Genomic DNA, 72,089 nt, shown 5'->3' with positions numbered 1-72,089 from the left:
GTGTAGAGTCACCATATTTGTTGTTGAAAAAAAGCTATTTGCAATGAAGAAGTTGTAGGTCTTGGAAAATTCAATCATCTAATCCCCAGCATCGTTTCTATCACCAAGGCCATATTTTCCAACTACTGATCCTTCTTCTTTCTTTCCAACTTTCACATTCCAACCACCAGTAATTACTAATGCATCCTGATTGCATATTTGATCAATTTCAGACTGCAGAAGTTGGTAAAAAATCTTCAAATTCTTCATGTTTAACCTTAGTGGTTGGTGTGTAAATTTGAATAATAGTCATATTAAGTGGTCTTTCTTGTAGGGATGTGAATATTGTTGTCATTGACAGTGTTGTACTTCAGGATAGATCTCGAAATGTTCCTTTTGAGGATGAATGCAATGTCATTCCTTTTCAAGTTGTCATTCCTGTCATAGTAGATCACGTGATTGTCCAATTTAAGATGACCAGTCCATTTCAGCTCACTAATGTGTAGGCTATTGATCTTATGCATTCTATTTCATTTTTAATATTTTCCAATTTTCCTGGATTCGTACTTTGTACATTTCACATTCCAATTATTAATGAATATCTGGAGCAGTTTCTTCTCTTTCTGCCACATCAGCAGATTAAGGCCTGAAAGCTTAACTCCATCCAAGTCATTAAGGTTGACTCTACTTTGAGGAGGCAATCCTTCCCCAGTCGTATTTTGAGTGCCTCCCAACCCAAGGGGCCCATCTTCAGGCACAATATCAGACAATGTTCCCCTGGTGTTCATGAGATTTTCACTGGCTATTTCTTTTCAGAAGTAGACTTCCAGGTCCTTCTTCCTAGTCTTAGTCTGGAAGCTCAGCTGAAACCTGTCTGCCATGGATGACCCTGCTGGCAACACTTGAACACCAGTGGCGTAGCTTCCATCATCACAGCAAAATGCAAGCCCTCAGAGTGTGACAAACTGATAGACTTGTGGAGGATGGAGCACATTACTCTTTTTTTTTTCTTTATGATAAGCTAATTTATTATTTATCTGAAATGCGACCTTCATTAGTGGCTTCAGTTCCAATTTAAAAGGATATCTTAGGGGCGGTAGTCTCACTGGTTACTCTAGTCTTTACTGGTCCACTAATTCTGATATTTTTCAAGAATTTGAATTTTATTCTACGTTTTTCTCCCATTCTGTCCATGACCATCTGTTGTGTCCCTCATCAGAACAGCCAGTAGTTGTAGCCAGACACCATCTAGTTCTTCTTCTCTCAGGCAAGAAGAGACCAAGTTTCCTGTGGGTTATTAGTCCTGTGGACTACTTTCTTCTTTGAGTCTTCGATTTCCTTCATTCTGTTGTACTTCAGATGAGTAGAGAGCAATAGCTGTATCTTAGATGGCCACTAGCAAGCTTTTAAGGCTCCAGGGATCCATGCCTTTTTAAGGACATATATCAACCTTTCTAGAAAAGCTACATAAGTAGGGAAGGGGAATTAAAAAGTAGATGGGCATGAGGTCTGCTTATGGTCATGGGATATAGTATTAGAGTAGAAGTAAAGCAGAAAAGCACTATGGAAAGCCGTTCAGGACAAGCACACAGTTATGGCATACTGTGAGTTTGATCCTGTGATACCACAGGTGATTTGGTTCAGAACTCTGTCACTTCACCACAGCTAACTACAAGGAAGGGTGAGAATTAGTCTAGCCAAGTTCCCAGGGAAAAAAAAAAAAAAAAAGATTGGGTAATCACCCAGCCAGTCTGCTATAGGGGATGTTTCAGGGTTTTTTTTTGTTTTTTTTTTCCCCCATTGCAATGTCTACTTTATAAACATTACCCTAAAATAATCACTATTAAAGACACTGAAATATTAAAACTATATTAAAATTACATGTTTAGGGAGGAAATTGGAAGGCATTATGCTGAGTGAAATTAGTCAGTTGTAAAGGACAAATATTGTATAAGACCACTATTATAAGAGCTTGAGAAATAGTTTAAACTGAGAAGAAAACATTCTTTTGTGGTTACAAGAGGAGGCAGGGAAAGAGAGTGGGAGAGGGGTATTCACTTATTAGATGGTAGGTAAGAACTACTTTAGGTAAAGGGAAAGACAACACACAATACGTGGGAGGTCAGCACAACTGGACTAAACCAAAAGCAAAGAAGTTTCCTGAATAAACTGAATGCTTTGAAGGCCAGTGTAGCAGGGGCAGCAGTTTGGGGACCATGATTTCAGGGGACAACTATGTCAATTGGCATAATAAAATCTGTTAAGAAAACATTCTGCAACCCACTTTGAAGAGTGGCATCTGGGGTCTTAAATGCTAACAAGCAGCCATCTAAGATGCATCAATTGGTCTCAACCCCCCGGATCAAAGGAGAATGAAGAACACCAAGGACACAAGGTAATTACGAGCCTGAGAGACAGAAAGGGCCACATGAACCAGAGACTACACCATCCTGAGACCAGAAGAACTAGATGTTGCCTGGTTACAACTGATGACTGCCTTGACAGGGAACACAACAGAGAACACCTGAGGGAGCAGGAGAACAGTGAGATGTAGACCCCAAGTTCTGATAAAAATACCAGACTGGTCTGACTGAGAGGGAAGGACCTTGGTGGTCATGGCCCCCAGACCTTCTGCTGGCCCAGGACAGGAACCATTCCTGAAGCCAACTCTTCAGACATGGATTGGACTGGACAATGGGTTGGAGAGGGATGCTGGTGAGGAGTGAGCTTCTTGGATCAGGTGGCCACTTGAGACTTTGTTGGCATCTACTTCCTGGAGGGTAGATGAGAGGGTAGAGGGGGTCAGAAGCTGACAAAATGGTCACGAAAAGAGAGAGTGGAGAGATAGAGTGGGGTGTCTCATTAGGGAGAGAGTAATTGGGAGTATGTAGAAAAGTATATATAAGTTTTTATGTGAGAGGCTGACTTGATTTGTAAATTTTCACTTAAAGCACAATAAAATTTTTTTAACTACATGTTTATGTCTCTATTACAATCTCTTTTTTATTATTTACTTGATTTTTCTTAAGACATTTTTGTAGTTAAAATCCAGACCAGTATTTAGAATATTTTTTAAATATTTATCCTATCATATCTAAAGTTATATATAACTATAATTAATTTACTTGTTTTGATATGTACATATACATATCAAAGTAAATAAAAATAATTGTAATTCCATGCTGTTAAATATAATTTAATTTTTTATTTCAGTTCCTTATCATATAAATTAGTATGTGGTTGTTGTTAGGTGCTGTCGAGTCAGTTTCGACTCATAGCTACCCTATGCACAACAGAACAAAACACTGCCCGGTCCTGTGCCATCCTTACAATCGTTGTTATGCTTGAGCTCATTGTCGCAGCCACTGTGTAAATCCACCTCATTGAAGGTCTTCCTCTTTTCCACTGACCCTGTACTCTGCAAAGCATGATGTCTTTCTCCAGGGACTGATCCCTCCTGACAACATGTCCAAAGTATGTAAGAAGTAGCCTTGCCATCCTTGCCTCTGAGGAGCATTCTGGCCACACTTCTTCCAATAGAGATTTGTTCATTCTTTTGGCAGTCCATAGTATATTCAATATTCTTCGTCAACACCACAATTCGTAGGCATCAACTCTTCTGCGGTCTTCCTTATTCATTGTCCAGCTTTCACACGCATATGATGTGATCGAAAATACCATGGCTTGGGTCAGGCGCACCTTAGTCTTCAGGGTAACATCATTGCTCTTCAACACTTTGAAGAGGTCCTTTGCAGATTTGCCCAGTGCAATGTGTCTTTTGATTTCTTGACTGCTGCTTCCATGGCTGTTGATTGTGGATCCAAGTAAAATGAAATCCTTGACAACTTCAATCTTTTCTCCATTTATCATGATGTTGCTCATTGATCCAGTTGTGAGGGTTTTTGTTTTCTTTATGTTGAGGTGTAATCCACACCGAAGGCTGTGGTCTTTGATCTTCATTAGTAAGTGCTTCAGGTCCTCTTCACTTTCAGCAAGCAAGGTTGTGTCATCTGCATCATGTAGGTTGTTATGAGTCTTCCTGCAATCCTGATGCCCCGTTCTTCTTCATATAGTCCAGCTTCTTGGATTATTTGCTCAGCATACAGATTAAATAGGTATGGTGAAAGAATACAACCCTGATGCAAACCTTTATTGACTTTAAACCAATCAGTATCCCCTTGTTCTGTCCGAACAACTGCCTCTTGATCTATGTAAAGGTTCCTCATGAGCACAATTAAGTGTTCTGGAATTCCCATTCTTTGCAGTGTTATCCATAGTTTGTTATGATCCACACAGTTGAATGCTTTTGCAGAGTCAATAAAACACAGGTAAACATCCTTCTGGTATTCTTTGCTTTCAGCCAGGATCCATCTGACATCAGCAATGATATCTCTGGTTTCACGTCCTCTTCTGAAACCAGCCTGAATTTCTGGCAGTTCCCTGTCAATATACTGCTGCAGCTGTTTTTGAATGATCTTCAGCAAAATTTTGCTTGTGTGTGATATTAAAGATACCCACATTCAGTTGGATCACCTTTCTTGGGAATAGGCATAAATATGGATCTTTTCCAGTCAGTTGACCAGGAAGCTGTCTTCCATATTTCTTAGCATAGACGAGTGAGCACCTCCAGCACTGCATCTGTTTGTTGAAACATCTCAATTGATATTCCTTCAATTCCTGGAGCCTTGTTTTTCCCAATGCCCTCAGAGTGGCTTGGACTTCTTCCTTCAGTACCATTGGTTCCTGATCATATGCCACCTCTTGAAATGGTTGAATATTGGCTAATTCTTTTTGGTATAATGACTCTGTGTATTACTTCCATCTTCTTTTGATGCTTTCTGCGTCTTTTAATATTTTCCCCATGGAATCTTCACTATTGCAACTCGAGGCTTGAATTTTTTCTTCAGTTCTTACAGCTTGAGAAACACTGAGCATGTTCTTCCCTTTTGGTTTTCCATCTCCAGATCTTTGCATGTGTCATTATAATACTTTACTTTGTCTTCTTGAGAGGCCCTTTGAAATCTTCTGTTCAGTTCTTTTACTTCATCAATTCTTCCTTTTGCTTTAGCTGCTCGACGCTCAAGAGCAAGTTTCAGAGTCTCCTCTGACATCCATCTTGGTCTTTTCTTTCTTTCCTGCTTTCTTCATGGATGATGTCCTTGATGTCATTCCACAACTCATCTGGTCTTCAGTTACTAGTGTTCAATGCATCAAATCTTTTCTTGAGATGGTCTCTAAATTCAGGTGGGATATACCCAAGGTCTTATTTTGGCTCTCATGGACTTGCTCTGATTTTCTTCAGTTCAGCTTGAACTTGCATCTGAGCTATTGATGGTCTGTTCCACAGTCGGCCCCTGGCCTTGTCCTGACTGATGATATTGAGCTTTTCTGTTGTCTCTTTCCACAGATGTAGTCAATTTGATTTCTGTGTGTTCCATCTGGCGAGGTCCATGTGTATAGTTGCCTTTTATGTTGGTAGAAGAAGGTATTTGCAATGAAGAAGTCATTGGTCTTGCAAAATTCTGTCATTCGATCTCCGGCATTGTTTCTATCACCAAGGACATATTTTCCAACTACTGATCCTTCTTCTTTGTTTCCAACTTTTGCATTCTAATTGCCAGTAATTATCAATGCACCTTGATTGCATGTTTGATCAATTTCAGACTGCAGCAGCTGATAAAAATCTTCTGTTTCTTCATCTTTGGCTCTAGTGGTTGGTGAGTAAGTTTGATTAGTAGTCGTATTAACTGGTCTTCCTTGTAGGCGTATGGATATTATCCTATCACTGACAGCGTTGTACTTCAGGATAGATCTTGAATCGTTCTTTTTTACAACGAATGCAACACCATTCCTCTTCGAGTTGTCATTCCCAGCATAGTAGACTATATGATTGTCTGATTCAAAATGGCCATTACCCATCCATTTCAGCTCACTAATGCCTAGGATATCTATGTTTATGCATTCCGTTTCATTTTTGATGATTTCCATTTTCCTAGATTCATATTTTGTACATTGCAGGTTCTGATTATTAATGTCTGTTTTGCAGCTGTTTCTTCTCCTTTTGAGTCATGCCACATCAGCAAATGAAGGTCCCAAAAGCTTTACTCCATCCACATCATTAAGGTCAACTCTACTTTGAGGAGGCAGATTTTCTCCAGTCATCTTATGAGTGCCTTCCAACCTGGGGGGCTCATCTTCCAGCACTATATCAGACAATGTTCCACTGCTATTCATAAGGTTTTCACTGGCTAATGCTTTTCAGAAGTAGACTGCCGGGTCTTTCTTCCTAGTCTGTCTTAGTTTGGAAGCTCAGCTGAAACCTGTCCTCCATGGGTGACCCTGCTGGTATCTGAATACCAGTGGCATAGCTTCCAGAATCACAGGAACACAGAAGCCACCACAGTATGACAAACTGACAAACACATGGGGGTAGTATATGGTAAGCAGTATAAATTAATAAGTTGATGTCAGGAGCCTTAATTTTTATGTTCCAATGCTGGAATACGTACTAATTAACCCCAGCCCACTGCCATGGAATTGATTCTGACTCACAGTGACCCATAGGTTTTCCAGGTTTATAAATATTTACAGAAGCAGACTGCCACATCTTTCTCCTGTGGAGTGGCTGATTGGTTCAAACCACCAACCTTTTCGTTGGCAGCCAAGCATATTGATAAAAGTAATCTGGAAATAGATCCATCATTCTATAAATAAGTAATTAAAATTGCTTATTTGTCCTGAATCTGGACCTACCCCAGGGCATATTTCAGACAACTGCACTCAGTGATCTGTAGAAAGATACATGCAATATTGTTATTTGTGGTGATGCCTGTAGAAGTCAGGGGTTACAAACTAGCTAAATGTCTATTATAGAAATATTTTAAAAAACAGATTATCTTAATATCATTCAAGAGAAGGCAGTAAAGAATTAGAGCATATGTACTGACAATGCTCAAATTTGTCTGAATTTTGTGATTCTGAAAACCAGCAAAGGTTAAGAAATCCTTCAACCCTTTCCTGTTCAGAGAGACCGCTTACTGCCAAGAAACATCCATCACCACATGGCTTATATAAGAACCAGGGATGCTTCCCTTGTTTACCTGTGACAAGGCCAGACACAGACTCCCCAGATTGCCATTCTTTGCCTCATAAGTGATTCACAGAGCTTCTTGTCCCCCACTGATAAATCAGAACAAGATGCTTGTCAACGAAACTTTGGTTAAGGTTCTCTCCTCCTTCTAGGTCCCTGAACTTTGGGTCCCGCCCCCACCTCAGCTTGAGTCAGCATACAAAACTAAACCCAAACTCCTTTTGTGAAGCTGACTCTTGGCTATAATCTAAATGGAAGCACATTTCAAGACTTTTCTTCCAAGGTCTCTCTGGGTATGTTTGAACAGTCAACCTTTAGGTTAGTAGTCCAGGGCAAACCATTTGCACCACCTATGTGACCTTCATGCAGCCCCTTCTTAAGGGCTCTTCCAGGAGAGTGATTGGCCTCAAGGTAAAAGGTGCTCTCATTCTATCTCACCACCCTTTGATCCCACTTACCCACATCTCATTATTTCTAGTCTAGTTTAATCTTTACAAAATAAACTTATTGCTTGAACACTTGAGAACTTTGCAGACCATTTGACAGAGTATTCTCTCTAAGGTAATAGTCCCTTCCTTCTTCCCCCATTCCTTACAATATTTTTCCAAATAAGTCTGTAGTTACAAAATCTTGATTTGATTTGTTTTATTTGGCACTAGTAAAGTGGATACATTTCAAAAACATAGTTGAGTGAGAGTCATGGTAATCACAATGGCATATATAACAAAATCTACATGCAAAATAAAACATATGCCGTATTTACTTTATAAGGACGTATGCTTCTTTAAGGACATATATCAACTTTTTTAAAAGACCAAGGTATGTAGGGAAGGGGAATTGAAGTGCATATGGGGCATGTGGACAGGTGATGGAAACCCTGGTGGCATAGTGGTTAAGTGCTACAGCTGCTAACCAAGAAGTCAGCAGTTTGAATCTGCCAGGCTCTCCTTGGAAACTCTATGGTGCAGTTCTACTCTGTCCTATAGGGTCTCCATGAGTCAGAATCAACCCTAGGGCAGTGGGTTTGATTTTTGGTTTGAATAGGTGATGGTAATGGGGACATACTATTAGAGTGGGATGATCTCAATTTAGTCCCTGAGATTGAAAAATATATATAAACAAAAATGAGTTACGTACATATTCGTAGTTTGTATTCCCTCTGCACCTTTAACAAAAAAACTCTGTAGAACGTGTTTGAAGAATTCTGCCCTGGTCATCAGATATAAAACTTGGTGAAGCTACTGTGGAAGATTCTGAATATTAATTTAGGGAAAACTGAACTATGTTTTCAAAAAACAGTATACCCAAATCCAAGCCTTTATATGGTGGCAGTTAAAAAAAAAAAAAAAAATTACAAGGAAAGGAGGAGGATTGCATATTAAAGAATGTTCCCTCAATAGGGAAATCAAAGGTATCATGGATGATTAACAAAGACCCAATGGCATCGCTTCCTGTTCTCAAACACTTTGGTATTAATGAGGAATTGTGTGTTCAAATTCCCAGGGGAGTATCGGAAAGGGGCCAGACACTCATAAATTCTTCTTCTGATTGCAGTCAGATTAGAAATCACATGGGGGAACAAGAACTAATTAGTCACCTTAGGTGAGTAAATGGCACTGATCTTCATAATTATCAATGAACTCCAGTGACTAATCTTGACCTCTGGCTTCAATCTACATTATAGTTATGAGTATACTCACCAAAGCAAGACTCAAGACACTATATCATGCATTCTAGTAATCTCTTTATTTAACTAGGTTTTCTGGAGTAATCATGTATTTTTATCATCATTATTATACTCTTTAAGGAAAGTAAGAAACTTCACTTTTATTTGATATGATTTTGATATTGATTCTGGGATTCTAAATAATGAATATGCTAAAGAGAAGTGAGCATTATTTGAAAGCTTTGCCTAGAATGTTGTCTAAACCAAGATACTGATGATCAGGCAAGGGCTAATGATGCTACGTGAGTGTTTATGTCCCAAATACTAATAGTTGTCTGATATGACTTCCTGTTATTCAGTAATGTGATAATATCATCACATCCTATTTTCATTCATTTATAGAATTTTATTTGTTCCCGGGGTATTTTATTTGTGATTCCATGCAAAAATTTCATACAAGCAACTGGGATTTCAGAGTTTAAAGTCCCCCATGAGCAGAACCTGGGTCAAAGACTTGGCTATTTATTTGGTAGTTGATTCCCATAAGCATAAATTAGAAAATGGGGAAACTCTAATGGTGTAAAGAGCAGGTTACTGTTGTAAGCAACTGTGGCTGAATTACTTGAGATGTTTTGAGGGATCCTGCAAAACTCTTTTTGGAATTGTCCTAAGAAAGGATATCCAGGGACCTGAGGTATTTATTCACTGATTCTGGTCACTCATTGGTTAAGAATCACTCATTGACATAATAAATGCTTAGAACTTCGAAAACTACCTTGCGTATATGATTTGAGCAACTCTCAAGGAACTGGCAAAAGCCCTTCAAGCAAAGAAGTAAAAACACTTGGGATGGTACCAGCCAGCATGCCAGAAAAAGTCTACCAGGTCTACAATCAGAGGTAGTCCAAGAAGATTGCAGGTGGGAAAACATGTTTTCTTTGTAGTGACATTTGCAGTACAAAGTTGATGATAAAGATAAAATAAAATATTAGGCATCTTGATTTAAGATAATATACTCATCTAACTGCAAGAATAGCTTGCTTGGCCCCTACTATCTTTTTATTACATTTCCAGGAGTTTCCATAGGGCAGTGAGCCTCAATGCTTAGAAGCATCTCCAAATATATTTTTAATGAAGGCAAGACTGAGTTTTAAATCAGCACAATTAAAAGTTCAGGGATTGTCAACCCTCAGAAGAACTATAAATCAAGTATATGCATTCTACTTTCAGCATTGCGGAACTTCCAACACCCCATAGCTCCAGACTTGGGTATTTCTTTTCTCCTTTCATTCACTGATGAAGTTTTCACCCTAATCTATTCTCCATGTCATAAATTTCTCATATCAAAGGTGAATTAGGAAAATGATTTTGAAGGATGGGAACAGGGAGTAAGAGACCTTCTCATACCTCCCATAAGTGCCAGTTATAATGGCCCAGGTATAATGCAAAGCATGAATCTCCTCAGTCCATAATTTTTTTTTCCACGTATTTGAGTCTCTAACACAATGGGATATAATTATAATCAAGAAGCTCGGTTAAAAAAAAAAAAATCTTCAAGGATCATAACAAGCCACATGATAGAGGTTTGAGGATGGGCAATGAATACCAAAGCTGGTGAGTATGATACCACTATCTTTTCTTAAATAAAAAAAAAAAAATTAAGTTACCAAAAATTGGTATTTGCTGAGTAGGATTCGTCAAGGGCTCATTTTGTCCAATTTCAAGTTGTAACGGGAAAAAGTGTATGTTGATTTTATATCATTCACTGATTACCCTGTATTGTGGACTTAGTATTTCTCTTTTGAGTTGGTGCATTATGTTTTACGCAGTAAAGTGTGGAAATGTAAAAGGTTCATGTCTCTGTTCACTGTGTTGGATGAGAGGAATATGAGTATTTGTCTCTTTTGCTTTATTGCTTGGATGGGAGCATAATAATCTCAATTTCACAGACACATTTACCTTAGTTGAGACTATTTCCTACATTTTATAGAAAACTTAGTTGAAATTGGAGGTTCCATTTGCTTAAAATGATGTCCTTGGGCTTCAGGTCCATCCCCCAATTCCCAGTACTGCCCTGGAATTTTTGCTGCCATGAGATCAGGGTCAGGCTGGCTGCCCGGTTTCTCCATTTCTTCCAATCATAACCAAGGAGGAAAGATAAGGCCATCAACTCAGAAAGACATCCATGGACCTGTGTGTATGACAGAGCTCCATGTTACAACAGGACAGTGAAGGGAGCTGAAATTATGGTTATCCCTATAAAAGAAGGTGAAAAGCGATAGTTAATTCATACCATATAAAACTAACCCTAGATAGTTTCTTTTACCACATGGAAGGTTTCAGAGCTCCAGAAACTTGTAAAACTTCAATAGAATGGATCTTGAGGTAAAGAGGCCTGCCTAACTGTACAAATTTTGGGGATTATTTCTAGTTTTAGGTATAACTTTTTGTAGCTTAAAGCATTAGGCTTTGCCATTTTCCTTGCTGGGTTGCTGCTAGGTAAATGTTTCTTTTTACTTTTTTGGGTATTTTTCAAAATCATTCTACCCAGTTGTGGAATTTTCTTTCTATTCCAAATTTGTGAAGTTTTTGTCCATTCTAAATGAGTGCTGGCTATTATCCAGTGTTATTTCTTTGTCTATTCAAATGCTCATAATATTGTGTTTTTATTTTAATTTGTTAATATGGTTAATTATATTTATGAATTTTCCAGAATTAAACCATCCAGATCAACCTGGGATCATTCAGTTTGATCATAAGCCAAAACCCAAACTCTTTGCCATTGAGTCAATTCCAACTCATAGTGACCCTATAGGACAGAGTCAAACTGCTCCATAGGGTTTCCCAGGCTGTAAATCTATGCGGAAGCAGACTACCATGTCTTTCTCACACAGGGCAGCTGGTGAGTTCCAACAATCTTTCCATTAGTGTTCAAGCCCTTTAACCATTGTACCACCAGGGCTCTTCAATTTGGTCAGAGGGAGTTACATTCGTCTACATTGTAAGATATATAATATCATTTAAGATTTTTGCATCTACATAAGTGAAATTGTGGGTCTTTAAATATTTTTTAATTATATATTTAATTTTATTCAGTGTTATAATGACCTTCTAAGTTGAGTTTCAGGGTTAGTATTCATTTTTTGTAATCTGTAAGAGTTTGTATCAAATTTGGATGTATCTCTTCCTTAAAAGTGTGGAAGCACCAACCTTTAAGACAATCTGGAACAGAGAGAAGTTGGGTAAAATAAAGGTAGAGAAAACACAATCCTCAAACTAACATTTATTAATTCAAAATATTTGATGTATACTTCATAGAAGAGGATATAAAGATATAAAAATACTATTCAAAATTAAACTATAGCAAACTACTCCACTCCTTTCAGTGTTGTCTGGTAAAAATAAATGATTCATCTGGCCCATGTACATTTAAATAAATAAACTTTGGGTATTTTAGATGAGGCATGCAATACTCAGTTCCCCTGCTTCCTTGCTGCTTTCTTTACTTCGCACCAGGAAACCACATACAGTGCTATGTCCCAATCCCTGAAGCATTTCAGATAGCAGTGCCAGCTTTAGAACCTTGTTTTCACTTTGTGGAATATATATAGCAGTTTACTAGATAATTTTAGCTGTTGCATTAACAAATACATTTTATGAAGGTATATTCGTGTTAGAAAATTCTAACTAGAGATGTTAATATTTAGATCAAAGCAAATGTGAGAATGTCTGCTAATCTTTCTTTTTCAGACTGAATACATTACTCATGCAGCACTGAGATGATATTCAACATAATGAAAACCAGAAAGGTGGTACTCATTTCCTGAAGTGTGGGATCCGCTGCTCTAGAGGAAAAGAAAAACGAAAAAAAGTGGTTTAAGTGCATTAGAGTAGGCATGCTGGAGGCTCCTGCAAGCTAGCAAACTTCTTATCTATCATTATAGATATAAGGAAAAAAAAAAGTTTAAAACTTATAGAAGCTTAGAGGAGCAGTAATATTTTTTTATTTTATTTTATTTTATTTTTAAAGAACAAGTTAGCTTCTCACTAAAGGGTGAGCACACATATCGTTTTGTGATATTGGTTACCAAACCCAAGATAAGTCAACACTCTCTCTTCTAGGCCTTGTGTTCCCTATCACCAGCTTTCCTGTCTCCTTCTGCCTTGTAGTCCTTGCCTCTGGGCTAGCGTGCCCCTTTAGTCTCCTTTTGTGTTATGAGTCTGTCTAATCATTTGCTAAAGTGTGAACTTCAGGAGTGACTTCATCACTGAGCTAAAATGGTGTCCAGAGGCCATACCCTAAATTGTTTCTCCAATCTCTGCCAGGCTAGTAAGTCTGTTCTTTTTTTGTGAGTTAGAATTTTGTTCTACGTTTTTCTCCAGCTCTGTCTGGGACTCTTTATTGTGATCCCTGTCAGAGCAGTCAGTGGTGGTAGCTGGGCACCACCTAGTTGGACTGGACTCAGTCTGGTGGAGGTTGTGGTAGTTGTGGTTCATTAGTCCTTTGGACTAATCTTCCTCTTGTGTCTTTAGTTTTCTTCCTCTCCCTTGCTCCCGATGTGGTGGACCAGCATAGTACCTTAGACGGCCTCTCACAAGCTTTTCAGATCCCCGGACACTACTCACCAAAGCAGAATGTAGAACATTTTCTTTATAAAGTATGTCATGACAATTGAGCTAGATGTTCCCCAGACCACGGTCCCCACAGCCCTCAGCCCAGTAATTTGATCCCTCAGGGAGTTTGAATGTGCCTGTGGAACTTCCATGACCTTGCCTTGTACAAGTTGTGCTGGCTTCCCCAGTATTGTGTACTGTCTTACTCTTCACCAAATTTACCACTTAGCTATTTTCCATTTAGTGTTTTTCCATCCCCACCGCTTGTAACCATCAAGGATTGTTTCTTTTTGTGTGTAAAGCTTTTCATGAGTTTTTATACTAGTGGTCTCATACAATATTTGTCCTTTTGTAATTGACTTATTTCACTCAGCATAAAGTCCTCCAGATTCATGCATGTTGTGAGATCCTTTGCAGATTCATCATTGTTTCTTATCATTGCATAGTACTTCATTGTGTGTATTTACTGTACTTTATTTATTCATCTGTCGATGGGCATGTAGGTTGTTTCCATCTTTTTGCTATTGTGAACAATGTTGCAATGAACATGGCTGTGCATGTGTCTATTCATATGACTGCTCTTATTTCTCTAGATATATTCCTAGGAGTGGGATTGCTGGGCCACGTGGTATTTCTATCTTTGTAAGGAAGCATTATATCATTTTCCAAAATGGTTGTACCATTTTGCATTCCCACTAGCAGTGCATAAGAGTTGCAATCTCTCCTCAGCTTGTTATTTTCTGGTTTTTTGATTCTTGCCAGTAATGTCAGGGTGAGATGGTATTTCACTGTGGTTTCAATTTACATTTCTCTAATGTCTAGTGATCTCAAGCATTTCCTCATATGTCTGTTAGCTGCTTGAATGTCTTCTTGAGTGAAACCTCTATTCAATTCCTTTGCCCATTTTTTAATTAGACGATTTGTCTTTTTGTTGTAGAGCTGTTGGATTTTCCTGTAGCTTTTAGAGATTAGATCTTTGTTGTATTCATAATAATCAAAAATATTTTCCCAGACTGTGGGAAATTCCACTTGGTCATGGTGTATTTTTTTTTTTTTTTGATATGATGCTGAATTCTATTGGCTAGAATTTTGTTGAGAATTTTTGCATGTGTATGTGAGATGTTGGTTTGCAATTTGCTTTTTCTGTGATGTCTTTGCTTGGTTTTGGTGTCAGGGTTATCCTGGTTTCATAAAATGAATTTGGAAGTATCCCTTCCTTTTCTATGTTCTGAAATAGTAATACTGGTGTAAGCTCATCTCTGAATGTTTGGTAGAATTCTCCATTGCAGCCATATGGGCCAGGGCTTTTCTGGTTGAGAGTTTTTTTTTTTTACCTTTTCAATCTCTTCTCTTGTTATGGGTCTGTTGAGATTTTCATCATCATTTTGCATTAGTTTGGATAGGTATTGTGTTTCTAGAAATTTGTCCATTTACTCTAGGTTTTCAAATTTGTTAAGAGTATAGTTTTTCATAGTACACTGTGTAAAAAAAAAAAAAAAAACACTGCTATAATCCTTTTTATTTCAGTCGGATCTGTTGTATTGTCCCCCTTTCATTTCTTATTTGGGTTATTTGAGTCCTCTCCGGTTTTTCTTTTTCCGGTTTGGTCAGTGGTTTGTCAATCTTTTCGACCCTTTCAAAGAACCACCCTTTGGTTTTGCTGATTCTTTCTATCCTTTATTTCATTTATTCCTGCTGTGATCTTTATTATGTCCGTTCTTCTGGTGGCTGTGGGCTCTTTTTTTTTTTTTTTTGCTGTTCTCTTTCTATTTTTTTCAGTTGTATAGCTGATATTTTGATTTTGTCCCTTTCTTCTTTTTTTGATGTTTGCATCTGTTGCTGAGCACTGCCTTCGCTGTGTCCCCAAAGTTTTGGTGTGATGTGTTTTCATTCTCATTTGAGTCTATAAATTTTAGTTCCCATCTTTGCTTTCTTCTATAACTCAGTGGTTTTTAAGCAGGTTGTTGTTCAGGATGTTATTCCGTTTCCATGTAATTGATTTTTTTTCCTTCCTCTTACTGTTTTTAATTTCTACTTTGATGGCATTGTGATCAGAGAAGATACTTTGTATTATCTCAGTTTTTTGCAATTTGTTGAGTGTTGCTTTGTGCCCTAAGATGTGGCCTATTCTGATGAACGTTCCATGTGTGTTTGAAAAGAAGGTGTATTTTATACCTGTTGGGTGGAGTGTTCTATATATGTCTACATGGTCAAGTTGGCTGATTGTGTCCTTTAGATCTGTCTTTGTTGAGTTTTTTCCTAGATGCTCTGTCCTTTACTGAGAGTGGTGTGTTGAAATGTATTACTATTGTTGTGGAACTGTCAATTTCTCATTTCAGCTCTGTTAGAGTTTGTTTTATGTATTTTGGAGCCCTGTCATTGGGTGCATAGATATTTGTTATGGTTATGTTTTCATGACGGATTGTTCCTTTAATCATTACATAGTGCCATTCTTTCTTTTATGGTGGATTTGTTTTAAAGCCTGTTTTATCAGAGAATAGTATTGCCACTCCAGTTTTTTTTTTTTTTTTTAATTTTTTCCAGGGGTTGGGGTTAACTGTTTGCTTAATGTATTTTTTTCAGTTCTTTGATTTTTAATAAATTTATGTCTTTGTTTCTAAGTTAGGTCTCTTTTACACAGCATATTGTTCTTTTTTTTTTTTTAATCCAGGCTTTCTGTCTCTTTATGGGTGCATTTAAGCCATCTACGTTCATTATAAGTTTGATAGATGTGAGTTTATTGCTGTCATTTTGTAGCTTTTTTTGGTGATGCTGATGTTTTCTTTGTTCCTCTTTCTTTTCTGTGCTGAATTCCTTTTTTTGTGTGCATTTTTTTTTCTTTTGTTTTTGTAGATTTTGTGTTTATTGAAACTTTATGTTTTTCTTCTTTTTTTGATGAATAGGCTTGTTAATTTTCTTTGTGATTACCTTGAAATTTACCCTTATCTTCCTAAGATTGAACCAGTCTTTAATAACTTGGTATTGCTTTGCCTTCTTCTCCATTAAAAAGTTCTATACCTACACCGTTTATTCCCACTTTCATTGCTCTGAAGTTTTTGTCATTGTCTCTTCTTCTCTGTTATTAATCTTTTAGACTTGATTAATCTTCAAGTGTTCATTTCCTAGGTTGGTATCTGGCAGTGAGGTCTTGAGTCCTAGATTCATGCTGTCTTCTGATGTTGTTTGTCCTCAAACTGAAGGATTCCCTTTAATAATTCTTGTACTTTAATTTGTTTTTTACATATTCCCTTAATTCCTGTTTATCTGGAAATGTCCTAATTTCAACATCATATCTGAATGAGAGTTTGGCAGAATGTATTATTCTTGTTGGCATTTATTTTTTCTTTCAAGAATTTATGTATATCATCAAGTTTCCTTCTTCCTTGCATAGTTTCTGCCAAGTAATCAGAGCTTAATCTTATTGTTTCCACAGTGTGACTTTTCAGTTATCTTGAACTGCTCTCAGGATTCTTTATTTGTCTTTCATTTTAGTGAGTGTGATTATGATATGCCTTGGTGATTTTCTTTTTGGCTCTGTCCTATATGGGGTTTGTTGAGCTTCCTGAATGGTCAGCTTTTCATCTTTCATGATATTAGGGAAGTTTCTGTCAGCAATTCTTCAATGATCCTCTCTGGGTTTTCTGTTTTCTTCACCTGTTATTTTTTTTCTTTCTTTAATGATTGTAGATTTGTTTGTTTTGTTCTGCTTTCTCATTTTATTTAGTTATACCTAAGCACGTAGGCTGTCCTTCTTTGTTGTTTGCCTATCTGAGGGGCACAATATTTCTTACCATGTTGTCCAGTGGGCAGGGCTAGTCACTCAGCTGTTGTGCAGCTGTGGTACTATGTCTTCTGCTGGGAGCTCCATAAAGCTGTTCTCCTGTACTCCCTGTCCACTGATCTCAAAAAGATGTCCAAGATAGAGAATCTGTGCTGTGTTAGCTGAAAGCAGATCTCCATTTTATATCTCTCCTTGCTATTATCTGGAGTTTCTTATTACACCTGGTGCTTTGTTGAGTTCTTTGTCTCTTCATTTGATGCGTAAGGCTCCAGATTGATGTTTGTCTCTGTTTTACTTAATTTTTTTGGGTTTTTGCTGTTAAGGGATGATGTGGTGCTTCTGTCTAGTGCATCATGTTGTCTCCAAGGATACACTTTTTAAAAACCAAACATTTACCGGATAAGAATATCATTAAGAAATATTGTTGATCACAAGGAAAAGAAAATCAAAGTCTACTAAATGAATCAATAATGGTTTTCTCTTGGTAATGGGGCTGAAGATGCAGGAGCAAGAAGCAGAGGCCTATACCTTTTTATTATAATTCCTTCTAAAATTTGATGTTTTTACTAATTATGTGTATTTTAAAATTAAAAGAAAAAATAGATTATTAGCTTTTCCAATCTAGGTCAAACATATCTTATGTCCTATTGCCAAAAGAACTGTGTACCTTGCAATGATAACCAGTATATTACTCAAAAAATAAAATTTTTCTACATGTCGACACTCCTCGTAAACCCTACGGGATAGTTCTACTCTATCTGGTAGGGTAGATACAGCACTATTTATTTATTTATATCTGGTAGGGTCACTATGAGTTGGAATCGATTCTACAGCAATGGTATTCTTTATGCTGTAACGGTTTTCTAAATTTGGTTCTAGGTTCGATGACAAAGATGGGTTTTGTTTGAATTACTTCATCTGAAAAAATCAATTTATCTCACACATAATTGCTTCGTATACTAAAGTTTTACCTGGTGATAACTTCAGAAACTTAATAACTATTCTGATGGTTCTTGCCACAGTACGTTTCCTTAATGGCATGGATGGATAAGCAAAACCTAACAATGTTAAAGGAATTCATACTAATGGGGATCACAGACCGCCCTGAGCTCCAGGCTCCATTCTTCGGGTTGTTCCTCATCATCTACGTGATCTCAGTGGTGAGCAACTTGGGCATGATCATCGTCACCAAGATGGACTCCAGGCTAAAAACACCCATGTACTTTTTTCTCAGACATCTGGCTTTTATTGATCTTGGATATTCAACTGCTGTGGGGCCCAAAATGTTGGTAAATTTTGTAGTGAATCAAAATGTAATCCCCTATCATTGGTGTGCTATACAGCTAGCTTTCTTCATAATGTTCATCATTAGTGAACTTTTTGTTCTGTCTGCAATGGCCTATGACCGCTATGTGGCCATCTGTAACCCTCTGCTCTACAAAATTGTCATGTCTCAAAGAGTATGCTGGGGCCTGGTGGTAGTTCCCTATCTCTACAGTGCCTTTCTCTCTCTTCTGACCACAATAAAGATTTTTATTTCTTCTTTCTGTGGTTATAATGTTGTCAGTCATTTCTACTGTGACAGTCTTCCATTATTAACATTGCTGTGTTCAAGCACACATGATGTTGAACTGATGATACTGATCAGTTCAGCATTTAATTTAGTTTCATCCCTTCTGATAGTTCTTGTGTCCTACATGTTGAGCCTTGCAGCCATCCTTAGGATGAACTCTGCAGAGGGGAGGTACAAGGTCTTCTCCACGTGTGTATCTCACCTGACAGTAGTATTTGTGTTATATGGGACTCTGTTCTTTACGTATGTGCAACCCAAATCCAGCCATTCCTTTGATACCGATAAGATGGCCTCTGTATTTTACACTGTGATAATACCTATGCTGAATCCCTTAATATATAGTTTGAGAAACAAAGAAGTAAAAGGTGCCTTGTATAGGATATGGAAAAATTTGTGCAAAAGTTCTATTTAAAGTTCAGTATAGAGTGCGTATTCAACAAATTAGTTCTTGACAGTTGTTTATTTAAGGTTCTAGGTTTTTAGAAATAAAATGTAGAAAAGGCATGGTAAAGTAGAGTAATTTTCCTTGTTTTCAATCAAAACATCTAACATAGATGTTCAAGTACTGATTATTCTTCTGGTATCAAGGTTGGTTTGGACTCAAATTCAGAACAAGTGCCTGAATTCCACATCGCTGTTCTTGCATTGCCGCAAATATATGTTACCATTAAAGAGAATCCTTTTGTATGCATCTCTTAGTAAACAATCTTTCTTAAAATTTAAATATTAAACTAAAAAAATGCATTTTCTTTGTGTCTTACATGTCATTTAAACCACAGTGTTTGCACCATGCTTATATATAGCGACGAGAAATATTTGAAAAATGTCTTTCTTCACACTTCAAATCTGTCTCCCTTTATAGTGGGTAATACCTGAGATTTCTGTTGAAGTAAAAGGTATATGTTCGATAAATCAGAAATAGAGTTGTAAATGTTTTCAAGTGACATGACTCTACATAAAAAAATCCAGAATAATGTATCAACTGAAGAGAAAGAAATAACTTTTAAAGGTTGATGGATAAGAGATTAATGTATTAGAAAAAATCAATTGTTTTGCTATGTACTAGTAACATGTGGAAACGAATTTAAAAGTAGTATTTGCAATAGCACAAAAATAAAAAAGAGCATAAGAAATTATCTAATGTAAGATTTAGAAGACATGAAGGCTACAAACTACAAAATGTTACTTTGTTCTTAAAGATGACATAAAGTTAGAGAAATACTATGTCCATGGGTGGAAAGCAATAAATGCCATGAAGATGTCAAGTCTTCTTAAATTACCCCATAAAATTAATGCAATTACGATACAAATTCCAGTATATGTGTATGTTTTTGTGTGTGTATATATATATATACATATATATCTACATGTACAAAGACCTGGAGTTCGAAAACCAAAAAGGAAGAACATGCCTGGCCTTTCTCAAGCTGAAAGAAATGAAGAAAAAATTCAAGCCTCGAGTTACAATATTGAAGAATTCTATGGGAAAAATATTAAACAACAGGAAACATACAAAGAAGATGGAAGGAATACACAGAGTCACTGTATCAAAAATAACTGGTGGATGTTCAATCATTTCAGGAGGTAGCATTTGATCAGGGACTGATGGTAATGAAGGAAGAAGTCCAAGCTGCACTGAAGGGACTGGTGAAAAACAAGGTTCCAGGACTGACAAGACACCAACTGAGATGTCTCAACAAACAGATGTAGCGCTAGAATTGCTCATTCATGTATGTCAAGAAATTTGGAAGACAACTACCTGGCCAATTGACTGGAAGAGATACATATTTATGCCTATTCCCAAGAAAGATGGTCCAACCAAATAGAGAAATTATCAAGCAATATCGTAAATATCACACACAAGTAAAATTTTGCTGAAGATCATTCAAAAATGACTGCAGCAATTATCAACAGGGAACTGTCTGAAATTGAAGCTGGATACAGGCGAGGACATGGAACCAGGTATATCACTGCTGATGTGAGACATAGTCTGGCTGAAAGTAGAGAATACCAAAAAGATGTTCACCTGTGTTTCATTGACTCTGCAAAATCATTCTATTGTGTGGATCATAACAAATTATGGATACTATTGTGAAGAACAGGGATTCTAGAACACTTAATTGTGCTCATGAAGAAACTGTGAATACACCAAGAGGCAGTCATTTGTACAGAAAAAGGGGATGATATTGCATGGTTTAAAGCCAAGAAAGATGTGTATCAGGGTTGTGTCTTTTCGCCATAGTTATTCAATCTGCACTTTGAGCAAATATTCTGAGAAGATGGACTATATGAAGAAGAATGGGGCATCGAGATTTGAGGAAGATTCATTAACAACATACGCTACGCAGATGACACAGCCTTCGTTGTTGTAACTGAAGAGGACTTGAAGCACTTCGTGATGAAGATAAAAGACTACAGCTTTCAGTATGGAAACATAAAGAAAAGAAAAATCCTCACAGCTAGACCAATAAGCAACACCATGATAAGCAGAGAAAAGATTGACGTTTTCAGGAATTTAATTTTACTTGGATTTGCAACCAATGCCCATGGAAGTGGAAGTAGCAGTCAGTAAATAAAAAGATGCATTGAATTGGGCAAATTTGTTTTGAAAGATCTCTTTACAATGTCAGAAAGCAAAGATGTCACCTTGAAGACTAAGGTGAACCTTACCCAAGCCACGATTTTTCAATTGCCTCATACGCATGTGAAGTTTGGATGATGGATAAGGAATACCAAAGAAGAATTGATGGCTTTGAATTGTGGTGGTGGTGAAGAATATTGGGTGTGCCATGGGCTGGCAAAAGAATGAACACATCTGCCTTAGAAGAAGTACAACTGGAATTTTCCTCAAAGCAAGGAAGGAAAGAGTGCTTCTCACATACTTTGAACATGCTGTCAGGAGGGATCAGCCCCTGGAGAAGGACATCATGCTTGGTAAAGTAGAGAGTCAGGAAAAAAGAGGAAGACCCTCAAGGAGATGGAATGACACAGTGGCTGCAACAATGAGCTCACACATAACGATTGTGAGGATGAAGCAGGACCAGGCAGTGTTTCCTTCTGTTGTACATAAGGTCACTATGAGTCAGAACTGACTTGATGGTACATTACCACGACAGCACTAAAAAGTGGCAAAACTTATCAATGCTGTTCCACCACATGTCTGTCAGTTTGTTGTATTGTGGCAGCTTGCATGTTGCTGTGACACGGGAAGGTTTGCCACTGGTATATCAAACACCAGCAATGTCATCCATGGCGAACTAGTTTCAGTGGAGCTTCCAGACTAAGACAGACTAGAAAGAAGGATCTTGCAGTATACTTCTGAGAAAATTAGCCACATAGGGTTTTATCTTATGAATAGCAGTGGAACATTGACTGGTACGGTGCTAGAAGATGAGCCCGTCAGCTTGGAAGGCACACAAAACATGACTGGGGAAGAGCTCAAAGTTTAGTCGACCTTAATGATGTGGATGGAGTCAAGTTTTTGGGGCCCTTTATTTGCTGATGTGGCATGACTCAAAATAAGTAGAAATAATTGCAAATATTCATTAATCATCAGAGTGTGGAATGTATAAAGTATAAATCTAGGAAAATTGGAAGTCATCAAAATGAAATGGAACACATGAACATTGATATCTGAGGCATTAGAGAGCTAAAATGGACTGGTACTGGCCATTTTGAATCAAACAATCATACAGTCTTTTATACCAGGAATGAAACATTGAAGAGGCATGTTGTCCCATTCATTGTCAAAAAGAACATTTCAAGATGAATCCTTAAGTACAATGCTGTCAGTGATAGGATAATATCCGTTGCCTACAAGGACAACAAATTAAAACGACTATTACTCAAATTTACCTTCTGTCGATGGCACCTAACAACAACAACACGTCAGCTCGGTGGTTATGTTTCTGGGATCTTGCTAATGTTTTTTTTGCTGTTGTTAATTGTGGATTCTGGTTAAAAAGATGTATTAAGTTTTTTTAAATATATTTATATTGAGTGCATCTTTACATGTATGTTATATTTCAATAATAAATTAATACCACCATACTAAAAATAAAAACAAACCAATTCTCATCAAGTCAGTTCCGACTCAGGGAGATCTCATGTGTTTCGAAGAAGACACTCATTTCACAGGGTTTTCAATGGCTGTCGCCTTTCAGGAACAGATCACCAGGCCTTACTTCTGAAGTGTCTCTGGATAGGTTTGAACCGCTAGCCTATCTGTTAATAGCCCAGTGCTTAATGGTTTGCCCCACCCAGGGACTCCCTCAAAACACCACGAAAATGGAGAAAACAGCTACACATACAGATCTATAATTTTTCCTTGTGAAATTTTTACAATTATGCAGTGGGTAGAATTTATACATGTCTCCATTGTGTCCTCACAGGTACAATATTTTGATTTTCAATTGCTAGATGGCAGCAGAGTAGGCTTAACCCAGAGAAGTTGTGAAAAGTTATTTAAAATAAAGGTATTTTGTATAATTAGCAGATATCCCATTGGCTTTGTTTGAAACTTTCAAATGCTTTGGGCATAATTAACAAATTGCATTCCTTCTCCTCAGGGATAGTCTTCAAGGAAGAAAGAAGCCCATAAATTCTCCTTTTGGGTTATGTTAGGGAGGCAGGGGAAGCACACACAGATTCTTCATTAGTGGTGAGTAGGTGACACATTTTCCTGTGACTACCCGTCAGAGTTCCAGTGTTTTTTTATGACCCCAACTGCCATTTAACCTAATACCCACACTAGAGGACTTAACCACAGGGATTAACGATCTTCTTTGATAATCACAATTTCTGAGGTAGTTCGATATTGCAGCCACCTTTACAGTCTTTGAGGAAAATTAAACATAATTCCATTACCTTTATGGTTAGTTGATATTCTTTAGATAGTAAAACAAATGCAGTTAATGCTGTTAGGAAACGTCCCATTGAAATCCTTAAGGTTTTTATGATCTTTTTGGCATAGTGGTTAAAGGTATCGACTGCTAACCGAAAGGTTGGAGGGTCGAAACCACTAGAGGATCCATGAGAGAAAGATGTGGCAGTCTGCTTCTGTAGAGCTTTACAGCCTTGGGAACCCTGTGGGATCACTATTAGAGTCAACTCGATGGCAGTGGGTTTTTCTAACATTTTAGCCCTCAACTAAATGTCAAATATGATATTGTCATTGGTAGGTAAACAGATCTATTTCAGAATTTGTCACCTCAATTCATAATAGATTCCCATAGTATTTTCGGGTTTCATGTAACTTAAAAAAAATAATAATATTTTCTATAATCCTAACATTTGCTTATTTCATATATTTCCTGAATTTACCAATATCACTAAGGGATCAAAGTCATGTGCAATATACAAATTTTTAGTTCGAGGCATGGCCAAAGCAAAATATTAAAGTATCTGTTTTACTACATCATGCCTCCCTCACATCATGTTTAATCAGTAGGAGGGCTGCCCTACCCCCTATCCTCCAAAAGCTGGATGGAGTCTTTGAAATGTCATTAAATGACTCTTTGAATGAGTAAATACGCACCTAATGCAGATCAGAAATAAGATTAAACTCTGCACAACTATAGGTTTAAGAAAATAAGATACCTTGCAAAATTAAAGATCAGCAAAATATGTTATGCTTTAAATCAAGGTGTCTTTTTATTTCATTTATTAGTAGCTCTTGGTCTTAGTTCTCTTATTTCCCCCTCAGAAATCACTTGCATATTTAAGTGGGTATAATTAAATGCATATTTTTCTTGATATCTCATTGCAGAAATACATTTGTTGTCACCTAACTTAGTGTTGGGAGTCTTCGGGTGGTGCAGAGAAATTAGTCATTGAAAATCCTATGTGTTGTTGTTGTTGTTAGCAACCTTATGTACAACAGAATGAAACACTGCCTGGGCCTGCACAGTCCTGACAATCGTTGTTATACTTGACCACATCATTGCAGCCACTGTGTCAATCCATCTCCTTGAGGGTCTTCCTCTTTTCCTCTGACCCTGGGACTTTACCAAGAATGATGTCCTTCTCCAGGGACTGATCCCTGCTGACAACATGGCCAAAGTATGTAAGACGCAGCCTCACCATGCTTGCATCTAAGGAGCATTCTGGTTGTACTGCTTCCAAGACGGATTTTTTCCTTCTTTTTCCAGTCCATGGTATATTCAATATTCTTCCCCGATACCACAATTCAAAGGCGTCAATTCTTCCTCAGTCTTCCTTTTTCATTGTCCTGCTTTTGCATACATATGATGCAATTGAAAATACCATGGCTTGGGTCAGACACACTTTAGTCTTCAGGTGACATCCTTGCTTTTCAACACTTTAAAGAGGCCCTTAGCAGCAGATTTGCCCAATGTATTGCATCTTTGATTTCTTGACTGCTGCTTCTATGGGTGTTGATTGTGGATCCAAGTAAAATGAAATCATTGATTACTTCAATTTTTTCTCCTATGTAGCACAGCTGTATTATGACACACTTGGGGTCTCCATGAATGCTAGTCTACTTGACAGCAACTGCTTGGTCATCGAAACACTCTGTAAATGGAGAAGTGGTTGTTCACTGGTGGAATGTTGGACTTTCATGTGACTGATCTGGTTTCAGTTCCTACCCGATGCACCTCATGCACAGCTACCAACCTATTGTCCCTCTGTAGAGGCCGTGACTGGACCTGGCGACAACAACAGTAATGACTGATGATGTTGAAAAATTTTTCACTTGCTGTTGGTCATTTATAGAGCTTCTTGGAGAAATACTTGTTCAAATTCTTTTTTCTTTTTTTTAATTGGGCTGCTTGTCTGTTGTTGAGCTGTAATAGTCCTTTGTACATTCTGTACATTAGACTCTTGTCATATATATGATTTGCAAATACTTTTTTCCAATCTGTGGTGATTTATTAATTTTTTTTACTGTCTTGATAGTGTCCCATCATGCAAAAAAGCTTTTAATTTGGATGGAGTTCAATTTACTGTTTTGTTTTTCTTTTATTGCTTGGTCTTCTGGCTTTAAATCTAAGAAACTATTGACAAATCCAAGGTCATAAACATTTACCTACACGTTTTCTTTTAGGATTTTTACGGTTTGGGCTTTTATATTTAGGCCTTTGGTACGTTTTGAGTTAAATGTGGCATATGATGTGAGGTAAAGGCACAATTTTATTCTTTTGTACTCAGGTGTCCACTTGTCTCAGCATCATTTCTTGAAGAGACTAATTTTTACCCATTAAACAGTTTTGGTGTCCTTGTCAAAGATCCATTGACTGTAGAAGTATGGATTTATTTCTAGAATCTAATTCTAATCCATTAATCTATATGTCTATCCTATGGCAGGACCATAATATTTTGAGGACTGTATATGCATGGTGAGTTTTGAAGGATAGTTTTGCCTGATACATTATTCTTGGTTACATTTTTTTTTGGTCAGCATTTTCAGTATGTCAACTCACTCTTTCCTGGCATTTATGCTTTCTGATGAGAACTTATCAGTTAATCTTATTGAGGATCTCTGTTTGTGACAAGTCACTTCTCTCAATTCTTTCTTTCTTCTTTCAGGAGTCTTTCTTTGTCTTACAGCAGAATGATTACAATATGCCTTGGAGTGTATATCTTTTAGTTTACTCGGAGTTTCTAGAACATGTATATTCATGTCTTTCATCAAAATTGTGACTTTTTGATCCATTACAATCATGAGTTGCATAATATCTCTTCAGACAACATCTGATCATCCATATGACCATGGTCCAACAAGGTTATAATAGAGTTCAGAACTCCTGACTGGAGAACAGGACGTAGAGGATATAACCAGATGTAGTTTTTTTTTTTAGTGAATACAATAGCTTCCCGCATGCTACTCATGTGTTTCATGACTCTTCTTTACAAAGTGATTGCACTGTCAGGTGTATAATTGTACAGTAGGTATATAACCTATAATAAAAAAAAGAAAAAAAAATTTTTTTCCTATAATACAGATGTCTTAATAATCACAATAAACACCCATGTTACTGGCTTATGTGCTGTACTATACAGTACTTTCTGTTGTCCCAGGTTCAAATGTCTGACTTACATATAACCTGTAGTTACAAATCAATCCCCTTAAAGCCTATTATATTAAAAACGCTAGAAAAATACAATGGTTCATAATAAAAAAGGGTACTTCTTTGTGAGGCACATCAAAACAGTATTATTATTATTACTGTATTATTATGCTAAAGTAGTATCTATGGAAGTGTTTCTTTAATGTTTTTCTATATAGAAAGGTACACTATATACTATACACTATATACTCTATACTAAGATGGAAATTTGACTGACATTAGATATGAACCACATCTAACTGTTCCGACTTACAAATTCGATTTAAAGAGAGACTTAGCAAATGAACTTGTTCAAAATTCAGTGACTGAATGTATATAATATGGTGTGACTGCTTGTATATGATATGGCGTGGTGCAAAGTCCAAGTCACATGACATCCTATCGCACAGAATGTGTCCTGGACTTTAGTAATGCATGACTGTATTTCTTCTAATAATCTGTCTGCCGCTTTCTCTCTCTCTTTCCTTCTAAAACTTCTGTTTGCTTACGTTAGTACCTTTAGGCTTTGTTCATTTTATTTAATTATTATCTGCCTGTTAGACTAGATGATCTCAATTGACCTGTTTTCTTGTTCACTGATTCCTTCTCCTTCCTGCTCAAATCTGCTGTTGAAAACTTTGAGTTTTTATTCCAATTATTGTACATTTATGCCTTTGAATTTCTTTTCATTGTTTCTTTATAATTTATATCTCTATACTGATATTTACTATTAGTGTGACATAATTTTCCAGTTTACTCTGTGTGTTGATGTTTTCAATTTACAAAAAGATGGTTTCATTTTCTCTACCTTCAAGATTAGAGGGGAAATTTATATCAAACTCTGGAGCTAGAAATATAGATTGACCTTATATAAATATGTATATTCAGTAATATCTCCTGAAAGTTAGTGGTTATTTATATACTTTTTCATCTGTAGGTTTCCTGAGTGATCTGATGGACAAACACAATCTAACGGTGCTGAATGAGTTTATTCTAATGGGAATCACAGATCGCCCTGAGCTGCAGGCTCCGTTATTTGGATTCTTCCTCATTGTTTACATGGTCTCAGTGATGGGTAACCTGGGCTTGATCATCCTCACCATGATAGACTCTAGACTACATACACCTATGTACTTTTTCCTCAGACATTTGGCTTTCACTGATCTTGGTTATTCAACAGCTGTTGGACCCAAAATGCTAACAAATTTTATTGTAGGTCATCATACAATTTCCTATAATTGGTGTGCTACACAGCTGGCTTTCTTTTGTATATTTATAGTTAGTGACATTTTCATTCTTTTAACAATGGTCCATGACTGCTATGTGGCCATCTGTAACCCTCTGCTTTACACAGTCATCATGTCACCAAACGTATGCCAGGTACTGGTGGTCATACCTTATGTCTACAGTGTCCTTTTGTCTCTTCTGATGACCATAAAAATTTTTATTTCACCATTTTGTGGCTATAATGTCATGAGGCATTTCTACTGTGATAGTCTGCCCTTGATATCTTTGATCTGTTCAAACACATACGTTATTAAATTGATAATACTGGCTTTTTCAGGCTTCAATTTAGTTTTATCTCTTCTGATAATCCTTGTGTCTTACATGATGATCCTTGTGGCCATCCTCAAGATGAACTCTGCAGAGGGTAGGCTCAAGGCTTTCTCTACCTGTGGATCTCACTTGACAGTGGTAGTTGTATTCTGTGGAACTCTATTTTTTATGTATGTGCATCCCAAATCCAGCCATTCCTTTGATACGGATAAAATGGCCTCAGTATTTTACACCATGGTGATACCTATGCTAAACCCCACAATTTACAGTTTGAGGAACAAAGAGGTAAAAAATACTGTCGGTAGAACCTGGAAAGTGTGTTCAAATATTCTACTTAAAATTAACTGCAGGGTATAGTAACAATAAATTATATAATAGGCAATATATACTACATCAGACCTTCTTTTTGCCTTGTACTGTTTGTCTCCATGGCAAGTCAAAAATCAATTAGTGATAAGTATAGAAATGATTTTTTTCCTTACTTTACAGCTAGATTTTATTACTTAGAGATATCTAACTCCTGCTTGTACTTCAGATATCAACTTATATTTGGTGTTAAGTTTAGATTCCCTACATCCCCACACGCTTGTTCACATGATTCTTTCACTGAACATGTATCTTTGGGACGCCAGGGACTCTATATATTCTATTCACTATTTTAATCTGTTGTACTTAGCACAGTAAAAGGCCCCATCAGAAAAAGATGACTGGTGAATATTATGTTAATGGGCTCGTTATACTTAATAACGAAATATTTAAATTGAACATTTAATATCTCTGACTTCATAAGGCCAACATTCCTGTAGAAGAGTGAAGAAAGTAGACATAATGAAGTAGTAAGTTTTATCATGTGATAGAAGGTATTAAGTAGTATGAAAATGAATTAGGACAATTAGGCAGCATGGGGATTAAAATTTAATGAAGGTTTTCAAGAAAACTCTATGAGGAGATGACATTTAATGAAACACTTGAGAAGTTGAGTGATTTGAGCTATGTGGTTATCTATGGGAAGACTGTCCCAAGGCTTTTACGTTGAAAACTAGAAAACATCATTAAATAAATTAAAGACCTAAATAAATGAATGATAAGCCATGTTTATGAGTCCGAAGATTCAATATTGTTAAACCCATAACCTATTGCTGTCAAGTCAATTTCAACTCATAAGATGTCAAATTTCTCCAAGTGTATTTATAGATTCAATGCAATCACATGAAAATTCATCCGGCGTTTTTTTTTTTTCATAAATTAACAAACTAAAATCCTTAACTGAGTGCAAAGAACCTAGAATAGCTGAATTAACTTTGAAAAAGGATACCTAAGTTAGAAGACAAACAATAACTGATTTCAAGACATTATAATCTATCGTAGTGAAGACAGAGTGTTACTGGCATAAAAATTACCAAATAGGCCAATGAAACAGTATCGAAAGTCCAAATATAGACCCAAGGATAAGAGAACAGCTATCTTTTTACAAAGGTGCAAAGATTATTAAGTGGTGAAAGGAGAGCCTTTCAACAAATGGTGGTAGAACAATTATATATTATATGCAAATTAATAAACGTTGATCTATAACTCATGGGAGGGTCAGGAAAGAGGGATCTAATGGGGGCATTAGAAAACTTTTAGGGTAATAGGTTCATTATCTTTAATGCTGTAATAGTTTCTCAAGTGCATACATATGTTAAAACTTATCAAATGGTACACTTTAAATATGTGGAGTTTACAATTGTCCATTATAACTCAATAGTGTTGATAGGAAGATTCCCATTTGTGCCAAGATATCAAACCCAACGATCAAAAGCAAGAGTAAAATGCAGAGGTAGAAATCAACTCACAGAAAACACATATATAAATTATGAGCCATTCATTGTACAACACAAACAGGAAATGGCAAAGGCAATAGTATAATAGTTGAAAGCTATATTTCATACAATTAATGCCCAATAACAATGTCTGCTAACTGGCTGCTAACCAAAAGGTCGACAGTACGAATCTACCAGCTGCTTCTTGAAAGCCGTATGGGGCAGTTCTACTGTGTCCTACAGGGTCACTATGGGTTGAAAGCAACTCCAAGGCAACTTTTTTTTTTTTTTTTGTACCAAGGATACAAGGATCCAGGAAACAGCATGCATTTAATGAAGAAAGTACATGCTTCCACAACAAAATTGAGCTGCTTAGCAAAATTAATTGGACTATTATATTTCATCTTAAAAGAATTTTCACCACTTTGTATGTGTCTGTGTGTATATATATATACACACACATAAACTCAACACGTATTGTATAGACATTTTTTAACAGCAGTTGAAAGAGGCAATCGCAAGACTGTTCATTGCAGTGCCGTTGAGAATAGCTGGGAGTTGGAGAAAAACATAATATACGCCATTAGGGGAATAGACATGTGAAATGCATTAGATGTAACATATCTTGCTATGTAGCAAGAAGCAGAGAAATGTGTGTGTGTGTGTACGATATGAACAGCAAAAGGAAGAGGCAAGAGAATAATACTTGTGTCTGTCCTAAAGGTAAGATATCTTAACCCTGGGTGGGACAAACAGAAATGTAATTTAAAATAAAGGAAAAAAATGTGTCTAAAAGGAACTCACACACTGGTGAATACAAAATGTACGGATATACTAGACATTTTGTTAGAGGTTCATATGCTTCAGAGAATAGGAAGTCAACAAACTCCCCAGATTCAGAAGAATAGTAAGTGTCATTATACAAATTTATACACCGAATTCATCTTATTGAAAGTCTGTGGATTCTCTAATGATTCACTGAGAAACTCATTTTATTTTGAAGGACTGCAATCATGAATCTCAAGATTTTACATACATCCCAATTCTCTGGTTTTAAGGACTCTTCCGCTGCATCAAAAACTAAAGAGAGGGAGATACCAATTACCATGACTCAGGCTCAGCATTATTTTACTTTGAAAGCAAGATTAAGGAATTTTAAGGTCTCATAATTTCTACCCAGAACAAAATGGAGATTTTCTTGTCCCTAAAAGAAAAAAAAAAAAAAAAAATTTTTTTTTCTAAGGTCTAGAAGTATTACATTAGGCAAATCTGCAAAAGATCTCTTTAAAATGTTGAAAAGCAAAGATTTCACTTTGAGTAAGGTGCACCTGACCCAAGCCATGCATGTGAAAGCTGGACACTTAGTAAAAAAGGCAAAAGAAGAATAGATGTCTTTGAATTATGGTGCTGTGAAGAATATTGAATATATCACAGACTACTAGAAGAACAAACAAATCTGTCCTGGAAGAAGTACAGCCAGAGTGCTTCTTAGAAGCGAGGACTGTGAGACTTGTCTGACATGCTTTGGACATGTTATCAGGAGGACCAGTCGCTGGCGAAAGACAACATGCTTTGTAACGTACAGGGTCAACGAAAAAGAGGAAGACCCTCAATGAGGTGGATTGACACAGTGGCTGCAACAATGGGCTCAAACATAGCAATGATTGTGAGAATGGGGCAAGGCAGGGCGGTGTTTCGTTCTGTTGTACACAGGGTCACTATGAGTCAGAACCATCTAGACGGCACCTGAAAACAAAAAGAAGGTCTAGGTAAGCTTGGCTTAAGCAGTATATCCTTGTCTCTGAAAGGTCACAGACCTTTTTGCAGACATCTGGTTTGTCATAGGCCTTTCTGTTATGTCTGCTTCCCAAAGTGTTTTGTTCCACAAGCCACCTTCACAAAAAAAAAAAAAAAAAAAAATTTCAAATAAATCCAGGAAGGAAATAAAGTTCACCAAAAATTGTCCACGTGTCTGGAAGAAAGCAAAGCAGAGTTTTACGTCATAACATCAACCCTCCTTATTCTTCAACTGTCTTTCTGTCTCTACGGATTTGTCTGTTTTGGATATCTCATATAAATGGAATCATACAAGCATGTGGCCTTTTGTGGCTGACTTCTGTGATTTAGTATTATGTTTTCAAGATTCATCTTTGCCTTAGCATGTATCAGTGCTTCATTTTTTTATGGCCAAAAAATATTCCATTATATGTAGCACAATTTGTTTATCTGTTCATTGACGGATGTTTGTGTTGTTTACATCTTTTGGCTGTTGTGAATACTGCTGCTATGAACATATGTGTACAAATTTCTTTTTATTTTATTTTATTGTGCTTTAAGTGAAAGTATAAAGTGAAAATTAGTTTTTTACTAAAAAATTTATACACGAATTGTCTTGTGACACTCATTGCTGCCCTAACAATGGGTCAACATCCTCCCGTTTTCCCCTTCCACTCTGGGCTCTCCATGTCCATTCGTCCATTTTCCTGTCCCTTCCAGCCTTCTCATCTTTGATTTTGGGCAGGTGTTGCCCATTTGGTCTCCTATACTTGGTTGAAATAAGACACATGTTCCTTATGTGTGTTATTGTTTGTTTTATAGGCCTATGTAATCTTTGGTTGACAGGTGGACTTCCGGAGTGGCTTCAGTTAAGAGTTAAATGGGTGTCCGAGGGTCAGTTTCAGGGCATCCTCCAGTCTCTGGAACACCAGTAATTCTGGTCTTTTTTTGTGAATTTGAATTTTGTCCTACATTTTTCTCCCATTTTGTCTGGGATCCTCTGTTGTGATCCCTGTCAGAGCAGTTGGTGGTGGTAGCTGGACACCATCTGGTTCTTATGGAATCTGGCTGGTAGAGGCTGTGGTTCATATGGTCTATTAGTCTTTTGGACTAATCTTTTCCTTGTGCCTTTGGTTTTCTTCATTCTCCTTTGCTCCGAACATGATGGGACAAATAGAAATGTCTTAGGCTGCTGCTCACTGCTTTTAAGACTCCATATGCCCCTCAACAAAGTAGAAATGTATGATATTTTCTTTATGAACTATGTTATGCCAGTTTACCTAGATGTCCCCCAAGACCATGCTTTCCAGCCCTCATCCCCAGTAACTCGGTCCCTCAAGGTGTTTGGATGTGTCTAGGAAGCTTCTATGACATTGCCTTGGTCAAGTTGTGCTGCCATCTCATATATTGTGTGTTGTCTTTCCCTTCACCAAACTTGTCTATTATCCAGTTAGTGATTTCCCCTCCCCTCACTACCTTTCCCCTCTTTCATTAACATCAAAGATTGTTACTTTCTGTGTGTAAACCTTTTCTTTGTTTTTTATAGCAGTGGTCTCATACAATATTTGTCCTTTTGTGATTGACTGACTTCACTCAGCATAATGGCCTCTGGATTCATCCATGTTGTGAGATGTTACTCAGATTCATCTCATTGTTCTTTATCATCATGTAGTATTCCATTGTGTGTATGTACCATAATTTGTTTATCCATTCCTCTGTTGGTGGGCACTTAGGTTGTTTCCATCTTTTTGCTATTGTTTTTTTGCTTAACGCTTCAATGAACATGGATGTGCAGATGTCAATTTGTGTGCTGGCTTTTATGCCTCTAGGATATATTCCTTGGAGTGGGATTACAGGATCATAGGGTATTCAATTTCTAAATTGTTAGGAAACATTATATCATTTTCCATAGTGGTTGCACCATTTTACGTTTCCACCAGCAGTGCCTAAGAGTTTCAATCTCCCTGCAACCTCTCCAACTTTTGTTATTTTCTGTTTTTTTTTTTTTTTCTTTTTTTAACTAGTGGCAGTAATGGAGTGAGCTGTTACCTCATGGTATTTTTGATTTGCATTCTCTAATGGCTAATGATTGGGAGCATTTCCTCCTGTGTCTGCTCATATTCTTTGCTCATTTTTTAATTGGATTATTTTTATTTTTTGCTGTTGAGGTGTTGAAGTATTCTATAGATTTTAGAGATTAAACCCCTGTCGTTGTAGCCATTTTTTTTTTTTTTCCTCCCAGTCTGCAGGTTCTCTTTTTAATCTTTTTGTGAAGCCTTTTTATGAGCATAAGTGCTTAATTTTTAGGAGCTCCCAGTTATCTAGTTTATCTTCTGGTGTTTGTGTCTGGTTCATTATGATTTATATTCTCTTTATGCCATGTATTGGGCCCCTAGTGCTGTCTCTATTTTTTTCTTCCATGATCTTTATCATTTTAGGCTTTTGTGTATATGTATTTGATTGACATCTGTTTTCAAATGTATTGGGTATATATCTAGGAGCTGAATTGTTGGATCATGTTGTAATTCTATGTTTAACATATTGAAGAACTTTCAAAATGTTTTCCACAGAGGTGGTACCATTTTATATTCCCAACAGCATTCACAAAGTTTCCAATTTCTCCACATCCTGGGCAGCACTTGTTATTTTTCTTGTTGTTGCTTGTTTATTTTTGTTTGTTATACCATCGTGCTGGCTGTGAATTGACATCGCGTTGTGGTTTTAATTTGCATGTCGCTAATGAATAGATTATTTAATGACTAATGATGTTGAACATCTTTTCATTTGCTTTTTGGACACTTATGGAGCTTCTTGGAGAAATATTTATTCAAATCCTTTTTTCATTTTTAATTGGATTGCTTGTCTTTTTGTTGTTAAGCTGTAAGAGCTCTTCGTATATTCTGGACATATGATTTGCAAATCTTTCCTTCCATTCCGTGGTTATCTGTTCATTGTCAGATAGTGTCCTGTCATGCACAAAAGCTTTTAATTTAGGTGAAGTTCAATTTACTGTTTTTTTTTTCTTTCGCTGCTTGGTATTTTGGTTTTGTAGCTAAGAAACCATTGCTAAATCCAAGGTCACAAACTTTTATCCATACATTTTCTTTTAAGAATTTTATGATTTTGGCTCTTATATTTAGGTCTTTGATTCATTTCAAGTTAAATTTGGTATATGATATAAGGTAAGGACACGAATCCGTTATTTTGTGACCGGGTGTTCATTTGTCTCAGCACCATTTCTTGAAGAGAGTGTTTTTTACCCATTAAATAGCCTTGGCACCTTGTCAAAAATCCATTGACTGTAGAAGTGTGGGTTTATTTCTAGAATGTAATTCTGATCTATTGATTTATATATCTATCCTATGAAAGGACCATAATGTTTTGAGGACTGTAGAAGTGTGGTAAGTTTTGAAATTGGGAAGTGTTAGTCGTTTTACTTTGTTTTTGCCATCGAATATATTACTTACTATTTTTCCCCTTTAACATATTGAGGCATTTCCCATCTATTTCTAGCTTATTGAGTTACAGACATGTTCATTATTTGTATTTGAAGTCGTAGGATGTTTTTTAAACATTCAGGAGGAATGCAAATTATGAATATGTATGTAGTTGTTAAGGAGTCCTGTTAACTCATAAAAAGGCCAACAAGTTTTCTTTGGAGTTACGTACATATTCATAATTTGTATGTCTTCTGAATCTTAAAAAAACAATCTAGGAGTTCTGCCTTTGCCATTGCACATAAAACTTGGAGGAAACCACGGTAGAAAATGCTGAATATTGAAGTAATTTTGGGGAGATTAAAGCAGGTACTCAGCAAGTTGTATACCTAAATCCAGATCTTAGACTGGGAACAATAAAAATAACAAAGAAAGCAGGGGAATTGTATATAAATGAATATTGGGTCAATAGGGAAATCAAAGGTGTCTTGAATAATTATCAAAAACCCAATGGCATTATTTCCTGTTCTCAGACACTTTCGGAATAATGAAGAAATTTGCCTTCCAGCTCCCTGGGGAATGTCTCAAAGGGGAGAGACACTCATAAATTCTCCTTCTGATTGCAGCCAGATTAGTAATCACTTGGGGAGCGAAAACTCATTCCTCATCTTAGGTGAGTGGATGGTACCTATCTTCATGATTATCAGGTTAATGCCAGTGAATTTTTTTTTTCCAGAAAATGTATCTTTCTGTTCCTAAACAGAAATAAATAAAACCCAACCCGTTGCTGTTGAGTCAATTCCAACTCATAGCGGCCCTATAGAAATTAAATTCTCTAATTTTATACCAATTGCACATCCTTTAATATATAAATTAAAAAAGAAATGTTGGTAAGACAAAATGCTGAATATTAAATCATCCATAATACAGCTTCAATCTTCTTAATAGAGTTGAAACATTTTGCTGTAAAACAAAATAGCAGCTCCAAATATTTTGTACGACTCTTTGCCAAACTCTCCTTAAAGTGTTTATAAGCCAGCAAGGCTCCAGTTGTGGTCCTCGGGAGTTTATAGAAGTCAATGGATCTGTAAGACAGTTCTGTAAAAACCTACTGTCTAAAGTAAAACTTCAAAAGCTCAGAATTATACTCTTTCAGGTCCAGTATAAATTTTGGTATGTTAATTGTGATAAAGGTAATCTTTTCAACTAAAATATTTCCTGAAATAATATATTTGTGTTTATATATATTGCTACTGTTGTTGTTAGTTAAAGTTGAGTCCATTCCAACTCATGGAAGCCCCATTTCTTGCAGAGTAGGACTGCTCCACAGAATTTTCAAGGCTGTGACCTTTCAGAAGCAGATCAGCAGACCTGTCTTCCGAGGAGCCTCTGGGTGTGATCGCGCTGCCGAAGTTGGTTAGTGGTTGAGCAGTTAACCACTTGTGCCACCCAGGGACTCCTATTTTATATGCTATGTATCATATAAAACCCCCAAAATCCATCTCAACCTAGTCAAATCCTACTCAGAGTGACCCTATAAGGCAGAGTAGAATTGCCCCATATTTATATATATATATATGTATGTATACATACAGTGACAATTGTGAGAGCCACAAGTTTTCTGCCTTTGTCAGGGTATAGCTTACTACTTCTCTATTGCTCTCTATTTCTTTATTAGTGGAAAAATATTTGAGTTTTCCTTCTCTGACAGATTTCCACCTTATTTAGTTTGAGCTTTTGCAAGTTTCACTGTATATGTAGTCTACCTTTAGAAGTAGAAAAGTAGTTGTCAAAATTGTATCATAAATTTTTATGTTATGGGCAAATATCACACTGACATTAGATGAAAAGGTATTTGATAAACAGAATAAAGACGATATATATAACATACATACAAGTATAAGATATATATATTAAATATTATATATATGTATGTATATATATGTGTATACAAACCCTGGTGGCGTACTGGTTAAGTGCTACTGTTGCTAACCAAAGGGTCGGCAGTTTGAATCTGCCAGGTGCTCCTTGGAAACTCTATGGGGCAGTTCTACTCTGTCCTACAGGGTCAGTATGAGTCGGAATTGACTCGAAGGCATTGGGTTTGGTTTTTGGTTTTGGTTATATATATATATATATATATATATATATATATATATATATATATATATATATATATATATATATATACACACACACACCCCCAAAAAAAATCAGTTAATATTATAAAGTTAGACACAAAACAGATGGTTTGGACTGAGTTTATTCTAATGAAGTGTAACATTTTAGACATGTGGGTAAGTTCCCTGCCTAAAATATAAGTTTTTCAAGAGCAAGAAATTATATACTGAAAATCTGCAATGAATTTCTCAAAGTGTTGAAAATATTGTGTCAACTCAGAAAGTGCATGTGTGCTAGAGAATCCTTCATGCCTCTTCAGAAGTGCATTTCACTTAGGCAATGAATTCAATCTCGCTTCAGGATGCAACTTCATGTCATTGGCCAGGTGTCTCCTAGTCTGCCAGGCCCCACTGGCTAATACACCAACACCCTAAGTACAGCTGCCTTTGTAAGAGGCTAGATGTGAACTTTTCAGATACCTGTAGTGGTATGTTTAGAAACCCAATGAGAAAAAAAGGAAGAGATGTTTAAGCAACAGGGCCTGATGTCCAATGAGAAAAATTCTGCACTTCTCTGGTTATTTCCACTGTGGCTAGTGTGAAAGCAGTCCAAGGATAAGAATATTGAAGATGTGCCTTTGAGATTATAAAAAGTTTTGCCTACTCTAGTGACTTTGGAAACCCTGGTGGTGTAGTGGTTAAGTGCTACGGCTGCTAACCAAAAGGTGAGCAGTTCGAATCCACCAGGCGCTCCTTAGAAACTCTATGAGGCAGTTCTACTCTGTCCTATAGGGTCACTATGAGTCAGAATCGACTCGATTGCAATGGGTTTTTATTGACTATTTTGTTGTTTTCTACAAGAAAAAAAATGATTGTGTTCTTTTCCATAGTTGAACCCTAAAAGAATCAGTTCCATTACACGTGAAGAGTAACTGACTTCAGTTAACTTCATCTATTGAACATGAGAGAAAAACAGACGCACTCTACACAAGAAAAAGCCAGGATCTTGGTAGGTCAGGTAGGATTTATTTTGTTTTTTTTGAAAATCTGCACAGCAAAAGATACATAATTTCAACACATAAAATTTAGTGACATTGACTATATTCTTCAAGCTGTACAAACCATTCTCATTATCCTTTTCCAGATAATTCAATCACTGTTAACATAAATTCACTGCCCCTAAGCTTCTCATCTAAACTTTAGAATTCCTGTTGTCCATGCGATTTTGCCTAGGTAATTCTTTGAAGGAGCACAATCCTCAAGGCAGACGTACTTTACTAATTAAGCTAAATTATTGTTAGGTTCAAAGAAGACTTCAGGGGATAGTTTTGGTTTAAGATTTAAAGTTGAAAGATTATCTCAGGGCAATAGTTTCAGAGATTCATCCAGCCTCATTCACCCCAGGAAGTCTGGATTCCATTAAAAATTTTAAATTCTCTTCCACATTTACCCATTTTGATCAAGTTAACAAAGTAACAAACCTTGCAAAATTAAAAAGCAGCATTATCTATCATGCTTTAAATTGAGATGTGTTTTCCTCTCATTTATAGTGGCCCCAGATCTTCTTTCTGTTAGCTTTCACACAAAAATTACTGGCATATTTAAGTAACTGTATTGAAATATCTATTTTTTCTTTTTTAAACAGTTTTTTTTTGGGGGGGGGAAGTACACACCAAACATATATCCATTAACCATTTTTATATGAACAGTTCAATGACATTGGTTACATACTTCACAGTATGTCATCATTCTATCTCTACCCATATCACCATTAATTTAAGCTTTCTGCCACTTAAAGTTCTCATTTGTGATTTAGATTAACTGTTGTAAGTTTACACAAATGCAGATAATTTTTTTATAAGAGCATTATATAAACAGTTTTTATTATTGTATTAAATTGATATTTAGTTTAACTATGGCTTCATGGGATAGTTTCAGTTCAAGTTTTTGAGACTATTTCCAGGCATTAGATTCAAGGGTTCCCTCAGTCTCAACGGATTCTTTAAGTCTGGTTTCTGTAAAAGTTTGAAGTTCTGTTCCATGTTTTTCCTCTGTTTGATCAATATTCATTTATTGGGTCCTTGATCTAAACTTTCAGTAATGGTAGACAGGCATCACCCAAGAAAATCTATATTTTTCTTGATACCTCATGGTGCAAATACATTTATGATTACCTATCTTAGTATTATATGGAGTCTGGGTGATGCACTGGTTAAGAGCTTACCTGATAACAAAAAGGTAAGGCAGTTCAAATCCACCAGCTGCTCCTTGGAGACCCTATTGGGTTGTTTTACTCTGTCCTATAAGGTCACTGTGAGTCAAAATTGACTGATGGCAAAGGGTTTGGTTTTTTGGTATCTATTTTTTTTTTTTAAGTGTTGGAAGTTCCTGTGTGGTGAAAATGGTTAATGTGCTAGGCTGATAACTGAAAGTTAGAGGTTCCAGTCCACTCAGAGGGACCTCAGAATAAAGTCCTGGAGATCCACTTCTGAAAATTCAGCCATTGAAAACAGTATGGAGCACTGTTCTACTGTGACACATGGGGTCACCATTAGCTGCAGTTAACTGGATGACGACTGGTTTCCTGGATCTTAATGTTGAAAGCTGCATTTGAAGGAGGTAGGGAATACTGCAGAATGATTCAGCTTTTCCAGTCTCTTAAAGAGGTCTGGTCTAATAGTGAAAGTGCAATTCTAAGCTCTCTGTATGGGATGTATTTTCAATTCTTTGAGAGAAATGTCATATATCTTTTCTCGTTTATAGAGAAATTTGTATTTATTAACACGGATTTTCCCCCAGGCATCCCTCAGTTTGTAGTACTGTGGAGGCTTGTGTGTTGCTGTGATGCTGGAAGCTATGCCACTGGTATTCAAATACCAGCAGGGTCACCCACAGAGGACAGGTTTCAGCTGAGCATCCAGGCTAAGACAGACTGGAAGGAGGAGCCAGCAGTCTACTTCTGAAAAGAATTGGCCCGTGAAAACCTTATGAATAGCAGTGGAATATTCTCTGATATACTGCCTGAAGATGAGCCCCTCAGGTTGAAAGGCATTCAAAATACGACAGAGGAAGAGCTGCGTCCTCAAAGTCAACCTTAACGACGTAGATAGAGTCAAGATTTCCAGACCTTGATTTGCTGATGTGGCATGACTCAAAATGAGAAGAAACAGCTGCAAACATCCATTAATAATCCGAACCTGGAATGTATGAAGTATGAATCTAGGAAAATGGGAAATCATGAAAAATGAAATGGAACACATAAACATCTATATTAGTGAGCTGAAATGGACTGGTATTGGCCATTTTGAATCAGCAAATCATACAGTCTACTATGCTGGGAATGACAACTTGAAGAGGAATGGTGTTGCATTACTCGTCAAAAAGAACATTTCAGGATCTATCCTGAAGTACAATGCTGTCAGTGATAGCATAATATCCATCAGCCTACAAGGAAAAACAGTTAATACAATTATTATTCAAATTTACACACCAACCACTAAGCCAAAGATGAAGAAATTAAAGACTTTTACCAAGTTCTGCAGTCTGAAATTGATTGAATATGCAATCAGGATGCATTGATAATTACTGGTGATTGGAATACAAAAATTGGAAACAAAGAAGAAGGATCAGTAGCTGGAAAATATGGCCTTGGTGATAGAAACAATGCTGGAGATCACATGACTGAATTTTGCAAGACCAATGACTTCTTCATTGAAAATACCTTTTTTCAACAACATAAACAGTAACTATAAACATGGACCTGCCAGATGGAATACACAGGAATCAAATCGACTACATGTGCGTGTGTGGAAAGAGACAATGGAAAAGCTCAATATCATAAGTCAAACAAGTCCAGAAGCCGACTGTGGATCAGACCAGCAATTACTCATGTGCAAGTTCAAGTTGAAACTGAAGAAAATTAGATACAAGTCCACAGGAGCCGAAGTATAACTTTGAGTATATCCCACCTGAATTTAGACTCCATCTCAAGAATAGATTTGACATGTTGAATACTAATGACTGATGACCAGACGAATTGTGGAATGACATCAAGGAGATCATACTTGAAGAAAGCAAAAGATCATTAAAAAGACAGGAGAGAAAGAAAAGACCAAAATGGATGTCAAAAGAGACTCTGAAACTTCTCTTGAATATCAAGTAGGTAAAGCAAAAGGAAAAAATGATGAAGTAAAAGAGCCAAACAGTAGACTTCAAAGGGTGGCTCAAGAAAACAAGTAAAGTATTATGGTGACATTTGCAAAGACCTGGAGATGGAAAACCAAAAGGGAAGAACATGCTCAGCATTTCTCAAGATGAAAGAACTGAAGAAAAAATTTAAGCCTTGAATTTCAATACTGAAGGATTCTACAGGCAAAATATTAAAAGACACAAGAAGCACCAAAAGAAAATGGAAGGAATACACAGAGTCACTGTACCAAAAAGAACTGGTCAGTGTTCAACCATTTTATGAGGTAACATAGGATCAGGAACTGACAGTGCTAAAGAAAGAAGTCCAAGCTGCACTGAAGGCATTGGCAAAAAACAAGGCTCCGGGAATTGATGGAGTACCAATTCAGATGTTTCAAGAAACGGATGCAGCACTGGAGGTGCTCACTCACCTATGCTAAGAAATTTGGAAGACAGCTACCTGGCTAATCGACTGGAAGAGATCCATATTTATGCCTATTTCCAAGAAAGGTGATCCAACTGAATCAGAAATTACGGAATGATATTATTAATACCACAGGCAAGCAAAATTTTGCTGAAGATAGTTCAAACGCACCTGCAGCAGCATCTCAGCAGAGAACTGCCAGAAATTCAAGCTGAATTTAGAAAAGGACATGGAACCAGGGATATTTTTGCTGAGGTCAGATGGATCCTGACTGAAAGCAAAAAATACCAGAAGGATGTTTACCTGGTTCAACTGTGTGGCTCATAACACTTCATGGATAATATTGCAGAGAATGGGAATTCCAGAACACTTAATTGTGCTCATGAGAAATCTGCACCTGGATCAAGAGGCAGTCCTTTGAACAGAACAAGGGGATACTGCATGGTTTAAAGTCAGGAAAGGTGTGTGTCGGGGTTGTATCCTTTCACCATACCTATTCAACCCATATGTTCAGCAAATAATGTGAGAGGCTGGACTACATGAAGAAGAATGGGGCATTAGGATTGGAGGAAGACTTATTAACAGCCTGCATTATGCAGATGACACAACCTTGCTTGCTGAAAGTGAAAAAGACTTGAAGCATTTACTGATGAAGATCAAAGACCACAGCCTTCAGTATGGCTCACAGCTCAATGTAAAGAAAACAAAACTCCTCACAACTGGACCAATAAGCAGCATCATGACATGGAGAAAACATTGAGATTGTCAAGGATTTCATCTTACCTGGATCCACAACTAACACCCATGGAAGCAACAGTCAAGAAATCCAAAGAAGCTTTGCATTGGGCAAATTGACTGCAAGAGATCCCTTTACAGTGTTAAAAGCAAGGATGTCACCTTGAGGACTAAGATGCACCAGATCCAAGTCATGGCATTTTCGATCACCTTGTATGCATGCAAAATCTGGACACTGAATAAGGAAGACCCAAGAAGAATTAATGCCTTCGAATTGTGGTGTTGGTGAAGAATATTGAATACATCAGGGACTGCCAAAAAAGATGAACAAATCTGTCTCGGAAGAAGTACAACCAAAATGTTCCTTAGAAGCAAGGATCATGAGATTTTTGTCTCACATACTTTGGACATGTTATCAAGAAGGATCAGTCCCTGGAGAAGGACATCATGTTTGGTAAAGTAGAGGGTCAGAGAAAAAGAGGAAGACCCTGGACTAGATGGATTTATACAGTGGCTGCAACAACGTGCTTAAGCTAGCAACAATTGTGAGGATGGCACAGGTCTGGACAGTGTTTCCTTCTCTTGTGTATAGGGTCACTTTGAGTCAGAATCCACTGAATGACACCTAACAACAACAACATGGGTTTTGAAAACGATAGTTTTTGTAATATCTTATTAATTCAGACATACAAGAGTTATACTCCTTCTTATTAAAAAAAAAATATATAGGTCCCTAAATACATTGTCCCTTGAGAATTATTTCAGTATACAAGTATGCAAGTCATATATAGGGGCCAGGAAAGTATACCAGATGGCCATGGATTTGTAAGACATTCATGATGTGAGATAATTGGCAGGCCCTGACTATTATTTCCATAGGTTTGGCATAGAACTTTATATTTTTAAACACTGGAGATCTGTCAAATTGCTGAGATCACTGGCCATGTTATAATTTTAAAATGGCAATGCGTGCTTCTGTTTTATTAAGTGAAAGCAAAATAAATGATCTGTACAAGAGATAAAACACTTTAATTTTGTATTACTTCGATAAGTGGAGAAAAGTATTACATTATTATAATACTACAAATATTACCCATTGATTTTCATAAATTAAATTACAATACAGACAAAGCATACAAAATCTAGTTATGTTTAGTAATTTGATAGAATATATGCTGTAAAGCTTGATAACATAAAAGTAAATGTAAGCATGACAAATACAGTCCTGTGGAAATGAGGTTGTAAAAGAGTTTTTTTTTTAAATATATGGTAAAATACACATTACAGAGGATTCACCATGCCAAATATTTTAAAATGTACAATTCAGTGACTTTAAATACCATCAAAATATTGTGAAACCATCACTATTATCTAGTTCCAGAACATTTTCTTCACCCCAAAAGGGAGCTAATACCCATTAAGTAGTCGCTTCCCATCTACTCTTCTGCTTTTCTACAATTTCTACCTCTTTATTGATATTCTTTACTTACATGACCTAATTTCCTAGTTTACTCTGTGTGTTGATGTTTACAACTTACACAAAAAGATAGCTTCATTTTCACTACCTTCAAGATTAACCAAAAAAAAGCATAGCCGTCGAGTTGATTCTGACTTAAAATGACCTTTAGAACAGAGTAAAACTGCCTCTTAGAGTTTCCAAGGAATGCCTGATGGATTCAAACTGCTGACAACTTGATTAGCAGACGTAGCTCTTAACCAATAGACTACCGGGTTTTCCAACCTTCAAGATTAAAGGGAAGATTTATATCAAAACTCTGAAATTAGAATACGGATTGATCTTATGCATATATATATGTTATGTACATATATATTTCAGTAATAGCTCATGAAAGTTAATGATTATTTTTGTACTTTTTCCTCATAGAAGTTTCCTAAGTGGCTTGGATGGACAAATACAATCTAACGGTGCTGAATGAATTTATTCTACTGGGGATCACAGATCGCCCTGACCTGAAGGCTCCATTATTTGGGATCCTCCTCATTGTTTACATGGTCTCTGTAGTGGGTAACTTGGGCTTGATCATCCTCACCAAGGTTGACTCTAGGCTACATACACCCATGTACTTTTTCCTCAGACATTTGTCTTTCACTGATCTTGGATATTCAACAGCAATTGGACCCAAACTGCTAGTGAATTTTATTGTAGATCAACCTACAATCTCATATAATTGGTGTGTTATGCATCTCTCTGTCTTCAGTATTTTCATAAGTAGTGAGATTTTCATTCTGTCAGCAATGGCCTATGACCGCTATGTGGCCATCTGTAACCCTCTGCTTTACACAGTCATCATGTCACCAAAAGTATGCCAGGTGCTGGTGGTCATACCTTATCTCTACAGTCTCTTTTTGTCTTTGCTGACAATCATAAAAATTTTCGTTGCATCATTTTGTGGCCATGTTATCAGGCATTTCTACTGTGGTAGTTTGCCCTTGATTTCTTTGATCTGCTCAAACACACATGAAATTAAATTAATAATACTGATCTTTTCGGCTTTTAATTTGGTTTTATCCCTTCTAATAGTCCTTGTGTCCTACACGCTGATACTCATTGCCATCATCAGGATGAACTCTGCAGAGGGCAGGCACAAGGCCTTCTCCACATGTGGATCTCACTTGACAGTGGTAGTCGTTTTCTATGGGACTCTATTCTTTACATATGTGCATCCCAAATCCAGCCATTCCTTTGATACTGATAAAATGGCCTCTGTCTTTTATACCCTGGTAATACCTATGTTAAATCCCATCATCTATAGTTTGAGGAACAAAGAGGTGAAAAATGCTGTACACAGAACCTGGAGACTGTGTTTAAATATTCTACTTAAAATGAACTGTAAGATAAGATAAGAATAATTATTTAATAGGCAATATATCCTATATCCAATTTTCCTTTAGCTGTGTACTGTTTGTCTCCATGGAAAGAATAGAATAAATTAGTGATAAGTGTAGATGCATAGAAATTTCTTCCTTATGTTTTAGCCAGAGTTAATCACCCAGAGATGGCTAACTCCTGCTTATACTTCAAGTATCAACTTATACTTGGTTTCAAGCCTAGGTTAGATATAGCCCTACAAGGTACATTCCTACATATTCTCACACATAGCCTGTTTATATGTTCCTTTCACTGAACATCTATCTTTATGAAGCCAGGGACTTTGTGTATTCCACTCACTACTTAATCTGTTGTACTTGGCACAGGAAAAGGCACAAAAAAGATACCTGGTGAATATTATGTTAATGGACTCATTATATTTAATAAAGAAATATTTTAAATCAAACAATGAATACCCCTCACTTCATAAGGCTTACATTTCTGTAGAAGAGTGAAGAAAATACATAATGATAAGTGGATTATATCATATGATAGAAGGTATTGAGTTATATGAAAATGAAATAGGGCCAGTAGGCAGATGAGCGTTAAAATTTTAATGAAGATCTTTAGGGGAACCCTATGAGAAGATGACTTTTAATCAAACACTTGATAAGTTGAGTGAGTTGGCCTTTACATTGAAAACTAGAAAATATTGTGAAATAAAGACTTAAATAAATGGAGAGATAAGCTATGCTTATAAGTCAGAAGACTCGATATTGTTAAGATGTCAAATTTCCCCAACTGTATTTATAGAGTCAATGAAATTCTAACGAAAATTCAACTGACTTTTTTTTTGGTCTGTGTCGAAATTGACAAGAAAACTAAAATCTATAATGGAATGCAAAGGACCTAGTATAGCTGAATCAACTTTGAAAAAAGAGACCAAAGACAGATGACAAAAAAGAACTGATTCCAAGACTTATTATAAACTATGATAATCAAGACAAAGTGTGATTGGCAAAAAAATTAGCAAATAGGTCAAAGACATATTAGCAAGAGTTAAAAAACACACCCACACATATTTGAACAACTAATTTTTTCATAAAGATTCAAAGAAAAATCAGTGGAGAAAGGATAGCCATTCAACAAATGGTGGTAGAACAATTAGATATTATATACAAATTAATGAATGTGGATCTATAACTTACACATATGCAAGAATTAACTCAAAGTGCATGACAGTTTAAATGTAAATCATCAAATTTTAAAGCTTTTAGAAAGGAAAATAAAACAGCAGAAAATTTTTACCTTGGGTTAGAAAAATATTCCTATACATAACACTGAAGCAAAATCCATAAAATAAGTATTTATTGTATTCAGTTACATCAAAATTTAAAACTACTGCTCTTTAAAATAAATTATTAAAAAACTGGAAGACAAGCCATAGACTGGGAGAAAATATTTCAAATGTTATATCTGTAACAGGATGTTGTTGTTGTATGCTGTTGAGACTGTTTTGACTCACACTGACCTTATAGAACATAGCAGAACTGAGTAATAAGGCTTCCTAGGCTGAAATCATTATGGGAGCAGCTCTCCAGGTATTTTCCTCCTGCGGAGCCACATGTGGGTTAGAATCACTGACCTTTCAGTTAGCAGCCGAGCTCTTAACCATTGTGCCACAATGGTTATAGTGTAAATATCCACATTGTATAAAGCAATCTCAAACTCAATAATAAGAAAACAATATCAAAAAAGGGGGAAAAGATTTGAACAAACACTTCAAAGAAGAATATGTAAGTATAGCAAATAAGCTTATGAAAAGAAATCTTGATGAAATATCACCTTAAATTTAATTTATACCCCAAAGAGTTATCAGCACATGCATATTAGAATGGCTAATTTATAGGCATGTGGAGGAAACTGAAACATAAATAAATGATACCAAAACCAAATGCCATTCCCACCGAGTTGTTTCTGACTCATTGAGCCCTTATAGGACAGGGTAGAACCGTCTCATAGGGTTTTCAAGGCTGTAATCTTTATGAGAGTAGATCACTAGATCTTTTCTCCTTCAGAGCCTCTGGGTGGGTTTGAACAGCTAACCTTTAGGTTAGCAGCTGAACATTTAACCACTGCGAAAGTAAAATGTTGTTGTTAGGTGCCTGGAGTTGGCTCCGACCCATGCACAACAGACTGAAACACTGTTCTGTCCTGCACCATCCTTACAATCACTTTGATGCTTGAGCCCATTGTTGCAGCCTCTCTGTCAATCCACCTCATTGTAAAATAGAACAACTAATTTGGAAAGCAGTGTTGAATTTTCTTAAAAAGTTAAACTTACCTCTACCATACAATCCTGGCATCTCACTTCTATGTATTTACCTAAGAGAAATGAAAGCATACAACCTTAGAAAGACTTGTACACAAATGTTCACAGGGCCTTTAGTAATGATAGCTGAAACATGAAAGAAATGCAAATGCTCATTCAGGGGAGAATAAATAAACAAATTGCGGTATATCCATACAACTGAGTCCACCTCAACAACAAAAACAAAGCACAAAGAAGAAATGAACTGTTAGCATATGAAACACCACAGATGAATATCAAAGTAAGTATGGTGAGTGAAATAAGCCAGATTCAAAAAAAGTATATGAGATAAAATTTGTTTATATAACATTTTTTAAAAATGCAAACAAATAGATCATGATAGAAAGCACATCAATAGCTGAACAGGGCTGGAAGTGGGCCAGAGAGGGTCAGAAGAAAGGGATTAAATAGGGACATTAGAAAATTTTTGGGGTGTTGGATATGTCCATTATCTTTACTACTGTAATAGTTTTTCAAGTACATACATATGTTAAAACATTAAATTGTATGTGTTAAATATATATATTGTTGTTTATTATTCTCCACTAAAACCAATAAAATGATCACCATACTTGCCAAGAAATTGATCCGAATGACCAAAAGCAAGGGGGAAAAAGAAAGAGTAGAAATTAACTCGCAGGTAATACACATATGAATTATTAACCGTGGACAACTGGAATAGGAAAAGAGACAATGGTATAAGAGATGAAATCTATATTGCTTGCAATTAATGTCCAATTAACAATGAAATAATCAAGGATATGAGAATCCAGGAAACAGCAAGCATTTAATGGAGAAAGTACATATTTCTACAACAAATTTTAATTGTTCAGCAAAATTAATAGGGACGTTATGCTTCATTTTACAAAGACATTTCACTGATGTGCGTGTGTGTGCGCATGTGTGTGTGCATGAATATACTATACATACACGACATATATCACGAAGACAATTTTTTAAGAGCAGTGGAAAGGGAAATGCTCAAGGCTGCATGTGGTAGTGATGTTGAGGATAGCTGGGAGGTGAAGATAAATAAAATATATACCATTTGGAAACTAGAAAAGTACGGTGTTACATATATGCTGTTTTTGTTGTTAGTTGATGTTGAGTTGATTCCGACTCATGTATTATTACGTAGCAAGAAGCAGAGAAATACTTGTGTGTATATGTCACAACATGGATAGATCGCCAATCACTAAAATGACTGGAAAATGCAACATTAAGACAGCACAAATTAAATGTGCAGAGTAAAATACATATACACAAAATACTACATTTTTATAAGGATACACTGATGTTGTATGTCAGACATAAAACACAGTAGAGTATGTATCCAGGTGGGAAAGAATAATTGGAATGGGAATTGGCCAGAATGGGGAAAATAAAATATGATATCTTAATCTAATAAAATAAAATGAGAGAAGTCTTAAACAGGCAATTTGCAAAAAAAGAAATTGGAGTAACTAATATCTGTCCCGAAGTCAAAAAGAAAAGACAATATAGAAAAAACAAAGAAATGGCATATCATATGTATGAAATGTACTAATCTCATTCTATTTCAGAACATTATGGAAATGGGGGGAAATTGGGTGGTCTGTCCTAAAAAGACTTTAATCCAGATCCCTGGATGGAACAAATTTGAAGTTAACTAAGAAAAAACGAATAAATGTATCTAAAAGAAACTTACTTTCCCTGGTGAATATGAATAGTTTAGAAAATTAACAGACACCCTAGACATTTTGTTAGGCTTTCAAGAGTTTCATACATAATTAACACATTGTTTGGTATCTCCTCAGGAAGAACCTCAAAGGCTGAGAGAAAGCTGCATTGTTCCCACTATGCCATGTTAAGAAGTCCATGGGGTGTTAAAACAGATTGATTACAGGTAAGAGGTAGAATTTTTTAAGTAGTGCCATGTTTTACTAACATCTAGAATGTTATAGTAACATTTTCAAGGCACCGTTTCAATTGATTTCAAAGTCACAGCAAATTATTAAGAATATTGAGTCAATTCTGTCTGTTTTCCACCATTATTCCTGGTAAGTTTTTATGAGATAAATGTGGATCTCATGTATTCACTTTAATAATTTATTGCTTTGAAATTTAATTTCTGCATTGGTTTGCTAATAGTTTACTCAGAGACTGCTCTGCTCATAGTATTCAGGAATAGATATATGCAAGTTAGATAGAAAGATATATAGATAGATAGATAGATGATAGATAGATGGTAGAGATAGACATAATACTTATGAAGGAGTGATGCTCACAAAGTTTTAAACCAATAATTCTGTTATCTTAACCATAGGAATATTCTCAAATTTTTAAAAACATCTGTGGTATATTCAGATACTTTTTTTAAAGATTATACTTAAAGTTATCTGTGATACCTCATGTCACATAGAGTTCCAATGTTTAATGGGATGTGTTTCATGTTCAGGAAGATTTTAAATAACTTTCAGTAATTAACATATATGTCAACATCAGTATATTGCCTTCTTCTCTAATGTTATTGTGTCATACAGTGATTTAAAAAAATTTTTTTCATTAAAAGTAGAGGGTACTTTTTTATAATGGGAGAGTTTGTGATATCAGTTTTTCACTATTTGTTCAGAGTTCCTCATATACCCTAGGTTTCTCCACGAGGAAAAAAAAAAAACATGATTTGATACAAAAAATTTAGAATGTGTCAGTTATAATACCAATGCCCAATTGGAGGAGAAAGTATTTTAAGTAGACCAACAAAAAAGTAATCTAAAGAACAGCACTTTTGGACACTTTACTCATAGAACTGGTGTTATGGAATGTGGGACTCGGATAAGTTGCAAGGATAGCATCACAGAAATTGTGACAAAGCTTAAGTCACAGTCCAGAAGAATTTACCTATAAATATCTTAAAGATCAAAACAATTAACTGCAACAACAAAAAAAATTATTTCAAGCAATTACTATCAACATCCAAAAAAAAGATAGATGCTATGATGATGATGATAGGCAGACAGACAGATAGATAAATAGATAGATAAATAGACAGATGGATAAAGAAATTGTACTAAGCATACACACTTTTAGAGATATTTTCAGGTATCCTAGACACATTGAAGCCTTTAATTCTCATTGATACTTCCTAACAACCCTGCAAGGAAGTATTTAAATATGATTTTTCAGGTGGGGATAAACAGATTCCTAAAACTTATGTTATTTGCCCAAAGTACCACTTTATATATATTACAAATGGATGTATATATCTATATACATATAACTCTAGGGATGTTTTCATGTATAAAGACAAATAATCCCCTTGTGGTCAATTATGTATCTATCCAAAACCTGTCCAGTGTGTTGAGTGTTCCATCTTGAACCATCTATAATAATAAGCTTTCAAAAGATAACATTTTGAAGTAGAACGTCCAAAATATATCCGTAAGTTTTTTAGGTATATGAAAAAACAAAGGTTTTCAGATGAGTTCAGTAATCATCCATGTACCTAACACCTAGAAGTTTAACATTTTATTCATCATTGTTTCATCTCTCTATCAATGTAGCCATCAATCTAATATATATATGTGTGTATGTGTATGTGTATAAAATTAGTGGGAGGTGGGTATGCATTGAAATATCCTAAAATGGAAAATTTGGATTTATTTTATTCATACTGGCTTTGTAAACTAAAAAATCTACCAGATGGTCCTGCATAAAAGCTATTGACAATGCTTATGTCTCTATCCAGAATAGGTTTCCTGATAGACCAAGATGGACAAACACAATCTAACAGTCCTGAATGAATTCATTCTGATGGGAATCACAGACCGCCCTGAGCTGCAGGCGCCATTGTTCGGGCTGTTTCTCATCATCTACATGATCTCAGTGGTGGGCAACTTGGGCATCATCATCCTCACTAAGATGGACTCCAGGCTACAAACTCCCATGTACTTTTTTCTCAGGTACCTGGCTATCACTGATCTTGGTTATTCAACAGCTGTGGGACCCAAAATGTTGGTAAATTTTGTTATGGATGAAAACACAATCTCCTATTATTTTTGTGCTACAAAGCTAGGTTTCTTTACTGTGTTCATAACTAGTGAACTTTTTATTCTGTCAGCAATGTCCTATGACGGCTATGTGGCCATCTGTAACCCTCTGCCCTACACAGTCATCATGTCACAAAGGATATGTTGGGTGCTGGTGGCAATCCTCTATCTCTGAAGCACAATTGTTTCTCTTCTCATCACCATAAAGATTTTTAATTTATCCTTCTGTGGCTACAGTGTCATCAGGCATTTCTACTGTGACGGTCTCCCCTTGTTATCCTTGCTCTGCTCAAACACACATGAAATCGAATTGATCATTCTTATTTTAGCAGCTTTTGATTTTATTTCATCCCTCCTAATTGTTCTGGTTTCCAACCTCCTCGTTCTTGCAGCCATTCTCAGAATAAACTCAGCTGAGGGCAGGCACAAGGCCTTCTCCACCTGTGGATCCCACCTGACTGTGGTGGTAGTGTCCTATCGGACTTTAAGCTTTATGTATGTACAGCCCAAGTCGAGTCATTCCTTTGATACAGGTAAAATGGCTTCCATATTTTACACCCTGGTTATCCCCATGTTGAATCCCTTGATCTACAGTTTGAGAAATAAAGATGTAAAATATGCTTTACATAGGATATTAGGAGTGTTATGTAATATATTTTCTCAAAGTTCACTATACCATGTCTTTCATATACATTATGCTATGGGCTTTAAATATTTGTCTGTGTGCCTCCGGTGGGGATACCAAGCACAAAAACACAGATAAGCTCAATCTATGTTTCTATATTGCTGTCTACCAGTCAGTCTTCTAAGAGCTGTAAATACAGTAATAAATAAGCCAATAAAAATTGTTGTCTTCCTTATGCAGGAGAGATGTATTACATGCATAATTAAGTAATTGTATAGTACAGTGAATGTGTTAGGGGCCAATAGATTTCAAAAGAAAAAGAAGAACAGTGAGTGTGTGTATGTGTGCAGACATGCACACCTTCTGTTTTAGTGCTCGTACTCTGCCCCGAGGTGGCTAATGCTAATTTGAAGAAGGCTCAACAGTGTGGTGGGATGATTTGAAGAACTACTCATTCATCTGAATTTTCTAAAACATCCATTTCCTAAATCCTGAAATCCCTCTCTTTCATCATCAATGCCTTTACTTTCATATTCGAGCCCTTAGAGGCTGTTTACTTTGTTATTATTTTTATAATACTAATAAAAATAGTACAAAATAAAGTTATTATGTTCAAAAGGATCAGCTCAGCATCTGCTTTTGTCTAAATCAACCCATTTTGTCTACATCAGTGGATATACCAGTTAAGATAAATTTATTGATGTAAGCCACAGAAGTTTCCAGGTTTTTACGTTTTTTTTTTTTTTTTTTCTCTACCAGATTGGTATTGATTCCTAAATTGTTATCCTTATCTCTTTAGAAAACAACCCTGGTGGCATAGTGGTTAAGTGCTACAGCTGCCAACCAAAGGGTCGGCAGTTCAAATCCTCCAGGCGCTCCTTGGAAACTCTGTGGGGCAGCTCTACTCTGTCCTATAGGGTCGCTATGAGTCGGAATCGACTCGACGGCACTGGGTTTTTTTTGTCTGGGACTCTTGTTTAAAGGGTATTTTCTAATTGTTTAAGCATCCTTGCATAAGAAGTTTATTTTATGATGAGATGGGTTCCTTGTCTTGTTTTTGTCTGGCCGAATTTCCTCAAATTTGGTTAATATGAGTGGGCACTATATTTTGATCAGGATCTATTGTTTGAATTCATCATTTTGATTATTCCGTTTGGAAGAAGCAAAAGGAGATAATCCCAAGGTTTGGACTATGCTGTGTTTCTGGTGAGTGAGGTGCGATATGTAGCTTTTTACATATTTGCCAGGGTTTCCGGACATAGTTACTCTATATTCCCTATGAATTTTCCATCCACATTTTCTTATCTTTATTCTTTAAACCTTCCAAAATTTCTTAATCAGAAAAAATTAAGTAGATTTTAGATACATTAAGATTGTCTATTAAAAAAAAAAGGAAACCCTGGTGGCTCAGTGGTTAAGTGCTACAGCTGCTAACCAAAGGGTCGTCAGTTTGAATCCACCAGGTGCTCCTTGGAAACCCTATGGGGCAGTTCTACTCTGTCCTATAGGGTCGCTATGAGTAGGAATAGACTCGACGGCACTGGGTTTTGGTTTTATTATTAAAAAAAATTCAATCTGAGTTTTAGGTTAGGATCATATGAGGAGGGCATATGATAAATTTCCACCTATGTAGAGACTAGATAAATTACACGAGAAAAAAAAAATCGCTGCTAAAGAGGATAAAAAATGGAAATTTAAAATAGTCTCCATCCATCCCAAGATCAATTCCAAGTAGCTTGATTGAGTAATTCTATTAAACATTTAGGGAAAACAAAAAATCCAATACTATACAAATTCTTCCAGAAAACTGAAGAGGAGGGTAGGGTATATTGCCATTTTCTATATGAGGATAGCTTTACCCTGATATCAAATACAGTTGAAAACATTAAAAGAAAAGAAAATAACAGAGCATATATGTGAAAAACCTAAAGAATAAAATGGAGAAATTGAGTCTTGCAATAGGTAAAGACACTAATATACCCAATTAGGTGTTACCCAAGAATGTATGATTGTTTTTTAAATAGCAGTTACTGGCATTCACCATAATAACAAATTAGAATGGAAAAGTAATGCCACATAAACACATGTAGAAAAAAATTTAAAGCCCCGTATTGTGATAAAATTTTGACCAAACTAACACTAAAGATAATATTTACAGAAAGTGGAAATTATCATACAATATCACTATTGTCACACACAAGGAAGACTTTGCAGATCATTCAAAAGCAGTTGCCACGGTACATTAACAGGAAACTGCCAGAAATTCAAGCCATATTCAGAAGAGGACATGGAAAAAGGGATATCATTGCTGATATTAGATGGATCATGGCTGAAAGCAGAGAATACCAGAAAGATGTTTACCTGCATTTTATTGACTATGCAAAGGCATTCGACTGTGTGGATCATAATGAATTATGGATAACACTGCAAAAAGTGGGAATTCTAGAACACTTAATTATTGTGCTCATGAGGAACTTTTACTTAGACCAAGAGGCAGTCATTTAACAGAACAATGGGATACTGCGTGGTTTAAAGTCAAGCAAGGCGTGTGCTAGGGTTGTATGTTTTCACCATATTTATTCAATCTGTATGCCGAGAAATAGTCTAAGAAGCTGGACTACATAAAAAAGAACAAGGCATCAAGATTGCAGGAAGACTCATTAACAAATGCAAAATGCAGATGACACAATTTTGTTTGCTGAAAGTAAAGAGGACTTGAAGTACTTACTGATGAAGATCAAAGACCACAGAGTTCAGTATGCATTAAACTTCAACAAAAAGGAAACAAAAAGGTTGAAGCCATCAAGGATTTCATTTTACTTGAATCCAAAATGAAAGCTCATGGAAACAGTAGTAAAGGAATCAAATGACAGTTTCCAATGGGAAAATCTGCTGCAAAAGATCTTTTTAAAGTGTTAAAAAGCAAATAGGTCACTTTAAGGACTAAGGTGTGCCTGGCCCAAGCCATAGTGTTTTTACTTGGCCCATATGAATGCTAAAGGTGGACAGTGAATAAAGAAGGCCCTCAAACATGGATTGGACTGGACAATGGGTTGGAGAGGGATGCTGGTAAAGAGTGAGCTTCTTGGATCAGGTGGACACTTAAGACTAGGTTGGCATCTCCTGTCTGGAGGGGAGATGAGAGGGTAGAGGGAGTTAGAAGCTGGTGAAATGGACACGAAAAGAGAGAGTGGAGGGAGAGAGCGGGCTGTCTCATTAGGGGGAGAGTAATTGGGAGTATGTAGCAAAGTGTATATAAGTTTTTGTGTGAGAGACTGACTTGATTTGTAAACTTTCACTTAAAAATTGTGACACAATAAAAATTATATATATATAAAAAGAAGGTCCAAGAAGAGCTGATGCCTTTGAATAATGGTGTTGATGAAGAATACTGAATATGCAATGGACTGCCAGAAGAAAGGAAAAAAATCTATCTTGGAAGAGGTACAACCAAAATGCTTACTAGAAGCAACAATGGCAAGACTTTTAACTCACAAATTTGGACATTGTATCAGGAGGGAGCAGTCCCTGGAGAAGGACATCATGCTTGGTAAAGAAGAGGGTCAGTGAAAAAGAGGAAGACTCTCAACGAAAGGGATTGACACAGTGGCTGGAACAATGGGCTCAAGCATAGCAACAATTGTGAGGATGGCACAGGAGCTGGCAGTGTTTACTTCTGTTGTACACAGGGTTGCTATGAGTCAGAACCGAATCCATGGCACCTAACAACAACAACAGTTATTATTGCATATCAACTGTCAATTTGATGAGATTCAGACTTCATAAGTTGGTGAAATCTTCAATTTCCTCATCTTTGAGTTAGTATTGGGTGTGTAAATTTTAATAATAGTAGTATTAACTGGTATTCCCTGTAGGCATATGGATATTACCCTATCATTGACATCATTGTACTTCAGGACAGATCTTGAATTTTTTTTTTTTTTTTTTGACGATGAGTGCAAAGCCATTCCTCTTCAACTTGTCATTCCTGGTATAGTATGCCATATGATTGTCCGGTTCAAAACAGACAATATCAGTCCAGTTCAGCTCACTTAGACCATTTCATTTTTTAAGATTTCTGATTTCTAATGTTCAAACTTTGTACATTCCATGTTCTGATTATTATTAGATGTTTGCAGTTGTTACTTCTCTTTTTGAGTCATGCCAATAAAATAGAACATATTAATCTAATAAAATAAAATAAAGAGAAGTCTTAAAGAGGCAATTTCCAAAAAAAGGAGGAGTTGGATTGGCTAATATCTGTCCCTGAAGTAAATACATATATATAGAGAGAGAATAAAACACAAAGAAACAGTATATCATATATATGAAATGTATTAATTTTATTCCATGTAAAAACATTACTGAAATGGGGAAATATCAAGTGGTCTGTCCTAAAAGTAAAATATTTTAATCCAGATCCCTTGATGGGACAAATTGAAAGTTGACTGAGAATAAATGAATAAACATGTCTAAAAGAAACTAACTCCCTGGTGAATTCAAATTGTTTAGAAAATTAACAGACGCTGTAGATGTTTTGTTAAGCTTTCAAGTGCTTCAGACATGATTAAAACATTGCTTGGTATCTCCTCAGGGAGAGGCTTAAAGGCCGAGAGAATGCTATAAATCCTTCCCACTATGCCATGTTAAGAAGTGCATGGGGTGTTAAAACAGATTCTTTACAGGAAAAAGGTAGATTTTTTTTTTGTAGTGCCATGTTTTACTAATAACTGGAATGCTTTAGTGACATTTTTGAGGCTCCACTTTTCATACCCAGTAACCCAGTGCCGTTGAGTCGATTCCATAGGTGGGAAAATATTAAGAAATTTGATTGAGTTCTTGATACGTTTTGTGTGAGATGAATGTGGATTTCATGTACTCACTTTTATAATATAATTTAACGCTATGAAATTTAATTTCTGCATTTGTCTGCTAATAGCCTACACAGAGACTGTTCTGCTCATGGTATTGGTAATAGATATAGGATGGATAGATAAATAGATATGTAGATCGATAAATAGAAAAGTAGATCGATAGATGATGTATAGATTGATTGATTGATTGGTAGGTAGGCAGATGCACATACATACTTATGAAGTAGTGATGATCATGATGTTTTAAAGCTACAGTTCTGTTATATCAACCAGTAAGGCTATTCTTGTATTTTAAAACATCTCTGGTATACTCAGATACATTTTTTAAAGATTATACGGAAATTTTTCTGTGATATCACATGGCACATAGGAATTCCAATGTTTAATGGGACATAGTTCATGTTCAAAAAGATCCTAACTACCTTGCAATAATTCACATATATGTCATAACCAGTATATTTCCTTTTTCTCCTATGCTATTGTGTTATATAGTGATTTTTTAAACTTTTTTTCATAAAAAGTAAAGGATTCTTTTTTTATAAGAGGGAGTTTATGACGTCAATTTTTCATTATTTGTTCAGATTTCCTCATATAGCCTAGGTTTCCTTGTGAGAAAAAAATATATATCTGATTTGTTAGAAAAAGCTTAGAATGTGTCAGTTACAATACAAATGCCCAATTGCAGGAGAAAGCATTTTAAGTAGACCAAAAAAGAAACTAAAGAATGACGCTGTTAGACACTTTAGTCATAGAACGGGTATTATGGACTATGGAGCTGGGGTCAGTTACAAGGATAACATCTTAATGAACCTATTTGTCATGAATATGGTAACAAAGAACTTAAAGCACAGTTCAGAAGAATTTACATATAAATACCTTAAAAATCAAAACAATTAACAACAATAAAAAAATTTCAACTAATTACTGTCTACATCCAAAAAAGATAGATGATGATGATAGATAGATAGATAAACAGAAAGACAGACAGATAGACAAATAGTCCCAGGCACACACTATTTTATTTTCAAGTATCGTAGACACATTGAAGAACTTAATTCTCATTCATCCTTCCTAACAACCCTGCAAGAAAGTGTTGGAATATGATTTTTTTCAGGTGGGAATAAATAGGTTCATATAACACGTGTTATTAGCCCAAAGTATCTTTTTGTATATACTACAAATGGAGGTATAGCAGAGGTTGCATCTATATACATAAATCTCTAGGAATGTTTTCATGTATAAAGACAAATAATCCCAATTGTCATCAATCATATATATGTGTGTTTATATACATGTATATACATATATATATCCAAAATCTGTCTAGTACGTTGACTGTTCCAACCTGGACCATCTATAGTCATGAGTTTTCATAATGTAATGTTTTGAAATAGAGAATGCAAAATGTTTAGATGCATTTTTTTAGGTATATGAAAAAGACAAAAGTTTTAAGAAGAGTACAGTAAATATCCATGTACCTTACATGTAAATATTTAACATATTATTCATTTTTGTTTCATCTATCAATGTATCAACCAATCTATTTAACACGTATATGTGTATATGTGTGTGCAAAATTTGTGAAAGTTGTGTATGTATTCAAATATCCTAAAATGAAAACTTTGAATTTACAGTAGACATACTGGCTTTGTATACTAAAAATCTACCGGATGATACTACATAAAAGCTATTGATGATGCTCAAGTCTCTTTTTACAGTAGGTTTCTAGATGGACAAGCATAATCTAACAGTGCTGAATGAATTCATTCTGAAGGGAATCGCAGACCGTCCAGAGTTGCAAGCTCCATTGTTCGGGCTGTTCCTCATCATCTACGTGATCTCAGTGGTGGGCAACTTGGGCATCATCATCCTCACCAAGATGGACTCCAAGCTACAAAGCCCCATGTACTTTTTTCTCAGACACCTGTCTATCACTGATCTTGGTGATTCAACAACTGTGGGACCCAAAATGCTAGTCAATTTTGTGGTCAATGAAAACACAATCTCCTATTATTTTTGTGCTATACAGCTAGCTTTCTTTATTATGTTTCTAAATAGTGAATTTTTTATCCTGTCAGCAATGTCCTATGACCGCTATGTGGCCATCTGTAACCCTCTGCTCTACACAGTCATCATGTCACAGAGGAGGTGTTGGGTGTTGGTTTCAATCACCTATCTCTACAGCACATTTGTTTCTCTTCTGATCACCATGAAGATTTTTAATTTATCCTTCTGTGGCTACAGTGTCATCAGGCATTTCTACTGTGACGGTCTCCCCTTGGTATCTTTGCTCTGCTCAAACACACTTGAAATCAAGTTGATCATTCTTGCCTTAGCAGCTTTTGATTTGATTTCATCCCTCCTAATAGTTCTTGTTTCTTACATACTGATCATTGTAGCCATTCTCAGGATGAACTCAGCTGAGGGCAGGCACAAGCCTTTCTCCACCTGTGGATCCCACCTGACTGTGGTGGTAATGTTCTATGGGACTTTAATCTTCATGTACGTGCAGCCCAAGTCCAGTCATTCCTTTCACACTGATAAAGTGGCTTCCATATTTTACACCTTGGTTATTCTCATGTTGAATCCCTTGATCTATAGTTTGAGGAATAAAGATGTAAAATATGCCTTACATAGGACTTTAGGACAATTATGCAATTTATTTTCTCAAAGGTTACTATACTATGATTCATAATTTATGTCATGGGCTTTAAACGTTTTTCTGTGTGCCTCCAAAGGGAATAGCAAGCACAAATGCACAGATTAGCTAAACATGTATTTCTACCTTGCCTTCTACCACTCTACTAAGAGCTATAAGTAGATTAATAAACAGAACAGCAAAAAGTATTGCCTTCCTTGAGCAGGAATGATGCAGTATAAGTGTAATAATTAAGAAATTTTATAGCATCTTAGAATGTGCTAGGGGGTGATAGATTTTTAAAAAATAAAAGAAGATTAGTGAATCTATTGTGTAGGACAGTGAAATTGTAGTAGATACAGGAAGAGTTTCAAGTATCTGGTGTTTTCCTCATCTAGTAGGAAAAAAAACGTATAAAGTATGTGTTTGCGTGTTTGTGTGTATGACTGCACATGCACACCTTCTGTTTTATTTCTCATTCTCTGCCCTGGGGTGGCTAATTCTGATTGGAAGAAAGCTCAGGGCAGTGGGATGATATGAACTACTCAGCCATCTGAATTTGCTCAAATGTCTGTTCTCTCAACCTTGAAATTCCTCTCTTTCATCATCGGTGCCTTTACTTTCATATGTGAACCCTTAGAACATGATTACTTTGTTACTATTTGTTATTATTATATTGTAATAGTAACAAAATAAAGTTATTATGTTCAAGAGGATCATCTCAGTCCAAAGCAGCCCATTTTTTCTCTGTCAGTGGCTATATCAGTTAAGATAAATTTACTGAGGCCAGCCATAGAAACTTCCAGATGTTTTCATTTTTTTATTGTCTTGGATTGATATTGCTTCCTGATTGTGTGTTTTGTCTCATAAATTGCTAGCCTTATCTCTCCAGAAAACAATAATTACCATTGTTTAGAAGTCATTTTCTAATTATATATCCTTGCATAAGAGGTCCATAGAAGGAGGGATATGATATATTTCCATGTATGTAGAGACTAGAAAACACACAGGAAAAATATATTTTATGAAGAGGTAACAAAATGGAAATTTAAATTTAAAATTCACCCCCTTCCCAACCACTCCAAGTGGTTTGATTGAGAAATTCTTTTAAGTGTTTAGGGGAAAAAAAATTAGCTATTTCTTCACAAACTTTCCACAAAACCTAAGAGAAGGGTATATCTGCATTTTTATATGAGAATAGCTTTACCCTGATACCTAACTCAGACAAAGGCATTAAAAGCAAACAACAGAACACATGTGTGAAAAATCTAAGGGAAATTTTAAGAAATTGAGCCTGGCCATATGTAAAGGTAATAGTGCACCAAATTAGGTGTGCCCCAGGAATGCATTGTTAGTTTTACATTAAAATATCAATTAATAACATTCACCATAATTACAAATTAGAAATGGCAAACAATGTCATATAAATAGATGTAGAGAAAATAGTTTTAAAAATCCCAATAATTGTGATAAAACTTTGACCAAATTAGTATTAAAAGGGAGCTTCCTCAGACTGTGAGAGGGCACCCATGAACAACCTACAGCTACGATCATACATGGTTTGAAAGACTGAATACATTCTTAGTAAAACCAGGACCAAAACAAGTAAATTTAGTCTTTCCAAATCTATTCCACATTTTAGTGGAAGTTCTAGGAAATACAGTATGTCAATAAAAACATAAATAAATAAATAGAAAGGATCTAGGTTGAAAAAGGAGAAACTTTATTAATAGATGACTTTTTTAATGTAAAAAAATCAGACTCTACAATACAGTTACAGGACTAAAACGTTAACATTTATTGATAAATTTACTTTCAGCTTATTAGTTTTTTTTTTTTTTTAAAGGCTGTTTGGATTTTAAGTGGGTTTTCAATGACTCTATAGATACATTTAAGAATTTCATCAATATAATACCAAATGCAAAATCCGTAAGAAGTTTGACCACATGAAATATTAAAACTCCTCTTTAAAAGACATTAGTATAAAAACAAGTTATATTCTGGGATATAACATTTTCAGATAATACAACTCATAAAAGGCCTGTGTCCATAATATATACTCTCTCCCCCGCCCCCACCAGCCCGTTGCCATCAAGTTGATTCCTACTCATAGCAACCCAGTTTCAAAGGGAAGAACTACCCCACAGGGTTTTTAAGGAGCAGCTGGTGGACTTGAACTGCCAACCATTTGGTTAGCCACCAGTTCTTTAACCACTATGTACCAGGACTTCATAATATATACAGAGAGAGGTCTCACAACTCAAAAACAAAAAGAAAAGAAACAGCCCACAAAAATTACCATAAAAATGAACATTCACTTATCCAAAGGACACATACAGTTGGTAAATTAAGCACATAAAAATGTTCAGTTCATTATTCTTCAGTGAATTTCAAGTTAAAACCCTAATGACATGTCTCTATACATCTATTAGAATATCAGCTGTTTGGTAAATGTGTGGAGGAAATGGAGCATTCATAAACTGTTAGTGGAAAATTAAAACGGTGCAAATACTTTAACAAATAATTTGAAGCATCAGCGTCTTAAAAAGATGAATACAGTATTACCATAAAATTTAGCCAGTTTACTCATATCTACCCAAGAGAAGTGACACACTTTTCCTTATAAGGAAATGTACACAAATGTCCCTAACAACTGTATCTGTAATAATCAAAAACTGGAATCAAACCGAATGCCCGTCTCCCTGAGGACGGATAAACCGCGGTCTATTCCCGGGAGTTAACACCACTCGGTAATAAACCGCTGAAACATTGTTACACGCAAACATATGGATGAAAAGCACAAATTGATAGATTGGACTTTGTCAAAATTAAAGCAACCTACACTTAGACGTTTATCCCAGAGGAACGAAAACTTATGTTCATGCAAAAACCCTTACACAAATGTTCCCAGAAACATTATTCATAATAGCTAAAAACTGGTAACAACTCAAAATGTCCTTCTGTGGGTGAATGAATGAATCCAACTTTACTAAATCCATTCATGAAATAACACTCAGCAGTAAAAAAGAACAAATTATTGATGCACACAACAGCGCGGATGGACCTCAATGGAATCACATGAAGTTAAAAAAGTCCATCACAAAAGGTTGGTGTTGTTAACCGCCACTGAGTGACCCCAACTCATGGCGACCTAATGTAAAACAGAACAAAACGTTGCCTGGATCTGTGCTGTCCTCACCCTGTAGGACAGAGTAGAACTGCCCCACAGAGTTTCACTATCATTGGAATGTGTAAATCCATTGTCGCAGCCACTATGTCAATCCGTCTCATGAAGTGCTTCCCTTATGCTCGCTGGCCCTCTACTTCACTGAATATGATGTTCTTCTCCAAAAACTGGTCTTTCCTGATGACATGCCTGAAGAAAGAAAGTCAGACAATGTTCTGTTGGAGGTAACAAAATATATACCAGTAAAGAATTTTTGTTTTATTAGGTGTCTTCGAGTCGTCTGTGACTCATAGCGGCCTATAGTACAGAGTATAAATGCCCCATAGAGTTGCCTAGGCTGTAATCTTTATGAGTGCAGATGGCCAGGTCTTTTCTCCCCGAAATGGCTTCTGGGCTCAAACAGGCAACCTTTCAGTTAGCAGTGAATGTTTGAACATTCTACCACAAAAGAGCCTCCCATTAAAGAATAACCCCCCTCCCAAAAAAAAAAAAAAAAAAACAACCGTTGCCCTAGAGTGGATTCCGACTCATAGCAACCCTATAGGGCAGGGTAGAACTGCCCCATAGAGTTTCCCAGAGGCGCCTGGTGGATTTGAACTGCCAACCCTTCGGTTAGCAGCTGTAGCACTTAACCATTAGGCCACCAAGGTTTCCCTATTAAAGAATAGGCAAAAAAAAAAAAAAGGCTGTATTACAAATATTTGCAATGACAAAATGTGGCAAAAAGATTTATAGCACAGTAAATACGTATTCATGGTGAAATATTACACACAAAATATCACACTTGAGCAGAGTGTGTTGGTATGGTAGAACATTATGTCAAGCACAGCAGAACATGTATCAGGGTGAGAAAGATGTTTTGGAATGAGGATTGGAAACAATGAGAAACATAAAATAGTGAAATATCATGGAAAATAAAACAAACAGGAAAAAAAAACCTCAGTAGACAGATAATGGAAATTAATTATGAAATGAGAAAGAAGGCTAACATTTCTGTTACTGAGGTCAAAAAAAAAAAAAAAAACCCTGAACAAATTAGCAATAACAGCAACAATAGCAACAGCAAACAAGTGACACCTCACATATGCACAATGCATTAATTTTATTGAATTTAAATATTTTAAATAATGCAATAAGGAAGTGTTTAAGTACTACTTCACATTGTCATCCATTTGAAGAGACCACTGCAGAAATGGGGAATATTGATAGTTTTGTTTTATAGATACAATGTATTAATCCCGGTCCTTTGGTGGTAAAAATGGAAAGTTAGCAAGGAATAAAATGTAAGAATAGATGAAATAGATAAACACAGGTGTGCATACACACTTCAGGAAGAAAAACTTGCTCACTGGTGAATATAAATTTTCCTGGACAATTAACAGACAACCCCCAGGTATTTTGTCAAGCTTTCAAATGCTTCAGGAACCAACAACAAATTGCTTGCCATCTCCTCAGGGAGAATCTCCAAGGCTGAAACAAAAGGCTTTAAATTGTTCTCACCATGCCGTGTTAAGAATCGCATGAGAGAGTCAAGACAAAGGCTTCATTACAGGTAAAAAGATAGACTGTTTCCATATTTTACCCAAATCCAGAAGGTTTCAGTGACACTTACAGGGTCCTACCTTTATTCAATGGCAAATTCATCACAAAATATCAGGATTTCAGATTCAGTTCTATGTGCATTCTCCCCTCCTTTTTTCTTCAAATATTCTCACTTTGTTTCAGAGACTAAGTGCTCGTAAGCATCTTTGAAACATTGTCATTATATGGCTCAACAAAACACTATATACTTGATATTTGAGAGCTATTTCCCAGCAACATGAACACATCAAAATATTTATTTCTAATTTATCTATTCAACAATCCTAAAAGGAAGTGGTCATTTTGAAGATGTGGATAAAGAGATTAAATATCTTATTTGATAACCTACAGTGGAGGTATAACAAAGCCTATAGAATTAGTCAGTGTTCAAACATTTCAGGAGGTAGCATATAATCAGGAACTGATAGTACTGAATGAAGAAGTCTAAGCTGCACTCAAGGCATTGGAAAAAACAAGGCTCCAGGAATTGACGAATATCGATTGAGATGTTTCAACAAACGGAGGCAGCCCCAGAAGTGCTCACTTGACTATACCAAGAAATTTGGAAGACAGCTACCTCACCAACCAACTAGAAGAGATTTGTATTTATGGCTATTGCCAAGAAAGGTGATCCAACCGAATGTGGAAATTACAAAACAATATCATTACTATCATATGCAAGCAAAATTTTGCTGAAGATCATTCAAAAATGGCTGAACTGCCAGAAATTCAGACTGGATTCAGAAGAGGATGTGGAACCAAGGATATCATTGCTGATGTCTGGTTGAAAGCAGAGAATACCAGAAGGATGGTTACCTGTGTTTAATTGACAATGCAAAGGCATTCGACTGTGTGGATCATATTAAATTATGGACAACATTGCGAAGAATGGGAATTCCAGAACACTTCATTGTGCTCGTGAGAAACCTGTACATAGATTAAGAGGCAGTTGTTTGGACAGAACAAGGGGATAGTGACTGGTTTAAAGTCAGGAAAGTGTGTGTCAGGGCTGTATCCTTTTACCATACCTATTCAAACTGTATGCTGAGCAAATACTCCGAGAAGCCGAACTATATGAAAAAGAACAGGGCATCAGGATTGGAGGAAGACTCATTAACAACCTGCATTATGCAGATGACACAACCTTGCTTGCTGAAAATGAAGAGAACTTGAAGCACTTACGAATGAAGATCAAAGACCACAGCCATCAGTATGGATTGCACCTCAGCATAAAGAAAACAAAACTCCTCACAACTGGACCAATAAGCCACATCATGATAAATGGAGAAAAGATTGAAGTTGTCAAGGATTTCATATTACTTGGATCCACAATCAACAGCCATAGAAGCAGCAGTCAAGAAATCAAAAGATGCATTGCATTGGGTAAATCTGCCGCGAAGGACCTCTTTAAAGTATGGAAGAGCAAAGATGTCACCTTGAAGACTACGGTATGCCTGACACTAGCCATGGTATTTTCAGTTGCACCATACGCATGTGAAAGCTGGACAATAATTGACACCTTTGAATTGTGGTGTTGGCAAAGAATATTGAATATGCCACGGTCTGTCAAAAGAATGAACAAATCTGTCTTGGAGGAAGTACAACCAGAATGTTCCTTAGAAGCAAGGATGGTGAGACTGCATCTTACATACTTTGGACATGTTGTCAGAAGGGATCAGTCCCTGGAGAAGGACATCATGCTTGCTGAAGTAGAGGGTCAGCAGATAAGAGGAAGGCCCTTAATGAGATGGATTGACAAAGCGACTGTAACAATGGGTTCAAGCATAACAAGAATTGTAAGGACGGCTCAGGACCAGGCAGTGTTTCATTTTGTGGTACATAGGGTCTCTGTGAGTCCGAACCAACTTGACGGCACCTAACAACAACAACAACATACCTGCATGTGTCTATCACCGGGGATATTTCCCTGTATAAAGGCAAAAAATCCCCACCAGGATCTAGTAGATTTTCCTTGTGTTCAATACCTGTCAAGTGTACTGTTTCACTCTATCTCCTGTGGTGCAAGGGCTTTCATAGGACTATGTGTTGAAGTAAGGCATATTAAACATTTCCCTATATTTTGGGAATTTTCACTTTAGCATTTCTATAATGTAATTAACATGTGTATTATGATTTTTTAATCTCATTATGTAGTTGTCATTATATAAATGACATTAGTAACCATTCATATATGGAACACCTAAAATTTTTAAATTTCTTTATTTTTAATTCATCTATATACTTGTATATGTGTGTGTGTGTGTATATATATATATATCTTTATGCATATCTAAATTTGGAGCCCTGGCGGCACAGTGGTTAAGAGCTCTATGGCTGCTAACCAAAAGGTCAGCAGTTTGAATCTAACAGTTGCTCCTTGGAAGCCCTGTGGTGCAGTTCTACTCCGTTCTGTAGGGTCGCTATAAGTTGGAATCCACTCAATGGCAACAGGTTTTTATATTTAAATGTTTATGTATAAGTATGTATGTATCTATATCAGAGTTTCTCAACTTCAGCCCTATTGACATTTTGGGCTGGAAATTTTGTCATTGTGGGGAGTTGCCCAGCACATACTAGAATGTTTAGCAACATCCCAGGCCTCTATGAGATAGTAATAGTACCCTTCTCCTAGTTGTGACATCCAAAATGTCCCAGACATTGACAAATGTTCTTTGGGAGCAAATTTTTCCCAATTTATAACCAATTAGCTCTCTCTTTCTCTCCCTCTTTCATCTCTCCCTATCCTTCTTCCTCCACCTCTATCTCTATGTGTTGTTGTTAGGAGCTGGGGAGTCAGTTGTGGGAGATTGGTTTACCTTTAAATACTTACATTGGAAATTTGGATTTTCTTATTTAGTATGCTGGCTTTGTATACTGAAAATCTACCAGATAATACTGCAAACGAATATTTGACTATGCTGTTGTCTCTGTCCAGAATAGGTTTCCTGATGGACCAAGATGGACAAAGACAATCTAACTGTGCTGAATGAATTCATTCTGATGGGAATCACAGACCGCACTGAGCTGCAGGCTCCATCGTTCGGGCTGTTCCTTATCATCTACGTGATCTCAGTAGTGGGCAACTTGGACATCATCATCTTCACCAAGATAGACTTCAAACTTGAAACACCCATGTATTTTTTTTCTCAGACACCTTGCTATCACTGATCTTGGTTATTCAACATCTGTGGGACCCAAAATGTTGGTAAATTTTGTTGTGGATGAGAACACAATCTCCTTTTATTTTTGTGCTACACAGCTAGCTTTCTTTATTGTGTTCATAACTAGTGAACTATTCACTCTGTCAGCAATGTCTTATGACCGCTATGTGGCCATTTGTAACCCTCTGCTCTACACAGTCATCATGTCACAAAGGGTTTGCCAGGTGCTGGTTGTAATCACCTATCTCTATAGCACATTTGTTTCTCTTCTCATCACCATAAAGATATTTAATTTATCCTTCTGTGGTTATAACGTCATCAGTCATTTCTACTGTGACATTCCCCCCTTGTTCTCTTTGCTCTGCTCAAACACACATGAAATTGAATTAATCCTTCTGGTCTTAGTAGCTTTTGATTTGATTTCATCTCTCCTAATAGTTGTTGTTTCTTACCTGCTGGTTCTTGTAGCCATTATCAGAATGAACTCAGCTGAGGGCAGGTACAAGGCCTTCTCTAACTGTGGATCCCACCTGACAGTGCTGGTAGTGTTCTACGGGACTTTATTCTTTACGTACATTCAGCCCAAGTCCAATCACTCTTTTGACACTGATACAGTGACTTCAATATTTATACTCTGGTTATTCCAATGTTGAATCCCTTGAGTTATAGCTTGAGGAACAAAGATGTAAAAGATGCCATACTTAAGACATGGGAAAAAATAAGCAATGTATTTTCTAAAGTTTGATGTAACATATGGTTCTTACAAATTACATTATGGACTTCAAACCTTGTCTGTGTTTTTTCCAATGGAAATAGTGAGCGCAAATATATTCAACATATATTCATAAATTGCCTTCTATGTGCCAGTTACTCTTCTAAGTGCTGTAAATGTAAACAAAACAGAATATTTGCCTTCCTTGAAGGGGAGAGATGGGTCACAAACATAATAATTAGGTAAAATTTATAGCATAGAAGAATATCTTGGGGTCCTATGGAACAGTGGTTAAAGTATTTGGATGCTAACCAAAAGGTCAATGATTCAAAGCCACCAGTCACTCCATGGGAGAAAGAAGTGGCAGTCGGCTTCCATAAAAATTTACTGCCTTGGAAACCCTATGAGACAGTCCTACTCAGTCCTATAGGGTTGCTATGAGATGGAATCTACTTGATGGCAGTAGGTTTAGCTTTTATCAGAATATGTTAGAAACCATGAAGTCAGGCAAAGAGAGTGGATATGCTGACTGGGAGTGGGAAAAATTACTAAGTACAAAAGTAGAGTTACAAAGATTCTGGTATTTTTTTCAACTCTTTAATAAACTTTGCAATGTCAGCATGTGTTTTTGTGTTTGTGTGTATGTTCGTGTAAGCCCTTGTCTTCCTTTTTATTCTTCCTATTCTTCTGAGGGGTGTATTAGATCTGGACCAAGTTACAAGGAGTCTCAGTGTATGTGACGATTTAAAGTACTCAATTATCTGAATTTACTCAAATGTTCCATTCCAGACCTTGGAGATCCACTCTTTACTGGTTAAAGCCTTTACTTTTACATGGACATCTGTTAACTCAACATACCTTGCAACTTAGCAATCCACAGGGTCAGCTCTGCATCTGACTTTGTTTTAATCAACCCATTTTGCCTATATCAGAATATACATCAATTAAGATAAATTTCTTGAAGGCCACCCTAGAGTTTCCTGGTTTTACAATTCTTTCTTCACAGGTTGTTCCTATTAAATAATCATATTTTTTCCTTCATGAGTTGTTATAGTTCCTTATCTATATGACAAAAAAATTTTAAATGTTTATTCAATTATTTTTTGCTGTTTCCTTGGACAACAAGATATTCTATGGCAAATTAAATTTGCTGCCTTTTTTCACAGGTTTGGTATTCCTAAACTTTGGTCAATGCTGATTATGCACTATATTTTTATTCACCCTGTTGTGAGAAGAAAAGAGAGAGTTAATCCCATAGTTTGCAACATGCTGCATTTTCAATTTAAGTAAGATCTGTTAAGTAGCAAGGATATAGTTATCTCGCCTTATGGACAGTAGCTGCATGTTATTCCTCAAATTTTTCCATGTATTTTTTTTCCTTTAAAATTTCTAGGATTTTATTGAAGCTACTAGAGTCTAAATTATTTTCTTGATTCACAGTCATGAAATAAAATCCACTTTGAAGCCAATGAAATTTAAATAAAAATAGTTAATTAGAATCTGAGAAAAAGGTGCATGTTATATTGTCAAGTGAACATAAATATTTTTAAAGGGTGAAGTAATTTGAAGGTTAAGATGGTCATGAGCACTACCAGGTAATAATATTTGACACTTATTGAATGCTATATTATAGTCATTCTTCAGGTTTTAATTAATTTAATCATCACAACAGCTCTGTGAGGTGAGTTCTATTAATATTTACCTTTTTAGAAGATAAAATGGGGTTTCAGAGAGGGTACATAAATTATCCAAGTTCAACTCATCAAGGATAAATAAGTGTCCATGTTCACAGAGGACTTAAGCATTACAAACAAGTTTCAACCATGCACTAGCTCCAGTTTCCATGCTCATAACCTACCTCCCCCCCAAAAAAAAACCAAGCCTACTGCCGTCAAGTCTATTCTGACTCATAGTGACCCTACTGGACAGAGTAGAACTGCCTCATAGAGTTTCCAAGGAGTGCCTGGCAGATTTGAACTGCTGACCTCTTGGTTAGCAGCTGTAGCACTTAACCACTGCGCCACCAGGGTTTCCATGCTCGTGACAGCTACTCTAAATTATCTCTTAATGTCAGTTTTCTGCTTCTGATGTCATTCCTGAGATGAAAAATAATAAAACTTCACTGTGATAGGTATCAGATTAAAAGAAGAGAAATAGTAGTGGAGTTTATAAAATAGTGAATACCTAGGACAGTGACTGGGAGAGAAAATAATTCAGTAAAGACAATGAATTAATAAATTCATTCAGCAAGCTAATCCATTCATTTTGGATCTGTGACTTGCTCAAACCAAATAATGGAGAGCCATCATGAAATGGATCCAGGACATAGTCTGGGCAGGTTTATAATAAATATGCAATGGGGAATGTCAGGAAGTTCAGCCACTTTTTAAAAAGTAAAGACAGAAGTAGAATTAAGAGGCTTGTTAAGATCGATGTTACTTCCTTATAAATGGAGGTCTATGAGATTTATTCCCCATCATCTTCTGCTTTTTGGATTTTGTTGCTGTGTAAGCTCAATTTTGGGGGAATTTAATTTAAGGACAAGAGATTGGCAAATATATTGACTTTGACTTTGCTGAGCTACTGAACCAGTGAGAGCCATCGGGCCCCACTACTGAACTTGTTCTTTTTTTTTTTTTTTAATAGAAATTAAACTCTCTTCTTTGAGATAATGTTTGAGTGATCCATTTGTTTGTTGAGTGTTTCATTGTATGCATGGGTAAAACATTACTAGATGATACAATGGGGAGAAGCAGAAGCACCACATTCAATTGCAAAGGTTGGGGACCATGGAATTTTATGTTGTGCCATTGATATAGATTAAGATGGGAAAATATGCAATATGTTGTGCAATGCAATGATTAATGTAAACATCAAGAGCTCTCCACCATAGAAATTATACAGATCAAAAAGGCAACATACTGCACAAGGATACTCAGCAAATCAAAAATAAATAATATATATATTTATATATATATTATGTGTGTAATATATATATTATATATTATGTGTGTGTGTCTAATATATAATTTAAACTAGAGAAAGTTACCAAGAAGCAGTCCACAAAAGCCAAAATATGGTCTTCATTATAGCCTACCTGAATTTGGAGACCATCTCCAGAAGAGATTTGACTCATTGAGCACTAATAATCAAAGACCAGATGAGTTGTGGGAAGATATCAAGGACATCATACATGAAGAAAGCAAAAGGTCATTAAAAAACAGGAAAGAAAGTAAAGACCAAAATGAATGTCTTTTTAGTCACCTCATGT

At 36.2% G+C, this 72,089-nt stretch overlaps 4 protein-coding genes and 1 pseudogene across 4 annotated transcripts; all 5 read left to right on the top strand.

Annotated features, from left to right (window-relative positions):
- The first annotated feature begins 18,173 nt into the window (after window positions 1-18,173).
- LOC126080907 (olfactory receptor 8K3-like) lies at window positions 18,174-19,115 on the top strand. The gene has a single exon (XM_049892126.1). It carries the CDS (start codon window positions 18,174-18,176, stop codon window positions 19,113-19,115), a length of 942 nt encoding a protein of 313 aa, XP_049748083.1.
- An 8,611-nt stretch (window positions 19,116-27,726) lies between these two features.
- On the top strand, window positions 27,727-28,686 carry LOC126080450 (olfactory receptor 8K3-like). Its single transcript, XM_049891667.1, has one exon. The coding sequence runs from the start codon at window positions 27,727-27,729 to the stop codon at window positions 28,684-28,686; it is 960 nt and encodes a 319-aa protein (XP_049747624.1).
- A 16,030-nt stretch (window positions 28,687-44,716) lies between these two features.
- Window positions 44,717-45,676, top strand: LOC126080449 (olfactory receptor 8K3-like). Its single transcript, XM_049891666.1, has one exon. It carries the CDS (start codon window positions 44,717-44,719, stop codon window positions 45,674-45,676), a length of 960 nt encoding a protein of 319 aa, XP_049747623.1.
- Window positions 45,677-51,762: 6,086 nt separating this feature from the next.
- Window positions 51,763-52,803, top strand: LOC126080448 (olfactory receptor 8K3-like; annotated as a pseudogene).
- Window positions 52,804-59,268: 6,465 nt separating this feature from the next.
- On the top strand, window positions 59,269-60,234 carry LOC126080446 (olfactory receptor 8K3-like). The gene has a single exon (XM_049891665.1). It carries the CDS (start codon window positions 59,269-59,271, stop codon window positions 60,232-60,234), a length of 966 nt encoding a protein of 321 aa, XP_049747622.1.
- The last annotated feature ends 11,855 nt before the right edge of the window (window positions 60,235-72,089 follow it).

This window comes from Elephas maximus, chromosome 7 (genome assembly GCF_024166365.1).
Source record: "Elephas maximus indicus isolate mEleMax1 chromosome 7, mEleMax1 primary haplotype, whole genome shotgun sequence".
Taxonomy (NCBI): Eukaryota; Metazoa; Chordata; class Mammalia; order Proboscidea; family Elephantidae; genus Elephas; species Elephas maximus.
Note: the sequence above shows the minus strand (reverse complement) of the source record. Positions and strands in the feature narration are given on the sequence as shown.

What these genes read in the sequence shown, in the direction of transcription:
- LOC126080449 (XM_049891666.1), top strand. Translation starts at nt 44,717, where the DNA reads ATGGACAAATACAATCTAACGGTGCTGAATGAATTTATTCTACTGGGG.
- LOC126080446 (XM_049891665.1), top strand. Translation starts at nt 59,269, where the DNA reads ATGGACAAGCATAATCTAACAGTGCTGAATGAATTCATTCTGAAGGGA.
- LOC126080907 (XM_049892126.1), top strand. Translation starts at nt 18,174, where the DNA reads ATGGATAAGCAAAACCTAACAATGTTAAAGGAATTCATACTAATGGGG.
- LOC126080450 (XM_049891667.1), top strand. Translation starts at nt 27,727, where the DNA reads ATGGACAAACACAATCTAACGGTGCTGAATGAGTTTATTCTAATGGGA.